Here is a 72089-nt window from a genome sequence, read left to right as displayed (position 1 = left end):
GCTATATACCCAAGATTCATCAGAGGAGATTACCAAGGCAGATTCCTGCACCCCTATAGTCCGACTCAGAAGGGCTGGTGTGAGATCCTGACACATGTGTTTTATTTATTTATTTGAAAGGCAGAGCTACAGAGAGGCAGAGGCAAAGAAAGAGAGAGAGGTCTTCCATCCACTGGTTCACTCCCCAAATGGCCACAACAGCCAGAGCAGAGCCTATCTGAAACCAGGAGCCAAGAGCTTCTTCTAGGTCTCCCTCATGGGTGCAGGGCCCAAGGACTTGAGCCATCTTCTACTGCTTTGCCAGGCCACAGCAGAGAGCTAGATCAGAAGTGGAGCAGGCCGGTGCCACGGCTCAATAGGCTAATCCTCGGCCTGCAGCGCTGGCATACCGGGTTCTAGTCCCGGTTGGGGCGCCGGATTCTGTCCCTGTTGCTCCTCTTCCTGTCCAGCTCTTGCTGTGGCCTGGGAGTGCAGTGGAGGATGGCCCAAGTGCTTGGGCCCTACACCCGCATGGGAGACCAGGAGAAGCACCTGGCTCCCAGCTTCGGAGCAGCATGATGCGCCAGCTGCAGCCATTGGAAGGTGAACCAACGGCAAAAGGAAGACCTTTCTCTCTGTCTCTCTCTCGCTGTCCACTCTGCCTGTCAAAAAAAAAAAAAAAAAAAAGTGGAGCAGCCAGGGCTTGAATCGGCGCCCATAGGGGAATGCCAGCACTGCAGGGGGCAGCTTTACCCACTATGCCACAGCACCGGCCCCAACATGTGTTTTAAATAATGCACCTCCACCAAGTGACTTCATAGCAGACCTCCTGGAGACACATGCTTGTGAGATTCTGAGAGGATCACTGCTGATTTTGCAAGCCTCAAACTGCCAGCTTAAATCACTGTTATTAATTTGCCATTCATTTTTAAGGTTAGGAGCTGAAACAAGTCATTTCAGAATGGACTCACCATCTGAAGAAAATAAATGGGACAGGAAAAGATACATATTCACATGATGCCTGTATCTCAAACTGCTTTATAGACCAGACAACCTTCTCCAACTTTCTGGAAAGCACAGAAATGTACAGTCACACCCTGTTCTGTAAACAGATCAGTGATGGTAGGCACAATGCAGTAATATAAGTTTTCCACAAGACAGGAGCTTGGCATGAACTGTGGCTCTCAACCCACCTTTCTATCCCCCAGAGTTCTATGGGGCTTCACTTCCCTAGAGAGGCATGAATAGGTAACACTACAGGCTTATTTTCAGATTAAGGATGTCCAACCAAATAGTACTTACTATTTTGAAGAATCTGACTCACTGTTGCTGTTATTTGTGTATCAAAGCAATCCAGTTGATGTAACTGGGATTCATATGCAGATTTATCAGACGTTGAGAGCTATTGGCTATGTTTTCCAGACCACCATCCTGTCTTGTATCACGAAATTATTAAAATGTTGCCAGTTCCTTAGGGGGCATGAAGAGTTTTACAGGTGGAACGTTCTGATAGAAACAATCAGAAGGCATAGGATTTAATCCTGGCTCTTCCTAGATTGTTTTCTAACTCACCAGGGAGACGAGATACAAATGAATGAAAATGGAAGAACTAAGTATCAAATTGGATGGTCAAACCAGTAAATGGCTTAAAAAGAAGACTGGCTAATGAGTATGTTGCAAAGATTAAAGATCCAGGTAAAACAAAGAAGTGGCCTCTCCTTATTAACAGAACTCTCTTGGCTACACAGTCTGCAAGAGTGTTAGGTACACCTTGTAGTCAGCCCCGCCTACAGCCCTAGGAAAATGAATGTCACACAGTAGCACAGAGCAGCAAATGCGCCATTACCTGCCTTGAGTGGGGAGTGGTTTACTTAGGTTTATAAAATATGCACACTGCTTGGTGATACAGATGATTCCTGAGTTGCAAAGTTTCAACTTAATGACGTTTTGACTTTATAGTGGTGTAAAAGTAATACATGTTCAGCAGAAAATGTACTTTTTGAATTTGCATGTTTTCCTGAGCTCACCATACAATGCTGGAGAGTACAATGATGTTTTACCCCATACCATGTTGCTAAACTGTGATGTTCAGTAGGTTCCGTGTATTAAATGCATTCTTAACTTATACTATTTTCAGCCTATAAAGGGATAATTCGGTCATAACTCCATTGTAAGTCAAGGAACATGTGTATTTCATTACTATATACATGTTGCCAATTTTTACAGAGCTCAGATCCAGTCAAGTTTACTTCTTTGTGGTATAACCACACAGAACAGAGAGTTATCTGCCTTAGCTGACTGAGCTGGAAACCTCCCTTAGACCGATGTGGGGTCACAGGACAACTGTGATCCCACTGGAGGCTGGTAAGGGAAATGCTGACTTCAGGTTGATGGAGTGCAATGCAACAGCCTTGACCTAATAATGATTGTTGAGAGCACATTCAACTAGCTTAGGCTAATAAGCCTGTAGTGTTACCTATTCATGCCTCTCTAGGGAAGTGAAGCCCCATGGAACTCTGGGGGATAGAAAGGTGGGTTGAGAGCCACAGTTCATGCCAAGCTCCTGTCTTGTGGAAAACTCATATTACTGCATTGTGCCTACCGTCACTGATCTGTTTACAGAACAGGGTGTGACTGTACATTTCTGTGCTTTCCAGAAAGTTGGAGAAGGTTGTCTGGTCTATAGAGTGCTCCAAAATCTGAAACTCTTGAACACAACATGATGCCAGCAGTGAAAAATCCACACCTGACCTCATGTGATGAATCACAGTCACTTTGCAGGTGCATTAAAAATATTACATAAAATTACCTTTGGGCTATGTATATGAGGTACGTATGAAACAAGTAAATTTTGAGTTTAAAATTGGGTTCCATCCCCAAGACAGCTTTCATTATATATATGCAAGACCTAAAGCAATCCAAAATTGGGAACACTTCTGGGCCCAAGCATTTAGGGTAAGGAATACTCAGTCTGCACTTGTCATTCCTCACAGCAGGAAATCCAGAGGCTCCAGCTGGCTGGCTCATCCATTAGCTCAATATCCCATATTCTTTTCACATTTCTACCCATTTCCAGGCTTGGGGTCCAGACACAACATCCATCAGAGGAAAAAACTATTAACTTCTTAGCTTATTTTTTTAACTGCCAAACAGTCTCATCATCTGTGCATTCTTTACAAAGCTGTTGCAGAGCACATGGCATGAATATGAAGATGGACTGGAGCTTCGTGGGGTGAGTCCCGGTAAGAACCTTGGGATTCTCCTACTGGATTTTTTTCTTTTTTTAAATTTTTTTTGACAGGTAGAGTGGACAGTGAGAGAGAGAGACAGAGAGAAAGGTCTTCCTTTGCCATTGGTTCACCCTCCAATGGCCACCGCGGCCGGCGCACCATGCTGATCCGAAAGCAGGAGCCAGGTACTTCTCCTGGTCTCCCATGGGGTGCAGGGCCCAAGCACTTGGGCCATCCTCCACTGCACTCCCTGGCCACAGCAGAGAGCTGGCCTGGAAGAGGGGCACCCGGGACAGAATCCGGCTCCCCAACCGGGACTAGAACCCGGTGTGCCGGCGTCGCTAGGTGGAGGATTAGCCTAGTGAGCCACGGCGCCGGCCTCTCCTACTGGATTTTTAAGATTTATTTATTTATTTGAAAGGCAAAGGCAGAGAGAGAGAGAGAGAGAGAGAGAGAGAGAGAGAGAGGTCTTCCATCCACTGATTCACTCCCCAGATGTCTGCAATGGGGGATCCAAAGCCAGGAGCCAGGCAGCTGCATGCGCCCAAGGACTGGGGCCATTTTCTACTGCTTTCCTAGGCCACAGCAGAGAGCTGGATCGGAAGTGGAGCAGCCAGGACTTGAACCGGCACTCAAATGGGATGTTGGTACTGCAGGTGCCGGCCCTCCTACTGGGAGTTAAATCTGACACTACCACTTACCTGCTGAGTGACCTTGGATACAGTCTGCACCTGTTTCCTCTTCTATAGCATGAAGGTGATAACAGCACACAAGGCAAAGGTTTGGAGGAAGTAAACAAAATGAGGCATGTCAAATATCTGGCCCTGAGCCTGGTACCTTAGGAGGCCTCAGTAAACAGAACAATCCTTTTTCATTAGGATGATCAACAGGAGAGCAAACAGAACCAAGGCTCGGGCCTGCGCCGTGGCTCAAAAGGCTAATCCTCCGCCTGCAGCGCCGGCACCCTGAGTTCTAGTCCCGATCAGGGCACCGGATTCTGTCCCGGTTGCTCCTCTTCCTGTCCAGCTCTCTGCTGTGGCCCGGGAGTGCACCTGCATGGGAGACCAGGAGAAGCACCTGGCTCCTGACTAGGGATCAGCCGGCTGCAGCAGCCATTGTGGGGTGAACCAACGGAAAAAGGAAGACCTTTCTCTCTGTCTCTCTCTCTCACTGTCCACTCTGCCTGTCAAAAAAAAAAAAAAAAGAACCAAGGCTTGGTGTTGTAAGTTGAACTTGCAGTTGGGGAGGGAGTCTTTCCAGCATTCCCAGGTGAAGGCCTGGGCAGTGGCGGGAGGTGAGGCAGAGGTGGTGAGACCTGCTTTTAGATAAGTCTCGCGCGTGGCCCCGGGAAAGAGTCAACCACTGCTTCCGGGCAGCCTGCGATGCAACCCTGTCAGTGTGCAGCAGGGGAATTGCTCAGACGCCAAGGCCACAAGACAAGGGCAGGGCCGCCTGCCTCGCAGCACCGCAGGCGGTAGAGTGCAGTGTGCTGTGCGTGCAGCGGCGAAGGTGGGGGCCGGGTGTGGCCGCCACTTCCGTGCCACCATCCCCAGACCAATGCTACACCTCCCGCGCCACCAGGCACGCGGCAGTAGGGGTCCCTGCCGCAAACCCGAAGGCCTTTCCCGCCAGTCCCTGCTTCCTCCCCTCATTCTGCTGGGATGGAAACCAAGGGAGGATTTTTACGGGCGGGTACCAATCCGCGTTGAGCGTGAAAAAGCATGCTCGGTGCCCTTGCCTGTGCCCGGAGAGCAGAAAGGGTGTCCTGTGTTTGTGTTTGCTCTGCTGATCCCCTAATCAACCTTAGGTCTGGGTAAAAGCATCCTCCCATGGAGAGGCTCCAAGGGATCAGAGGATGTCAGGACAGAGAACCAGGCTGGTTTGCTAGTCCAGTCAAGTAAGAGGATTTTAAACTCAATGCGGTGGTGCTAAGGCACCTAAGGGAGGCGCTCTGCTAGTATCTCCTTCCCTGCTGCTGAAAAGCTGAGATTTCCAGAGCCGGCGCCGTGGCTCAATAGGCTAATCCTCCACCTTGCGGCGCCGGCACACCGGGTTCGAGTCCCGGTTGGGGCGCCGGATTCTGTCCCGGTTGCCCCTCTTCCAGGCCAGCTCTCTGCTATGGCCAGGGAGTGCAGTGGAGGATGGCCCAGGTGCTTGGGCCCTGCACCCCATGGGAGACCAGGAAAAGCACCTGGCTCCTGGCTCCTGCCATCGGATCAGCGCGGTGCGCCGGCCGCAGCGCGCCGGCCGCGGCGGCCATTGGAGGGTGAACCAACGGCAAAAAGGAAGACCTTTCTCTCTCTGTCTCTCTCTCTCACTGTCCACTCTGCCTGTCAAAAAAAAAAAAAAAAGAAAAAGAAAAGCTGAGATTTCCAAAGCAAAGCGTGCCCCTGGCTGCCTGGAGCACGTGTTAGCAAATTATTGCCACAGGCAGGATGCCGGGTGGCACTAAAGACAGTGGGTCTTACAAAACCAGGCAGGTGGCTACAAATTTTAAACAGCAGCGTTCCAAGCTCCTCCCTATCACTTAAGCTGAGTCAGTTACACAGCTCTTTGAGTCAAAAAAAATCTACAAAATTGCCATAATACAACCCACCCCAAGGATGTAATAAAGAGATTAGCCATGCTAAGAGGAGGCATTTAGGAACTGGGAAAAAAAAAATACTATTATCTTGTCTTTATGTCTTGTGTTTATGTTTTTTCATCAGTTATCTTTGCATTAATCAATCATTTTTATACATTTCACTGAAATAGTAATCTTCTTTACTCAGTTGGGATGGTTTTCAGCTTTTTTTTTTTTTTTTAACTTATTTGCCTCATGTGACAGAAAGACACAGGTAGACAGAGATCTTTCATCCGCTGTTTCATTCCCCAAATGCCTGTAACAGCCAGGTGGGGCCATACCAAAGCCAGAAGCCCAAAAATCTGCCCTGGTCTCCCATGTGGGTGGCAGAGACCCAAGAACTTGATCCATCACCTGCTGCCTCCCAGGGTGCACATTAGCTTTAAGCAGAGCAGGGGCTGGAACCCAAGTTCTCTAATGTGGGATGCGGAGGCCCCAAGCAGCATTTTCACTGCTGTACAAAACACCTGTCCCAGGTGGGATATTCTTTGAGCATCCCATTACATTTTTCACAAGAGGCAAGTGCCTCTCTCACTTCACCCTAGTCCAGGGCTCTGAGGATTAGATAAGGTATTGTAGGCAAAGGTACAAAGACTTCTATAGATTTTCCATAATTCTTACGAAGGAATGCAGAATTTGGGGCTGAGGTCTGGGGGCAAAATGAACAAGCTCTCTAAGTTGTTCCTGCATCACACCCTTTGGCATAGCTCATTTAATGCTGCATTGATCCATTTCTGTTGCTAATCAAACTCTCGGTTCTGGTCCAAGGTTGAGGGCTTTCATCTAGTGGTTGCTTTCTACCCTGGAGTCCCGAGGAACCCAGGGCCTTGTGTGGTGAAAACCAGGGTGCCTGAGTGTGTGTGCATGCGTGTGTTTGTGCATCTGAATACTCTCTCTTTTTAAAAAGCCAGAGTGGGGCCAGCATTGTGGCACAGTGGTTTAAGCTGCCAAATGTGAAGCTGCAATCCTATGGAAGTGCTGGTTCAAGTCCCAGCTGCTCTGCTTCCTAGCCAGCTCCCTGCTAATGTGTCTGAGAAGGCAGTGGAAGATGGTCCGTACTTTGGCACCTCTCACAGGAGACCCAGATGGAGTTCTAGGCTCCTGGTTTCAGTCTGGCCCAGCCGTGGCTGTTGTAACCATTTAGAAAGTAAACCAGCAGATGGAAGCTCTCTCCCTCTCTCTCTCCCTCTGTAACTCTGCCTTTCGAATAAATAAACAAATCTTAAAACAACAACAACAAAAAGCCCAAGTGTTCAAACATGGAAGTTCCACACTGATGATCTTACCTAACCCTAATTTCTATCCAAGGCCCACACCATCACTGGATAAAGTTCCCAGCCCCCTCATGCCTACTAATGAGGACTGAACACCAACAAGAGTTTTGGAGGGAACAAAACACTTTCAAACCATAGCACATACCAAAACAGCCTTGAGTAAAGTGCTAATTCCCCCATCTTTCCTCAGGGCTCCTTAAAGCCTAGGAAAGCAATGCTCCCTGAGTCTCAGCAGGCTGCAGTCTACAGGCCCAGTGGTGATGAGGCTTCTGCTCGGAGTCAGTGGAATTCTTCCTCTTGCCCCTCTCTTTTGCACACCTCCATATGAGACAGCAGGCAAATCTGGCATTGGCAGCTGTGCAGGCAACAGGTACACTGTGTTCCTCTGGAGGAATGCCAAATGCCCAGGCCTTGGAGCACAGGGTTTGGAGTTCCTGGCAAGGCCAATGCCAGCATCCTTGTGACCTAGATACATTCAGTGCTTGGTCACAGACTTTGGGGGTAGGAAGAGAATGTGCAATGAGAGAGAAGGGGAAAACTTGTTAACATTGTAAAATATTCTCTGAAATTCTTACATGTCTTTTGGAAAAATGAAATACCTGTACTGTTATTAAAGTTCCATTTAAAAAATGACTCTAGGGCAGTATTTTTGTTCAGCAATTAAGATACCACTTGGGACACCCACATTCCATAACGAAATGCCTGATTTCAATTTCCACTTTTAATTTCCAGCTTCCTGCTAATGCACTCCCCAGGAAGCAGCAAGTGATGGCTTAAGTGCTTGGGTCCCTGCTGCCCATGTGGGAGACTTGGATTGAGTTCACCGTTCCTTGCTTCAGCCTGGTCTAACTTGACTGTTGCCAGCATTGGGGAGTAAGCCAGTGGACGGAAGATCTCTGTGTATCCCTGTATTTCTCTCCATCTCTTTAGCTTTCAAATAAATAATTTTTAAAATCTTGTAATGATTCCAATAACATTTCTAATCTTTACAAAAAAATACTAAGAATCCAGTGGTTTAAAAAATAATTTTCTGCAAAGACCTAAATCTATGACCCAATACCATCAAATTATTAGAGAACACTGGGAAAACCCTGCAAGATGTTGGCACAGGCAAAGACTTCTTGCAAAAGACCCCAGAAGCACAGGCAATCAAAGTCAAAATTGACAAGTGGGATTACATTAAATTGAGAAACTTTTGCGCTGCAAATGAAACACTCAGAAAAGTGAAGAGGCAACCGATAGAATGCAAGAAATTATTTGCAAACTATGCAATTGATAAAGGATTAATATCCAAAATCTATAAAGAGATAAGAAACTCAACAACAACAAAAAACAGTCAAGAAATGGGCAAAGGACTTGAACAGGCATTTTTCAAAAGAGGAAATTCAAAAGTCCAGCAGACACATGAGAAAATGCTCAGGATCACTAGCCATCAGGGAAATGCTAATCAAAACACGATGCTCACCCCAGTTAGAATGGCTTTCATACAGAAATCAACAAACAACAAATGCTGGTAAGGATGTTGGGGGAAAAGGAACCCTAATCTACTGTTGGTGAGACTGTAAACTGGTATAGCCACTGTAGAAGACAGTTTGGAGACATTTCAGAATTCTGAATCTAGACCTACCATATGACCCAGACATCTCACTCCTGGGAATTTACCCCAGGAAATGAAGTCAGTATATGAAAGAGTTATCTGTACCCTCATGTTATTGCCTCTCAATTCACAATAGCTAAGATATGGGATCAATCCAGATGTCTGTCAGCTGAAGACTGGATAAAGAAATTATGGTATATGTACAACATGGAATCCTACACAGTGATTAAAAAAAATGAAATCCTGTCATTTGCAACAAAATGGATGCAACTAGAGATCATTGTACTTAGTGAAATAAGCCAGTCCCAAAAAGACAAATGCCATATGCTCTCCCCAATCTGTGGTAACTAATAGAGTACCTAAAAGGAAATCTATAGAAGTGAAATTGACACTTCTTTGTGATGTGATGATTTTGAACAGCCCTTGTCTCAACTGTTAAGGATCTGTTTGTTTGTTTCATAGTATTTGTTGACCTCTTTACTTAGTGTAGGGTTAATCATATCTGTATAAAGTTAATTGAAAATAGTTCTTTGTAAAAAAAAATAAGAATGGGAAATAAGAGGGAGAAGGAAGAAGGGTGGGAGTGCAGGTGGGAGGGAGGGGAGAGAGGGAAGAATCACTATGTTCCTAAATTTGTATATATGAAATGCATGAAGTTTGTATACCTTAAATAAAAGGTTTCTAGGTAAAAAAATAATTTTCTGATATATAACATTTTGTAAGTGAGTTGTCTGTTGAACAGAATTGATCTGAGAGCAGCAATACAGTAGAATAGATGCTGTGCTTGCTTTCTCCCAAGAGTTTGAGTTGAATTCAGCTACTGGGTTGGCAAGGATCTTTGAAAATAGCTTCACTGCCACTTCTCAACTCATCTCCTACTTTCGTTCTTGTCCTTTTATTTCTGCTCCTCTCCTCTGAGTAAAAGGAACCAATCACTACCGTTGCTATGTGCCAGTTCTCCGACAGAAGTATCCCGTGTGTCCAGTTCATGCTCACGTGGTGCTGTGAAGAAGACTTTCTTATAGTTTTCAGAATGAAGGGCCAGCACTGTGGTGTAGTGGACTAAGCCTCTGCTGTGGCACCAGAATCCCATAAGAGCCCCAGTTCATGTCCTGGCTGTTCCTCTTCTGATCCAGCTCTCTGCTATGGCCTGGGAAAGCAGTTGAAGATGGGCCAAGTCCTTGATTCCCTGAACCCACATGGGAGACCCAGAAGAAGCTCCTGGTTCCTGGCTTTGGATTGGCTCAGCTCCAGCCATTGCAGCTGTTACCAGAGAAGCAAAAGGTCCTTGTCTTCATGCAAGAAAGAATTCAGGCATGAGACAGAGAGCAGTGGAAAGCAAAGTAACACAGTTTATTAGGGTAGGAACATTCATAAGAACAGATGGGCAGGCCGGCGCCACAGCTCAATAGGCTAATCCTCCGCCTGAGGCGCCAGCACCCCAGGTTCTAGTCCAGGTTGGGGCGCCGGATTCTGTCCCGGTTGCTCCTCTTCCAGTCCAGCTCTCTGCTGTGGCCCGGGAAGGCAGTGGAGGATGGCCCAAGTGCTTGGGACCTGCACCCGCATGGGAGACCAGGAGGAAGCATCTGGCTCCTGGCTTCGGATTAGCGCAGCGCGCCGGCCGTAGCAGCCATCTGGGGGGTGAACCAACGGAAAAAGGAAGACCTTTCTCTTTGTTTCTCTCTCTCTCACTGTCTAACTCTGCCTGTCAAAAAAAGAAAAAGAAAAGAAGTTTATATACTTTATGACAACTCTGAGTTTTTCAGTTGAATTTCACATTTTGTTTGTCTCCCTTGGCCCCTTGTGTTATAGATTGCTCTTTTTTTTAGAAAGCTTTTATTTAATAAACATAAATTTCATAGGTACAGCTTTTGGAATATAGTGTCAGCAAGCATTTCAATGTGATGTCCCTGTCCCAACTGACTGTGCCACAGTACCTGCCTTCCCCACCCCACCTCCCGTTTTAAATTCTGACTTCAGTTCTGCCACATTCAGTAACTAGATTAGTATAAAATAGACGTCCTACAAAACATGACCTTGAATTTGCCACACCCAAATACTTATTATCTTTCTAACCTTTTGTTTAAGAGGTAAGAAGTTCCATATTTTATATGAAAGGTAACATTAATTCTCTATGTTCTGATTGTGAGAAATATCTCAAAATAAGAATATTCTCTGTCATCATTAACCAAATGAATACAGGCCCCAGTCCTGACAGCAAACCCATTCTTCACCTAGCAAACCCCACTGCAGACTGGTCCCCCTTTCCTTAGTGCTCCTGTCCCTGAACAAGAAGAAAAATGGCTCTGGTTCTGCTGCTAGCAGCAGACACCAAGGGACCAAGTACACAGTGCTCGGTGATCATCATCTTCAGGGGCATCAATCACTCGGTTGCCATTCAGAAGGCAGATTTAATGTGAGCTCTGTTTGCATGTTTGGAGAAAGGGAGGGAGGGAGAGAGGGAGAGGGGGAGAGAAGGGAACAGAGCATGTGAGAAAAAGAGCATGAGTGTGTGGGTGGAAGAATGATACCATTTCTTTCATTTTGGCCTGGGATGAAAAACACTAGCGTCATCGCTTCTGTTTCCCTCAGTTTAAGATGTGACGACATTAATGACAGTTTCTGTGTAGGGTGGGAGAACACAGCAAGGAAAAGCAGCTATGTGCCTTCTCCAGAAGAGAAGATGTGCGAGAGACTGCAATTTGCCTGTCTTAAACGTCCCTTCTCCCTCTCCTCCTTTGTATCAGAACTCCAACTTGGAGCTAAGCACATCACTGCCCGGTGGAAGGATGACTTCCCAGTCTTCCTTGCAGAGGTGTGGCCATGTGCCAGGTTTCTCCCCCAAGCAGTGCTGTGAGGGACTCAAGAAAGTCTTTTTTGAAGGGAAAGAAAAGGCAGGCATTTGGTGCAGTGGTTAAGTCACCGCTCGGGAAGCCGGAATCTCCTATCAGAGTGCCTGGTTGAAACCCAAGATGCTCTGCTGCCAATCCAGCTTCCTGCAAATGCACACCAGGGGAGGCGGCAGATGATGGCTCAAGTACTAGAGTCACTGACACTATGTAGGAGACCTGGACTGAGGTCTGGGCATCTGGGCATTTGGGAGTGAATCAGCAGATGGAAGACTGTGTGTGTGTGTGTGTGTGTGTTTCACCCTGCTTTTCAATAAATAAATAAATCTTTGAAAAGTGAAGTGCCCACAGAAGAAAGGCACCAGGAAGAATTATGTGAAGACTCAGGGAGAAGACAGCCATCTACAAGCCAAGGAGAGAGGCTTCTGAAGACGCCGGCCTTGACCTTAACCTTGGACTTGTAGAGTCCAGAATTGTGATAAAATATGTTGTTGAAGGCACCTAGTTTGTGTACTTTGTTTTGGTAGCCCTGGAAGACATATATACCCTATGACCCAGGAGCAAGAAGGAGCTATTAGACTTAGGAGTGGCAAGAGGGCATTCTAAGCAAAGGAAAGAGCATCTGGTTTGAACATTACAGAACATTAAAGCAACAGATAAAAAGCTTTTAAAACAGCAGTCAGGGGCGTGTGCTGAAATGGGGAAAGTTACAGAATTCTCAATCACTGTTTTTCTCAACTGGAAAATGCAGCTAACTCCAGGTTCTATGGCACGGCTGCTGGAGGGGAGTGACAGTGCTTAGCTCTAAAGCTCTGTGCCTGACACACAGTGCTGGGATGCTCCCCACAGTGTTAGCTATAGTTTGTTATCTGAGGATAATGCTCATCTTCAAAGTTTAGTTGGAATGTTACCCGTCATGGCAAGTCCTGCCTAGTACCACGCCAACCCGAGTAAAATCATCTTCTTTCTCTTGTTGGGGAGACCATCTGTCTGTAAAATCTGGATTCTCCTTTTTGTAACACTGAGGGCTTGGATTTTGTCCTAGTGTCTTTTGCTACATGCCATGGAAACTATCATCAGAAAAAAGAAGTAAATGTAGGCCTCTGGACAGGGAGGACTGGAACGGCTGTGGGTAGGAACCATGGGGGTTTGGGAGACCAGGAACAGGAGAGGGGACACTGGTTCTGATAGGGGTCTGGCCCTTATCACTGAGCTTTCATGACCTAGGAAGTGCTGGGGGTCAGGAGAACCTCACTGAGGGCACCCCAGCCTCCAAGGGCATTAGAACCTCTGGAGGGGACACTACCCTGCAGTGCTACGAGAGTCAAGGGGGCAGGTGGTGCCAGCATCCCATAAGGGCAGCAGTTCGAACATCAGTTATTCCACTTCTGATCCAACCCCCTGCTTATATGCCTGGGGAAGCAGCCAAGGATAGCCCAAATCCTTGGGCCCCTGAAACCATTTGGGAGACCCAGATGAGGCTCCTGGCTCCTGGTTTTGGCCTAGTCCAGCCCTGGTCAGTTGTTGTGGTAATTTGGGAATGAACCAGAGAATGGAAGATCTCTCTCTCTCTCTCTCTCTCTCCTTCTGTGCCTTTCAAATAAATCTTCTTTTAAAGGTTTATTTATTTATTTGAAAGTCAGAGTTACACAGAGAGAAGAGGCAGAGAGAGAGAGAGAGAAAGAGAGAGAGAGAGGTCTTCCATCTGATGGTTCACTCCCCAGTTGGCCACAACGGCCGGCCCTAGCTGTGCCAATCCGAAGCCAGGAGCCAGGAGCTTCTTCTGGGTCTCCTATGTGGGTGCAGGGGCCCAAGGACTTGGGCCATCTTCTACTGCTTTCCCAGGCCATAGCAGAGAGCTGGATCAGTAGAGGAGCATCCGGGTCTCGAACTGGTGCCCATATGGGATGCCAGTGCTTCAGGCCAGGGCATTAACCCACTGCACCACAGCACCGGCCCCTCAAATAAATCTTTAAAAAGAAAAAAAGAGGGGCCAGTGCTATGGCTTAGCAGGTGCAGCCACTGCCTGCTGTGCTGGCATCCCATATAGGCGCCGGTTCAAGTCCCGGCTGCTCCACTTCCAATCCAGCTCTTTGCTATGGCCTGGGAAAGCAGTGGAAGATGACCCAAGTCTTTGGGCCCCTGCACCTGTATGGGGGACCTGGATGAGACTCCTGGCTCCTGGCTTTGGATCGGTGCAGCTCTGTCGCGGCCACCTGGGGAGTGAACCAGCAGATAGAAGACCCTGTCTCTGCCTCTGTCTCTCTGTAACTCTGCCTTTCAGATAAATAAATAAATCTTAAAAAAAAAAAAAAAAGAGAGTCAAAAACTCCCAAAGGACTGGGAACCCAGCAGGATGACTGTCGCTCCCCGTCTTCGTGGAGGAACGACACAGGACCCTGCGCTGTTCTTTCGTCTGCTCGGCCCTCCCCGGGTTTGCTGCTGGTTCTTCCCGGGTTGGCTACTATCCCTTCCACCTCCGTGGAAGGGCAGTTCCCCCTGGCCACATTCCCCACTTCCGCAGGGGAGCGGCACACCGCCGGCCGGCTCTCTCGGGGTCTGCACAGGCGTTCCCCTTAGATGTTCCCCTTAGATGTTCCCCTTAGATGTTCCTGGTGCATGCCGTCTCTCTCCTCCTTTATAGTCCTCCTCCGCCAATCCCAACTCGGCTGCCCACACGCCGAGTACGCTGCTCTCCAATCAGGAGCAAGTCCTACAGTTTATTGGTTGAACTGGAGGCAGCTGTGCGGAAGCTGTTTACTTCTCTCCCAGCGCCATATTGTGGGAGAGCAGATGCATAGAATAAGTCTTAATTCCAGTAACTCAGTCCAGTCCGGGCTGCTCCCCACAGATGACAGTGCTGGGGATGGGGTCAGAGAGAAGTTCTTGCATTCCAGTTTAGAGCCAGGGATGTCAGAGCTCCATTAACCACACCATTCTGTCTATCTGTAAGTTCCTTCACTGAATTTACGTCATTGATGACAAATATTCTATCTTTTCTCTGCATCCTCCACAATTAGGGTGATGCCTAGTCAGCCACTCCAGCTGTGACAGCTTCATAAAGTCATGAGAGACCCAGAACTCTCCCAGCTCCATCTCTATGATGGCCTCATTGTTCACAGTGGCTGCTAGTGATCCAGTCATCACATCACTGTAACAGGCAGCAAACAGGTGAATGGAGAGAAAAAGGGGAATTCTCTCCCCTTAAAAAAAAATGAGTTCATTATTGAAAATTTAATTTTAGCCTTTCATTTATTTGAGAGACAGAGAGACAAAGAAACAGAGAGAAATTCCATCCATTTAGCTCAATCCCCAAATGTCCACAACAGCCATGGCTGGGCCTGGCTGAAGCCTGGAAACCAAGTACTTCAGCCACCATCTGCGCCTACCTGGAAGTGTATTAGCAGGAGGCTGAATTGGAAGTGGAGTGGTTTGTCTCTAACTGGGTACTCTGATATGGGATACAGATATCCCAAGTAGTGGCTTACGCTGCTACACCAAATGCCTGCCCCTTCTTATAAAGGCACTATCTCCATAATGAAGTCTCCACCTCATGACCTAATTATCCCCCAAAGACTCCACCTCCAAACACTATCACATGAATGATCAGTCTCAACGTAGGGATTTAGGAGGGATACAAGTATACAGTCCAGAGCAGGTACTCAGTCAAGACTTTTCAAACATGTCGTAGAATCACATGAAATTCTTTTCATTGTAAAACATCATGAAATGGCTAGTTATTATTAGGATCCTTTACAAAACAAAAGCATATAAAGCTAGAACGATCCTGAGGATTTTTTCATTCCCTCACAGTAATGAGCTCAGTGCCAGAAAAAGACTGTTAAGAAACCTGACACCCTGGTGCATAGAGTTTTTGTCTTTCTCAGATTGAGTGGGTGAGGCAGAGGGAGTTGCTTATTTTCTTTTAAAGCAATACGGTCCCAGGAAAGCCAATTTTTAGATCCTGAAGTTCTCAAGTTGGCTATGAAACACAGATGCTATCAAAACTTAAATTCTATCTGTTCATAATTTTAAAAAATTAAAAACAAAGGAAATCCTCAAAATTCCTTGCCTCCTAATGATTTTCTACATGTGTGTGGGCTGAATTGTGTTCTCCTAAATTGCATACGTTGGAGTCCTAACCCCTAACACCTCAGAACGTGACTGCACATGGAGATAGGGCCTGTCCAGAGGCAGTGATGGTAACAGGAGGCCAAGGTGAGGCCCTAATCCAGTGTGACCGGTGTCTTTCTAAGAAGAGAAAATCTGGACACACAGACGTGAGGGGCGCACACGCTCAGGAGGACCAAGCATGTGAAGAGGCAGCCGAGTGGGCGTCTGCAAGCCACTCGCAGAGGAAACCAACACTGCTGACATCTTGCTCTTGGACTTCCTGACTCCAGATTGGTAAGAAAATAATTGTCTGTTGTTTAAGCCACACTATCTGCAGTACTTCGCTCTGGTAGTCCTGGGAACTAATGCCACACTGTACTATCATCCACACTGGAGGGCATTTACTCCTCCTGTGTCTGTCTGTGGAAATCCGTGTGATCTGCGCATCTCTTCTCAACATCGTGCTGAGCGACATCACACAAGTAGACTTAAAAAAAAAGATTTATTCATGTATTTAAAAGGCATAGTTACACACACACACACACAGGAAGAGAGAGACACACATACGGGGGGGAGGGGGAGAAGGAGAGGGAGAGGGAGAGGGAGAGAGAGAGAGAGAGAGAGAGAATCTTCCATCTACTAGCTCATTCCCCAAATGGCCTCAATGGCCGGTGCTGGAGTCAGGAACTTCATCCGTGTCTCCCACGTGGGTGCAGGGGCCCAAGGAGTTGGACCATCTTCCACTGCTTTCCCAGACACATCAGCAGTGCGCTAGATAGGAAGTGGAGCAGCCAGGACTCAAATCAGCACCCATATGAGATGCCAGCCCTGCAGGCGGCAGCCTTACCCTCTAAGCCACAGTGCCGGCCCCATCACCCAGGTAGATTGAAACTCATCATGGTGGGCATACTTACACCACGGAAGTTGGCAAATGCTATAAACCAGACCTAAAATGTCAAATATTTATCAGCATATCACTGCCTTTAAGATGCTGAGGAAAAAAACAATGAAGAGGAAGTACTGACTTTTCCATTCATTCACTTTGGCTAACTCTGCTACTTCGCCACTCAGTGTCCAGCTCCACTTCTTCCTTACCAGCAACACCCTGGCTGTGTCCAGGACAGTACTGACCCCTACTGAAAACGCTGGTCTCCCCAAACTTCCAGGTAGCTGGCTACTGGGTTTGCTGTTGCTTGCAGTCTAAATGCATTCCTGAGTGTCTTCTCTACACACTCACAACATAAAACTGAAAACCACTGCCTTTGGCCATAATATATAAGCATCAGAAACAGAAGGCATTCAAGAAGGTCAAATGAATAATACTCTGGATGTCCACAAATCATCTTAGCCTAGTGTCGAAATCTTAGTTGTCAAGGACTAGAAAAACAAAATCAAAAGCTTTCAAATGAATGGTAAGAGTTAAGTTGGAATCTGTGATATGGAGTCAGATAAATTCTGTGTGCCTCTTATATAACCATAAAACCAAGGGAAATGTACATATTAAGTCCAAGCCAAAATCCAAAGCCAATAATATTTTGATGAACATTACTGCGTTCATGTGACAGTTTATGTTTTGCTAAAGTAACTCACAGATAATGCGTTTGAAAAGAAGACCCTGAGGCAGGGATTGTGGTGCAGAGTAAGCTGACACTTGGGACACCCACATCCCGCATCAGAGTGCCTAACTCAGGCCCAGCTACTCTGCTTCCAATCCAGCTTCCTGCTGATGCACCTGGGAAAGCAACAGCAAATTTTCCAAGTACTTGGGCCCCTGCCACCCACTGTAGGAAACTCAGTTGAAAGTCCAGGCTCCTGGCTATGGTCTGACCCAGTCCTAGCCATTGTAGCCTTTTGTGGAGTCAACCAGCAGATGGAAGCTCTCTTGCTCTCTCCTTCTGTCACTCTGCCTTTCAAGCGAACAAATCAATAAATCTATTTTAAAAGATATGTTTATTTATTTGAAAGGCAGAGTTAGAGAGAGGCAGAGGTAGAGGCAGAGAGGGAGAGAGAGAGAAATCTTCCATCTGCTGGTGCACTTTCCAAATGGCCACAAGGGCCAGAGCTGGGCTGATCCGAAGCCAGGAGCCAGGAGTTTCTTCCCTGTATCCCAAGCGGGTGCAGGGGCCCAAGCACTTGGGCCATATTCTACTGCTTTCCCAGGCCACAGCAGAGAGCTGGATCAGAAGTGAAACAGCCAGGACTTGAACAAGTACCTATATGGGATGCAGGCACTACAGATGGTGGCTTTACATGCTATGCCACAGTGCAGAGCTCAATAAATAAATCTAAAAATAAGTAAATAAAAATAAGATATTGTAGTGTCAGGAATACCTCTTTATTTAAACTGGTCTAAATTTTTACTTCCATATAGGAGAGCAGAGTACCGCTATTTACACAGTCTGGTGTACACAATGGCATTGATAATTTCAAGGCTTTGTTTGCTAGTTCAGGATAATCTGACCTCGTGCTAACCAAACTCTGCTAGGGGGCAATCACCAATGATGATTTAATGCAGTGTCATTTGATCTCTGCAAAACAGTCTTGTTCACTTGAACATGAAGTTAACATTGCCGCTTTATTGAAATCTGCACCTAATGAGTATATAATCCAATTATTACTGGAATTGGTTACAGAAAATTTCTTCATGGCACATTTACTGCCACACTGCTAGGTAATGAACTGTTGCCTGGCTTGTGTGCTCAGTGATGGGCTGTACATGTGATCATTCTGCAGACACAGTCAGCCCTTTGTATCTGCAGGTTCCATACCCATGGATTCAGGTAACTGCAGATTTAAAATACCCAGAAAAACAAAGACATCTGTACTGCGCATGTACAGACTTTTTTCCGTACTCCCTAAATAATACAGTATAACAACTATTTATCTAATCTTACATTAAGCATTGTGAGTTATCTAGAGATGACTTTAAAGTCTATGGGAGAGCCGGCGCCGCGGCTCACTAGGCTAATCCTCCGCCTTGTGGCGCCGGCACACCGGGTTCTAGTCCCGGTCGGGGCGCCGGATTCTGTCCCGGTTGCCCCTCTTCCAGGCCAGCTCTCTGCTGTGGCCAGGGAGTGCAGTGGAGGATGGCCCAAGTGCTTGGGCCCTGCACCCCCATGGGAGACCAGGATAAGTACCTGGCTCCTGCCATCGAATCAGCGCAGTGTGCCGGCCACAGTGCGCCGGCCGCGGCGGCCATAGGAGGGTGAACCAACGGCAAAAGGAAGACCTTTCTCTCTGTCTCTCTCTCTCACTGTCCACTCTATGGAGAGGATTTGCATGGGCTGAGTGCAAATACCATGCCATTTTCTAGAAGGGATTTGCACATCTGCAGATGTTGTTTCCCCCAGGGTTGCTGAAGCCAGAACCAATCCTCCATGGACACTGAGAGACAACTGTACAAAGTGATGCCCTAGGAGGAGGGGGAGGGGGAGAGAGAGACAGAGAGAGAGAGAGCATGAGCGAGCTCCCATCCTCTGGCTCACTCTCTCAATGCCTTGCATCAGCCCCCAGCCAGAGTTGAAGAACTCAATCCAGGTCTTGCACTGAGGCATCATGCTGCCCCCCATGGTCTGCATGGACGAGAAGCTGGGGTCAGGAGCTGGAGCAAGGAATCAAACTCAGGTACTCTGCTGTGGAATGCAAGCATTTCAACCAGCATCTTAATCACTAGGCTGAACTGTTGTCCCTGGCTGAAGGCTTTTTGAGAGCACTTGATCATTTTATCTTAGAACTAGTGTTTGCATAAAGCCCATGCACATCCTCCCATATATGTAAATCCACCTCCAGACTATTTTGATATCTAATATTGTGTAAATGCTATGTAAATCATTGTTTTACTGCATTGTTTAGGGTGTGATGACAAGGAAAAAAAGTTTACAAGTTCAACACAAATGCATGTTATTTTTACAAGTATTTCTGACTTGGCCAGCATTGTGGCATAGAGGGTTAAGGTACAACCTGTGATGCCAGCATCACATATGGGCTCCAGTCTGAGTCCCAGCTGCTCCACTTCCAATGCAGCTCCCTGGTAATGCGCACGGGAAGGCAGCAGAAGATGGCCCAATTGCTTGGGTCCCTGCACACACATGGGAGACCTGGATGACATTCCTGGCCCCTGGCTTTGGCCTGGTCCAACCCCAGGCACTGTGGTCATTTGGGCAGTGAATCAGTGGATGAAAGATCTCTCTCTCTCTCCTTCTCTCTCTCTGTAACTCTTTTTTTTTTTTTAAGATTTATGTATTTATTTGAAAGTCAGAGTTACACAAAGAGAGAAGGAGAGGCAGAGAGAGAGGTCTTCCATCCACTGGTTCACTCCCCAACTGGCCTCAAAGGCCACAGCTGTGCTGATCCAAAGCCAGGAGCTTCCTCCGGGTCTCTCATGCAGGTACAGGGGCCCAAGCACTTGGGCCATCTTCTACTGCTTTCCCAGGCCATAGCAGAGAGCTGGATTGGAAGTGGAGCGGCCATATGGGATGCTGGCACTGCAGGTGGCAGCTTTACCCGCTACACCAAGCTCTGGCCCCATGTAACTCTTTCAAATAAATAAATAAATCTTTTTAAAATATCTGCAAATGAAGAACCCATGGCTATGAAAGGCCATTTATGTGAGCTCAACAGAATGCCCAGCCCATAGGAGGCGCTCCATTCTAAAGCTGTAGCAGTCTGGCTTTCATTTGACAGGGACATGATTAGGCCCAACCACTAGTACCTTCCTGAAGCTTTTCTTTATTCTGATTTGTTCACTCCCATACTGGGTGGAATGAATCACTCCTGTGAGTCGAGCTGTGCACATAGCATGCAATATGTCAATGTTTTTTGTTGATGTTGTTTTTAATATTTATTTATTTATTTATTTGAAAAGCAGAGTTATAGAGAGGCAGAGGCAGAGCGAGAGAGAGAGAGTAATCTTCCAAATGGCCACAACAGCTGGAGCTGGGTCGATCCAAAGCCAGGTGTCTGGAGCCTCCTCTGGGTCTCCCACGTGGGTGCAGAGACCCAAGCACCTGGGCCATCTTCCACTGCTTTCCTAGGTCACAGTAGAGAGCTTGGTGGGAAGTGGAACATCTGGGACTCAAACTAGCATCCATATGGAATGCTGGCGCTGTAGGCAGTGGCTTTACACACTATGCCACAGTCCTGGCCCTGCAATATGTCAGTGCTTCATATTTTGGTCTCCACCAGCTAGACCACAGGTTCCTACTGTCAGAAATGAATTCTAACCTGTCTTTGTGACCCAGCGGCTGGCACAAAGTCCAGCATATATGCATAGAATCTGAAAGAAAGAGGGAAGGAAGGGAGGAGAATATAAAGGAAGTAAGGGAGAGAGAGAAAGAACTCCACTCCACCAGGCTTTCCATGGAGATTTATATTTTGAAAGGAATCCAAATCTTATAAATAAAGCCTTGACCATGGACCAGAAAGCTTTATCTGATGGGACTGTTTGGGGTGAAATAGGAGCGGCAGCCAGGACGAGCTGGAACCTGCATACACTGGCTCCCAAGGGCCCGTATGTGCGACTCTTCCCCACTCCACATCCAGAGGCAGAGTTAGGAAGCCTGGAGCTGGCCTTGGTGGGGGAGCTTTATACCCTGGAAACTTTTCCCAGAGCCAGCTGTTCAAGCTTTCCCAGCACCCAACGGCCAACAAGGCCTCTCTGTGACTCTCGAAGCAGAGACATTTTGCATGCTGAGTGGTGGAGACTGCAAGGCACAGAGAGGGTCTGAAAGCAGAGGCCCCATCCCCCACCACAGCCACAGGCCTTGGGTAGGTGCCAGCTGTCCGTGCCTCTGCAGCACCACAGCCCTGACCCCAGGCAGTCTCTGGGGCCACACCTTTATCATCCCCGTTAAAGTCACCACAGAAGCATCCACAGAGATCCTTGTCTTGTTGTTGCCAATTGTTTCTAATCTGTTAAAAGTGGGCTAATATAATGAAATGCTTGATGTTAATGACTTAAGAGTCATAAAACCTAACAATGGAGTGGACTATTGGCTTAATATTTTTATGAGAGGATGTGCACGTGACTGGTGCCGGTGACATTTCTATTTACTGGAGCCGGGGACAATTAGAATATTTATCTCACTTAGTCACTAATTGCTCCTGCCCCCAACCTTCCCCTCCCTCTTCTCAAAAGGAATGAAAAAACGTTTTCATTATAAACTGATATCTGTTGGTGAAAGCCGCTATTTTTAAAAAATGATGTCATCGAGCCTAGAATGCGGCATTGTTCTGGTTTCAGAGAGCACTCAATGGGGTCTTTAGCTGTTGCTTGTTGCTAATGTTAAGTGAACACCAAGTAACCTCTCCCTCCTCCCATCTCAGCTCTTTCACTCATTTTCAGAACAGTCATTTAACACCTAGGGAAATTACTCTAAGTTCATATTTTCTCATACACATTAAGTAGTATGTTTTCATACCCTGTGCGTGCATATAACTATCATCTGCATCCTTTAAACCGCTTCAAATTACTGTCTCTACAATTCCAACTCAGAAGAATGTTCCTGTATAAGCATTCATTTGTATATTTAAGCATCATTTTCTAGTTCTACAAAGTCTGAATAAATCCCAAACACGGAATTATTTTCTATGGGATAACCCCAGGAGTAGGACATGTGGGTTTAAATATTTTTTACAAGGAATAAAATGAAAAACCTCCTCCATCCAAAAAAAAAAAAAAAAAGACATCAGCCGTCAGCCTTGTAGCAACAAATACTTAGAATCTCCCTGTCTAGAGTTGGAAAATTGTTTTCTAGCTGTATTCTTCTAAACAGTGTGAAGAATAAGTCAGAGTTTTGTCAGAATAGCATTTTCTATGAGAAAAATAAATAAACTAAGTTTTCTCTTGGCTGGGAAAATCATCTCAGTGTCCTGAATACCTGTGACCCAGATGCCATAATTAAGGTGCAGGGCCTCTGTGTTTGTGCACTCTAGTAATGTGTATATTATAGGCATGGACTACTGATAAATTTAATTAGTGCTGTGACAGGGTTGAAGGGATATCCTGGAAAATGTACAAGCAGTCAATTAACCTTGCTGGAATCCTATTCAATGTGGTTCAGGTTTAATTTACCACTGTGCTTCTTTCCCCAGCCCTCCATGTATACACACACACACACACACACGCACACACATATACACACACACATGCACACATGCACACACGCACACACACACACGCACACATCATCTCTCTGTTTCCTTTCTTCCCATACCTTTTATTGTGCCTTTCAGCATCACCACTGCACAGTTACATCACAAGGACTTTCTTCTAGGTGTATATTTTTAGCCTCCCACTTGAGTAGATTTCCAGCTCTTGACTTTAAGCTCAATCTAGTTGTCACCTGAGTCTCTCTCAAGTGTGGTACTCATCCTGCCACACCTTGAGGACCCAGAACCCAGAGCAGGTCTAGGGTTCTCCTCACTGGTGTGTGCTGCTCTCCCATCACAACTCCCACACTTGTGCTTAAAGCTTCCTGTTCATGCCACCTGCCTCCACAAGCTGACATCACCTACCCATGTCATTCCTCCTCCCTGAAGCCCCTGCCTCTGACTCATAGTCTTTCTCTCTTAAAAAAAAAAAAAAAAAAAAACACTTCTGCGTTGGTGTTGGCAGCACCATTATATACCGAGATGACCTGGCCAACGTTGCAGTTTCTTGAAGTTTGCAGTTTCCTCCTTTGGTCCTCTGCAGCATCCACTGTCATAAATCTATGCCTGTTCTGAAATCTACTATTAATTCTCAAAATGTTTTTTCAGTTCCTGCATCACTGTCTACTCCAGAAAAACTTATTGCTTCAAACCTTAGGTGCTTAAGGGAACAAAAATTTGTTGATCCAAATGATTTCCAAGAGTCAGGAACCCAGGAGTGGCCGGGCAGGTAATTCTCAAGGTTTCTCAAGAGGCTGCAGCCAGGATGTCTGCCAGTGCTGGAGAGATCAACTTCCTCCACCGATCACTTACACCCCTGGCAAGTTGGTAGTGGCTGCTGGCAAGAGGCCTCAGTCCCTCATTCACCATGTGAGTCGCCCTAGGGAATCGAGTGTCTCCAAGACATGGCAGCTAAGTCCCTCACCCCACTCACTCCAAGAGCAAGTTGAAGGCAGAGCACCTTCTATCACCGAGTTACTTCTGCCTTTTTTTCTATGCTAGAGTGGACGCACTAGGTCCAGCCCACGTCAGTGAGAGAGGAATTAGACCCCACCGAGTGTCAAAGAACATGTGGATGTGCTTGAAGCTGCCACAGTGCTGCTGCTTTGTTATACCCATTTCACCTGCTCGTTAGTCCCTGAGGTTTCCCATTTCTCTCTACCAGCCCTTTCCATTTTCAGACATCATCGGGTCCACCCATTAAATACTTTCCTGCCAATATCCTCACTCTTCTGTCATGCTTTTATTGCTTTTGGAGAGGGAGCTTTGGTTCCAATCCACTGTCCATCTGGCTGCTTCACCCAGACAGGGAGCGCTGGTAGAGATGACCACACACAGGAGCGAACAGGTGCTGCAACATGGCCTCTTGTGATAAGCAAGCCCTCAACACAGCACAGCATTCTTTGTTTCCCATTCACCAGTTAGCCAGTGCAAACTTTAAGTGCAACTTCCATGAAGTCTCCTTCAATGCCATAAACATGTTCATCCTTAATCCCTCACTTGTCAGACCTCAGACATTGCCCCTCATCCTCCTGTGCTTCCATCCAAAACCTTCACACATGACCTTGTTCCTCACCTTCCCCTCACTCTGTTAGGCTTTAATGACATCTTCTTTTTTATTTATTTGAAAGGCACGGCCTGCACCGTGGCTCCCTTGGCTAATCCTCTGCCTGCAGTGCAGGCACCCCAGGTTCTAGTCCCGGTCGCTCCTCTTCTGTCCCGGTTGCTCCTTTTCCAGTCCAGCTCTCTGCTATGGCCCGGGAAGGCAGTGGAGGATGGCCCAAGTGCTTGGGCCCTGCACCCACATTGGAGACCAGGAGGAAGCACCTGGCTCCTGGCTTCAGATGGGCGCAGCGTGCCAGCCGTAAGCGACCATTTAGGGGGTGACCCAACGGAAGGAAGGCCTTTCTCTCTGTCTCTCTCTCTCTCACTGTCTAACTCTGCCTGTCAGAAAGAAAGAAAGAAAGAAAGAAAGAAAGAAAGAAAGAAAGAAAGAAAGAAAGAAAGAAAAGTCTTCCATCTGCTGGTTCACTCCCCAAATGCCCGCAAAAGATGGGGCTTGGGCCAGCACGAAGGCAGGAGCCAGGAATTCAACCCAGGTCTGCCATGTGAGTGGCAAACACCCAAGAACTTGAGCTATTACCTGCTGCCTCCCAGGGTATGCAATAGCAAGAAGCTGGAATCAGAAGCAGATGTGGGACTTGATCCCAGGCACTTCAATATGGGATGCAGACTTCTCAAGTGATGGCTTAATCCATTGGGCCACAACATCAGACCCTAGTGCCATCATCTTAGAAATGTCTGAGCCACAAGCCAAGTAGAAGAAGATGTGAAGCACAGAAGAAGAAAGACGAGACAGAGATCCAAGTAGACTGATAGCTTGTGCACCAATGGAGGCCACAGGAGCAGAACTGTGGAATCCCAGAGGCAGAGACACAGATACAAGTTGTTGGATTATATATGACTGTCTGGAACTCATCTCTCAATGGATCTAGAACTTTCCTCACCATCTGACCACCAAGAGATGCCTTGCCCCTTACTCTTACCAAGGTAGTCCATGCTGGTCCTTTGCCCTAGCCCTGTGACATCCAGACTAAGTCAGTGCTTGGTTGTGATTGAGTGTGACATGTTTATATCTTTTTTATCTTAGCTGAAGAATAAAAAAGAAAAAATTTTAAATGATAAGATCCAACCCTCCATGCAGCAGACATCAAAGGAACATGTGTGTTAAAAGTCACCAAGTAAATAAACAACCCTGAACTCCAGACCCTATCACTTCCCACACGACCACCTCAAGGACCTCCCTGCAACTCTAACCTTCTCCCTTTCCTATGTCTTCAGCCTTCCTATACTGAGTCCTTCCCACCACCTTAAATCTGCCTCTTCCAGCTTCAAGAAAATCTCTTTCTAGCCACATTCCCCTCTGGTTAACACGGTTTCTCTTGCACTTAGAATTTTTGAGAGACTTGCATCTCCATTCCTAACTTGCTTTCCTTTATGCAACTCACCAGCAACCACTAAAATCGCTTCTGCTGAGGTCACCACCATGGTGCTAAAGCCACCTTCTTCTCACCACCTCATCTTGCAAGGTCCATGCAACATTGACACATGGGGCCATGCTACCCTAAAAAACTTCTGTTCCCTAAGTTTCCATGCCTTCACATTTTCTACCTGTTTTTGTTAGCTAGCTCCTCTTCCACTGGCCTCTAAGCTTGAGGTTCTACAGGGTTTTGTCCATAGCCATTTTTTTCTTCTTAATTTGCACAGGTGATTCACTCTCATGGTGGTAAATACCATACACAGAGACAAGTGTTGTGGCACAGCAGGCTAGGCTGCTGCTTGGGGTGCCCGCATCCTATATCAGAGTGCTGGTTGGGGTCCCAGCTACTCCACTTCCTGCTCATGTTTCTAGGAAGACAGCAGATGATGGCTCAAGTTCATGCTCCCCTGTCACCCACGTTGGGAGATCTGGATGGAGTTCCAGGCTCCCAACTTTGGCCTGGCCTAGCCTTAGCCCTGGCTCATTTGGGGAATGAACCAGCAGATGAAAGATCTCTCTCTCTCTCTCTCTCTCTCTCTCTGTTTCTCTATTTCTCTCGGTCTCTCTACTTCCCCCTCCCCTCCATAACTCTGCCTTTCAAATAAATAAGCAAGTCTTTTGAAAAAATAAATACTGAGGGGCCAGCACTGTGGTGCAGCAGGTAAAGCCCTGGCCTGAAGCGCCGGCATCCCATATAGGCACTGGTTCTAGTCCTGGATGCTCCTCTTCTGATCCAGCTCTCTGCTATGGCCTGGGAAAGCAGTAGAAGATGGCCCAAGTCCTTGGGCCCCTGCACCCACGTGGAAGACCAGGAAGAAGCTCCTGGCTCCTGGCTTCGGATTGGCACAGCTCCGGCCGTTGCAGCCAATTGGGGAGTGAACCAGCAGATAGAAGACCTCTCTCTGTGTCTCTACCTCTCTCTGTAACTCTGACTTTCAAATAAATAAAATAAATCTTTAAAAAATAAATAAATAAATACGCAGGCGCAGGGGCCCAAGGATTTGGGCCATCTTCTACTGCTTTACCAGGCCATAGCAGAGAGCTGGACCAGAAGTGGAGCAGCCAGGACTCGAACAGGTGCCCATAGGGGATGCCAGCACTGCAGGCAGCAGCTTTACCTGCTGCGCTGGCCCCGAGAGTACCTTTCTAATCAGTTCACTTCTTTCTGTTCCTGGTTCAACCCCATGAGGGTTTTTTTAAGGATTGAATGCTTTTATTGCAATCCTAACTCCCAAAGTGATGGTATTATAAGATGGGACCTTTGGAAGATAATTAAGTCATGTGGATGGACCTCTTATGAATGTCTTTGTTTTGTTTTGTTTTGTTTTTGGACAGGCAGAGTTAGATAGTGAGAGAGAGAGAGACAGAAAGAAAGGTCTTCCTTTTCCATTGGTTCACCCTCCAAGTGGCTGCTACGGCCGGCGCACTGCGCCGATCCGAAGCCAGGATCCAGGTGCTTCCTCCTGGTCTCCAATGCGGGTGCAGGGCCCAAGCACTTGGGCCATCCTCTACTGCTTTCCCGGGCCACAGCAGAGAGCTGGACCGGAAGGGGAGCAACTGGAACAGAACCGATGCCCTGACCAGGACTAGAACCCGGGGTGCCGGCGCCGCAGGTGGAGGATTAGCCAAGTGAGCCGTGGTGCTGGCCATGAATATCTTTTATAAGGGACCCCAGAGAGCTCCAAATTTCTCTTGCAATGATGTGAGGACACATCAAGAAGATGTTATCTATGAACCAGGAAACAAGCCCTCAACATACACCAGATCTGCTGGTGCCTTAATCTTGGACTTCTCAGCCTCCAGAAGTGTGAGACAGAAAATTCTATTATTTATGAGAAACCCAGTCTATGGTATTCTGCTAAAAACCGTGTCTCTTCCCCAGATTAATGCAAAGCCTCCTTCCTGTCTCTCCACTGATAGTCCTAGCCCTGGCCAATCCATTCTTCACACAGCAGCAAGAGTGATTGTCCAAGATGCACATCGAATCCTGTGATTTCCCTGAGGGCTTCACATTGCCCTTGGGCTGAAGTCCAATGATCTAATTGGATTGCAAAGCAATTTAGGGTATGAACTTTGCTTTCCTCTCCATTCAACGCCCAACCTCACATTACTTTCAATTTCTAGAAACTGTTTTCTCCAGCTTCTATGTCTAGTGCATTCTTCTAAAATTGCCTCATCTGGCCAACCATCTGCTGCCTGCCTTGTTCCTTTCAGTTTGGAATGACACTGCCTCCAGGAAATTTATTTGAGTGCCCCCAATTAGATGAGGTGTTGGCCTCCAATTTACTCTCCTAAAACTATGAAGACTTTGCAAAGTCATAATTAAAACATTGCAATTGCCTGCTTATTTTCCTCTCATTTTTAGACAATAAAGGCCACCAAATAATGGTTAAGTGCATATGTGAGGGAAAAAATGATCAGCTGGGGCCAGTTTTGTGGTACAGTGAGTTAAGCCACCACTTGCAACACTAGCATCCCATATCAGTGCTGGTCTGAGTCCCAGCTGCTCCACTTATGATCCAGCTCCCTGCTAATGTGCATGGAAAGGAAGCAGCAGATGACCCAAGAACTTGGGCCCCCAACAACCTTATGGGAGACCCAGATGGAGTTCCAGGTTCCTGGCTTCAGCCTGACTCAGTCCTGGACATTTGCAATCATTTGGGGGAATAAACCAGCAAATGGAAGATCTGTCTCTGTCTCTCGGCCTCTCTAACTCTGCCTTTTAAATGAACTAAAAACAAAAAAACAAAAAACAAAAAAAAAAAAAAAAAAAAAAGAACTGGGGCTGGTGCTATGGTACAGCAGGTAAAGCCACCCCCTGCAGTACCAGCTTCCCAAATGGATAGCAGTTAGAGTCCTGGCTGCTCTATTTCTGTTCCAGTTCCCTGCTGATGCACCTGGGAAAGCACTGGAAGATAGTCCAAATCATTGGGCGCCTGCACCCACATTGGAGACAGAGAAGAAGCTCCTTGTTCCTGGCTTCGGATAGGCCCAATTCTGGCCATTGCAGCCATTTGGGGAGTGAACCAGCAGATAAAATCTCTCTCTCTCTCTCTCTCTCTCTCTCTACCTCTGCGTAACTCTGCCTTCCAAATAAATAAATAAATATTTTAAAAAAGAAGAAGAATAGCTGCTCTTTATCGTAAGTGGTCTGTGGCAGTGGTAGTGATTTCACAACAGGGTGAGTGAGCCTTTTCCAACCTCTCCCTGACAACATATGTCTAACACGCTGGGAGTGGGAAATTGGGAAAGTTATGAATTTAAGTCGTTGCCATTTACTACCTGTGAGATCTTGGTTGCTAAGACATTTTGAGTCTCAATCTTCCAATCTAAAAAATGAGATGATTAAACTAAAATATGTATATGAAGATGTGCTTTGTAAATGGCAAGTTGCCACATGGTACTGTAACAGACAAAATTATAACAGATACAGTTTGGCAGACTTTAATTGGTTTTGTTCTAGAAGCAGGCAGCAGACTAGATCAAAAATTGTTCAGGATGCTCCACCCCAACACATGGGCAGGTTGTACTTATAGCCACAGAAGAGGAGGAGACATACAGAAAAGGAAGTGAGGTCTATCTGAGCATGGTTTGAACAGCTGACTGCTTGGGATTGGCTGAGACTGAGCTACTTGTCACAAGAGTAGATAAGTCTGTTTACACATCAAAGTAGGTTGTGGTTCACGGTGTATGGAGAAACATTAAAGCCAAACTTAACAAGATGAATTCCAATTCTTTGCTTTAAAAAAAAAAAAAGATGTATTTTTTTATTTATTTAAAAGGCACAGAGACAGAGCGGGATCTCCCATCTGCTGATTCACTCCCCAGTTGCCGGTAAGAGTCAGGGCTGGGCCAGGCAGAAACCAGCAGCCAGGAACTCAGTCCAGATCTCTCTTGTGGATGGTGAGACCCAGCTATGGCATCATCACTTCCTGGTATGTGCATTACCAGGAAGCTGGAATGAAGAGCCAGCACTCAAACCTAGGCACTCCAATCAGAGATGCGCGTATCCTGAGAAGGGTCCTAGCCGCTGTGCCAAATGCCCTTTTTCCTACTTTTAGTCTTTGGCTTGCCCTCCTTCCTGCCAAGGCTCTTTCCCTTTTCCCTCCTCCTCCTATTTTTGGTCTTGCTGGGGGCACCAAGACTTGGCTGATTCTCAGAGCACCCAGGGTCAGAGGTTACCAATCATAAAGGACAAGCCTGAAAGAGTCTGGAACTGGTCAGTCAGGACACATATCCGAAGGTGACACTGACTCCTTGAGTGTTGCCTTGTCACTTCTTCACTGGAGGCCTCAAGCTCTCCCACTAGATACTGTGTTAGTGTCACACAGAACTCACAGCCTGCCATATTGCTTCCCAGTCATAAGTACACTCCATCATCATCGTTCAGAGACTCCTGTAGGAACTTCTCCTTCTCTGAATTAGAGTTCTAACAATTAATGGAACATTCAAGGCATGAAAGTTAGAAGTTTGAGGAGTCTCATTAAGGAAAATGCAGCAGATTTGGAGGGAAAATATTTTAAGTACTTTTAAACATGGAATGTGTGTCTGGAGTATTACACACATTTGTTTCATTTATTCTTAACAACTGTAGAAACTTCATTTCCTATTTTTATACATGAGGAAAGTAAGTTTCAAAGAAGGAGTTTGTCCAAGAATACGCAGGAAGTAAGGTTTGAATTCAAATCTAGTTCAGATTCCATATCCAAAGCTTTCAATAGTAGAAAAAGTTTGTATTTAATTTACTCTCAAGTTTCTCCTTACTGGCAACTCAGAAAGTGCTTTCTCCTTCTTCCATTTTATATCCTAAACCTATGTCAGTCCTACATAATCTTAATATATTATAGAGACAGTGTATTACGTTTTAAGTTGGTTAATGGCTATAGAGGACTCGTGCCAAGAAGTTGGAAACTTGAGAATGGCGTAAACAGGTCACTCACTCTCTGTAGCCACAGCTACTCCCCATGGCTTCACTCTTCTTGGAAACAAGATAGTGGCTAAGAAGCAGGCTGATGCCAGCTGGGAGTTGATGGCAATGGAGAAAAAAAGGATTTTTTAAAGGTTTTTATTCTAGTGTGATCCAAAACTGAGATGGTAATGAGCAACTCACTGATGGGCTGCTGCATAACTTATAATGTAGCTAATCAAGCAGGGTTTCAAACACCATAAAATATTAGAAATTAAGCAAAGGAGAGTCTGTATAAGACAAGATAACCACGAAAGAAGTCTTCAGCTGGTCTAGTGCCACAGCAGATTCTGGGACGTTTCACTCCTTTTGGCAGTGAAGTGCTTTGCTGTGCAGTGATGCAGCTGCTCCATCAAGCTGCCCCTACTTCTCGAATCCAGACTGGTCTTGTGATGCCCTTCACCAAGAGAATCAAGAGGGAGCGACTGCCTACCAATTCTGAGCCTAAACTTCAAAAGATCCACTCTCTTGGAACCTTACTGTTGCCCTGTGAACAAGCTTGAGCAAGCCTGGGGAATGATGAAAAACACATGGCCTCATTGCCCCTATTGATCCAGCCAACAACCAGAACCCTACAGCTGATTAAAGAAGTATAAGGAATTCTGATTAGGAACAGCAGAACCGCTCATCTGGGCCCAGCATAAATTGCTGATAAGCCAACTGAAGTAAATAGACAATTATTGTTTTAATCATCTTACATTTGTGGCTCTTAACTAGCAACAGCTGATGAACATAAGCACTTTAGAGCTTCGGTAGAATTCCGGGTTTCCTCATCTGAAAAACCGGGACAAGAATGTCTCCCCCAGGCATATGGAGCCACTAAGCAAATAGAACAGCGACAAATGTTGTATCCAAATAAATATAACAAACTAAAATAAAAACCATTCATTCATTCTCAGAGTATCCCTCGTCTTCTACGCCTCTCATCCAAAAGCAGAGCCCTCCTGTTTTCTGCCAGGCATGTCCACAGATACTGTTCTGGGGCTGTGTATGAAACAAATCCGCCGTTCCTAATGACTTTATCTAATCAGTTCAGCAGCAGGCAGATTCTGCAGGATTGAACCGTTCAGTGTGCAAGCTCAAGTGAGTTCTAAGGATGACAGATTGATTTTCGCTTCTTGAAAACAAATTTAAATTGATGAGACCTTAATGAATTCTTTTTCCCATTCGGGGAGGGGGTGGAGGTTCAGATAATGCTTTAATCACACTATGAATAAGAACTGTTTGCCAAGCTCCCTGACGCGGAGAAGTCTCTGGGTTTCTTCTGTTGAAGAATCACACACTTCTTCAGTGAGAACACTTTTAGGGTCTAATGAAAGCTGGCTGTTGCCACTTTAGTTGTCAACTCCCTCTTCAAGCTCTCAGAATTCAGTCCATCAACAAGGATGTATTTCCTCTGAGTTTTTGCACGAAGCTGGTGCTTGCTGTGAAGTGAAAGTAAAATCCATGATCTCTAATCATTCACTCATACATTCATTCAACAAATATTTACTGAGCAGCTGCCCTCCCAGAAGCACTGTTCAAAGGATCCTGATTACATCACTCAGCAAAGCAGGGAGGGAAAAAAATCCCTGTCTTCTTGAACTTTTATTCTGTTTGGGGACACAAACAACAATAATAAATTTAATGAATAAGTGGTATCATATGCTTAAAGGTTTATTTATTTATTTTATTTGAGAGGCAGAGAGACAGGAGAGATCTCTCATTCATTGGCTCATTCCCCAAATGCCTGCAACAGCAAGGGCTGTGTCAGGCTGAAGGTGAAAGTCAGGAACTCAAGCTGGGTCTCCCACGTCGGTAGCAGTGACCCAGCTACCTGAACCGTCACTGATGCTCCCCAAGACGCACATTAGCAAGGAGCTGGACTTGGAAGCAGAGCCTGGATTTGAACCCAGGAACTCTGGTATGGGATGCAGGCATCCTAAATGGAATCTTAACCACTAGGCCAAACGTCAATCCTGTTTGTTAGCAAGTTTAGAGCTGGGTGAAGAGATAAGGAATGTGGAGCAGACTGTGAATATTGATTTTAAATAGGGTACTCAGGGTAGGCATCTCATCAACCTCTGTTGAAAAAACCACACAGCCCACACAGACTCAGTGTCAGTAGCTGTGGTGGAGAAAGCATCTGAGAGACGAGGGAGACCAAAAGAGTCAGAGGAGGCGCATAATATATCTATCTCTAACACTCCATTGAAATGCCGGGTCCAGCTCACACTGACTCACCAGAGAGAATTAAATACATGCTCTTCCCAACTCAGTGATCAGTGACCATGCCAGTAGCTTATAATCGATTGTGATGGAAGCATTTACACCATGGAAATCAACAAACCCTACAAATCAGGACTTTACTTTAAGAAAAATAATAATAAGAGCTGGTGATTAGACATTTCTTGGCATACCATGAGCAGACTCGACCTCCAAACACACCCTAAGTGGAGCACACAGTTTGTTCCCTTTAATAGTAAGCATAGAGGGGAATTAAGTGTCACACAGGGAGAGACTGCTTTTCAGGAGCAGCTTTTCGGGAGAGGATCTTCTGTTGGAGGAACTGAGTGGAATTTGCACGGTGGAGAGAAAGGAGAGGACAGAGTAGATCAAAGTAACACCTGCAAGGTCAAGGCATGGGCATTGGGCAGACGTGGTGTTACAGAAACTCTGCACCAGGAAAACAAAAAAATGACACTGAATTCAGCGTCTCCCAAGGTGGGATGGGATGTGTGCCAAAACTGAACTAGAATTATCTTGTCTTTCACGCCCCCACCAAAGTCAGTCCTTGCTCCCTGAAAGCTCCACAAACCCTGATGCACATGTCCACGAGCGTCATTAGAACAGAACGTGAGCTCAGCGTCCATTTGCCTGGCAGTGTCTGAATTTTTCTCCATGGAAACATGAGCTGGTAAATAAAAAATGGAAAACTGAATGTCTGGCTTCCCCATCTCTCTAACTACTTTGCTTGATAGAATCAGGCAAGTTACCTCATTTCTCAATCTCCTCACTTTACAGCAGTCAGTCCACATCCTTCTCTCATTGGTAGATAAACATGAGCAGTGTCATCTTGGGGAAACAATCTAAGCTCCTTTATTTTTGTAAAGATTTGTTTTATTTATTTAAAAGCAAAGTGACCGGTGCCACGGCTCAATAGGCTAATCCTCCTCCTGCGGTACTGGCACACCAGGTTCTAGTCCTGGTCGGGGCACCAGATTCTGTCCTGGTTGCCCGTCTTCCAGGCCAGCTCTCTGCTGTGGCCCGGGAAGGCAGTGGAGGATGGCCCAAGTGCTTGGGCCCTGCACCCCCATGGGAGACCAGGAGAAGCACCTGGCTCCTGCCTTCGGATCAGCGCGGTGCGCGGGCCACAGCGGCCATTGGGGGGTGAACCAACGGAAAAGGAAGACCTTTCTGTCTCTCTCTCTCTCACTGTCCACTCTGCCTGTCAAAAAATAAAAATAAAAAAAAAGCAAAGAAAAATTGGAGGGTGGAAGGAGATACAGAGAAAGAGATATTCCATCTGCTGGTTCACTCCCCAAATGGCCACAACAGCCAGGATTGAGCCACGCCAAAGCCAAGAGCCAGGAATTCCATCTGGTTCCCCCACATGGGTAGCAGGGGACCAAGATTTGAGCCATCATTTGCTGCCTTCCCAAGTGCATTAGCAAAAGCTAGGTCAGGAACAGAGCAGCCAGGACTTGAACTGACACTCCAATTCGGGATGCAGGCATCTTAAGCAGGGGCTTAACCAGCTGCACCATAACGCCTGCCTCCATCCACACTCTTCTTAAAAAGACATAAACAATTATCTGCTTATGAGAAATGGAATTGAACTATGTTTATTCCAAATATGAATTCAAACATCCTCCAAAGGATAAAAAAGAAGAGAAACTCTTAACTCTTTGTTTTCAGGGGAGGCTCCTCCTCCCTCAGACCAGAAACTTGCAGCAGGAACTCCCACATCAGGCTGTGGTGTCCTGAGTGCTTCCAGCCACCAGTTCAGAATATCAGGCTATCCAGTCACAGAAAATAGGCATGTATTCATCCATTTTCCACTGCTGGGTCATTTGTAAAGAAGCACTTATTTAGCTCATAGTTCTACAGGTCCAAGAGCATGGCACTGGCTTCTATTTGGCTCTGGGGAGGCTCATGGGTAGATGGCATCATGGTTGGGACCCATGGAGAGGGAGAGAACATGTGGTGAGACAGGAAGCCAGAGGTATTGGGGAGGAACAAGGTTTGCTTTTTGATAACAACTCATTCTCACAGGAACCAACTCCATAGCTTTCAAGGGCAGTGCCCTCATGACCTAATCACATCGTGCCATGGGCAGGCATTTGGTGCACAAGTTAATACCCTGCTTAGAAAAAAAATAAATAAATAAAAAATAAGAGACACTGCTTAGGATGCCCACATCCCATTTGGGAGTGCTTGGTTCAAGTTCCTGCTCCTCTGCTACTGATCCAGATTACTGCTAATGCACACCTGGGAGACAGTAGATAATGGCTCAAGGGCTTGGGTCCTTGCCACCGGTGTGGGAGATCCAGATGGAGTCTGGGCTCCTGGCATCAGCCTGGCCAAGCCCTGGCTGTTGAGTGTATTTAGGAAGTGAACCAATAGATAGAAGATCTCTGTGTCTCTTTCTACCTTTGAAATGAAATGAAAAATAAATAAATAAAAATTTTTAAAAGAAATTTTTAAAAAAGCACTTCATCAACACCACCATACTAAGGAACAAGCCCTTGGAAGATAAGCACGTCTAAACCATAGCAAGGTGAGGGTGATACCGCTCAGAAACTGTGGCTCTTGGTGACATTCACCCGTTCTCCAGTCTCTGTGTCTTCATGGTTCAATTTAGGTAGGTTGTATGTGTCCGGGAAACTATCCATTTCTTCTAGGTTTCCTGATTTGTTAGTATACAGCTCTTTGTAGTAATTTCTAATGGTTCTTTTTATTTCTGTGCTGTCTGTTGTTACTGTTAGTGAAATGGTGCTGTCTTATCTGAGGCGCCATCTTAAGCTCCTGGTGCCATCTTGGGCTCTGGCCCAGTCGCCATCTTGTTCACTAAGTTTCAGCCTCTCCAAAATTGATCCTGGCTTACTAGAAGTCAGGTGACCAAACAGCCCAACCAAAAGCGTCAACTCCACCCGCACCCTAATGGGATTCGCTGTTCCCACTTCCTTATCCCTGCAAGATTATAACAAGACCTGCTTTCCTACACAGACCTTCTTTTCTTTCTCCCTCTCTCTCCAACCCATCGGTTCCCACCCCCCCAACAATAAACTTTTTGCTTTTACTCTGGTGTTTGGAGTGTTTTTGGTGGTCTTTCGGTTACATTTCCTTTCTCATCTCTAATTTTATTGGTTTGGGTCTTCTCTCTCCTTTTTTTGGCTAGTGGTCCAATGGTGTGTCAATTTTGTTTATTTTTTTATTTTTTAAAGATTTTATTTATTTATTTGACAGGTAGAGTTACAGACAATGAGAGGGAGAGACAGAGAGAAAGGTCTTCCTTCTGTTGGTTCACTCCCCAGATGGTCGCAATGGCTGGAGCTGCGCCGATCCGAAGCCAGGAGCAAGGAGCTTCTTCCCAGTATTCCAGGTGGGTACAGGGGCCCAAGGACTTGGGCCATCTTCTACTGCTTTCCCAGGCCACAGCAGAGAGCTGGACTGGAAGAGCAGCCAGGACTTGAACTGGCATTCATATGGGATGCTGACGCCGCAGGCGGAGGATTAACCTGCTGCACCATGGTGCTGGCCCCAGTTTTGTTTATTTTTTCAAAAAATCAGTTTTTTGTTTTGCTGATCTTCTATATTTTTTGTTTCAATTTTTATTTATTCTCTAATTTTAATTATTTATTTTCTCATACTAGTTTTAGGTTGGTTTGCTGTTGTTTTTCTAGGTCTTTGAGATGGCTTGGTAGCTCATTTTTTTGGTGCCTTTCCAATTTCCTGATGTAGGCACCAATTGCTATAAACTTCCCTCTTAACACTGCTTTTGCTGTATCCCATAAGTTTTGGTATGCTGTATTGTCATCTTCATTTGTTTCCAGAAATATTTCGATTTCTCTTTTTTAAAATAAAAATTTATTTATTTAATTTTTTGAAAGTCACAGTTACACAGAGAGAGAAGGAGAGGCAGAGAGAGAGAGGTCCTCATCCACTGGTTCACTCCCCAATTGGGTGCAATGGCAGGAGCTGCACCAATCCAAAGCCAGGAGCCAGGAGCCTCTTCTGGGTGTCCCACATGGGTACAGGGGCACAAGGACTTGGCATCTTGTACTGCTTTCCCAGGCCATAGCAGAGAGCTGGATCAGGAGCGGAGCAGCAGGGACTCAAACCGGGGCCCATAAGAGATGCTGGGACGGCAGCCAGTGGCTTTACCTGCTACCCCTCAGCGCTGGGCCCATTGATTTCTTGAATAACATACTGTTCATTCAAGAGCATGTTGTTCAGTCTCCATGTGTTTACATATGTTTTAGATATTCTTGAGTTACTGATTTCTAGCATCATTCCATTGTGGTCAGAGAAGATGCATGGTATGATTTTGATTTTTTTCAATTTGCTGAGACTTGCTTTATGGCCTAGCATGTGGTCTATCCTAGACAAAGTTCCCATGCACCTGTGAGAAGAATGTGTATTCTGCATCTGTAGGATAAAAAGTTCTGTAGATATGTTAGGTCCTTTTGGTCTATAATGTCTATTAACTGCTGTTTTCTTACTGGTGTTCTGTCTGGTTGATCTGTCCATTCATGAAACTGGAGTATTGAGCCAGCGCCGCGGCTCAATAGGCTAATCCTCTGCCTTGCGGCACCGGCACCCTGGGTTCTAGTCCCGATCGGGGCGCCAGATTCTGTCCCGGTTGCCCCTCTTCCAGGCCAGCTCTCTGCTGAGGCCCAGGAAGGCAGTGGAGGATGGCCCAAGTGCTTGGGTCCTGCACCCCATGGGAGACCAGGAAAAGCACCTGGCTCCTGCCTTCGGATCAGTGCAGTGCGCTGGCCGCAGTGCACCAGCCGTGGCGGCCATTGGAGGGTGACCTTTCTCTGTCTCTCTCTCTCACTATCCACTCTGCCTGTCAAAAAAAAAAAAAAAAGAGAGAGAGAGAAAAGAAAGTGGAGTATTGGCCAGTGCCACGACTCACTAGGCTAATCCTCCGCCTGCAGCGCGGGTACTCTGGGTTCTAGACCCGGTTGGGGCGCCAGATTCTGTCCCAGTTTCTCCTCTTCCAGTCCAGCTCTTTGCTGTGGCCCAGGAAGGCAGTGGAGGATGACCCAGGTCCTTGGGCCCTGCACCCTCATGGGAGACCAGGAGGAAGCACCTGGCTCCTGACTTCGGATTGGCACAGCGTGCTGGCCATAGTGGCCATTTGGCGGGGAGGGTGAACCAATGGAAAAGGAAGACCTTTCTGTCTCTCTCTCTCACTGTCTAACTCTGCCTGTCCAAAAAAAAAAAAAAAAAAAAAAGTGCAGTATTTAAGTCCCCGCTAATACTGTATTGGAGTCTGTATCTCTTTAGATCCATTAACATTTCTTTTAAATAGCCAGGTACCCTGTAATTAGGTGCATATACATGTATTATAGCCACATATTTCTATTGAATTGATCCCTTAATCATTACATAGTACCCTTCTCTGTCTCTTTTAACAGTTTTTGTGTGAAAGTCTATTTTGTCTGATATTAAGATGGCTATACCAGCTCTCTCTTGACTTCTGTTAGCATGGAATATCTTTTTCCATCCTTTCATTTACACTCTGCATGTATCTTTGTTGGTGAGATGTATTTCTTATAGGCAGCAAATAGATGGGTTTGGAATTTTTATCCATTCAGTCAGTCTGTATCTTTCAACTGGATAGTTTAGCCAATTACATTCTAGGTGACTATTGATGAGTAACAACTTGGCCCTGGCATTCTCCCATAAATATTCTTATTGTTTACTTTGGATTTCCTTTATACTTTTACTGGGAGATCTTCTGCCTTCACTTTCTTTCATAGTGAAAGATATTTCTGTGTTTCTGGTTGTAGCACATCCTTAAAAATCTTTTGTAAGGCTGTACAATTGGTGACAAATTCTTTCAATTTCTGTTATGGAAGGTCTTTATTTAACCTTCATTCATAAATGAGAACTTTGCAAGGTACAGTATTCTGTGTTGGCAGTTTTTTTCTCTTAAGACTTGGAATATATCTCGCCATTCTCTCCTGGCCTTCAGGGTTTCTGATGAGAAATCAGCTGTGAGTCTAATTGGAGATGCTCTGAGAGTAATCTGGTATTTCTCTTGTGCATCTGTTAGAATCTTTTCTTTATGTTTTACTGTGCAGAGCTTGACTACAATGTGTCGTAGTAAAGATCTTTTCTAGTCATGTCTGTTAGGAGTTCTATGTGCTTCTTATACTTGGACGCCTCTTTCTTTCTTCAAATTAGAGCAGTTTTCTGTAATTATTTCACTAAAAAGGCCTTCTAATCCATTCTCTCCTTCCATACCTTCAGGAACTCCTAAGACCCATATGTTTGATCATTTGATAGCATCCCATAAATCTCTGGCACTATTTTTTAGTTTTTTTACCTCTCCTCCTCCTCCTCCTCCTCCTCCTCCTCCTCCTCCTCCTTCTTCTTCTTCTTCTTTTGTCTGACTGTAAAATTTCCAGAAATTTGTCTTCTAACTCAGATATTCTTTCTTCTACTTCACTGAGTCTGTTCTTAAGGCTTTCCACCACATTTTTTATTTGTTCTATTGAATTCTTCATTTTCAATATTTTGTTTTGTTTTCTCTTTTAAATCTCAATTTCTGGGGCTGGCGCTGTGGCTTAGTGGGTAAAGCTGCTACCTCCAGTGCCGGCATCCCTTATGGGTGCCGGTTCAAGTCCAGCTGCTCCACTTCCAATGGAGCTCTCTGCTATGGCCTGGGAAAGCAGTAGAAGATGGCTCAAGTCCTTGGTCCCCTGCACCCCTTCAGGAAGACCTGAAGAAGCTCCTGGCTCCTGGCTTCAGATTGGCTTAGCTTTGGCGGTTGCAGCCACCTAGAGAGTGAACCAGTGAATGGATGACCTTTCTCTCTCTCTGTAACTCTACCTCTCAAATAAAATAAATAAAATATTTTTTAAAAATAAAATAAAATCTCAATTTTGTGGGAAAAATTTTCATTCATGCCCTGTACAGATTTCTTTAGTTCATAAATTTGCTTCTGATTACTTCTTTAAAAAAAAATAAAAAGAAGCCGGCGCCGTGGCTCACTAGGCTAATCCTCCGCCTAGCGGCGCCGGCACACCGGGTTCTAGTCCCGGTCGGGGCGCCGGATTCTGTCCCGGTTGCCCCTCTTCCAGGCCAGCCCTCTGCTGTGGCCAGGGAGTGCAGTGGAGGATGGCCCAGGTGCTTGGGCCCTGCACCCCATGGGAGACCAGGAAAAGCACCTGGCTCCTGGCTCCTGCCACCGGATCAGCGCGGTGCGCCGGCCGCAGCGCGCCGGCCGCGGCGGCCATTGGAGGGTGAACCAACGGCAAAAGGAAGACCTTTCTCTCTGTCTCTCTCTCTCACTGTCCACTCTGCCTGTCAAAAAAATAAATAAATAAATAAATAAATAAATAAATAAATAAAAAGATTGATTGATTGATTTGGAAGTCAGAGTTACATCGAGAGAGAAAGAGAGGCAGAGAGAGAGAGAGAAAGAGAGGGAGGTCTTCCATCCACTGGTTTACTCCCCAGTTGGCTGCAACAGCAGGAGCTGCGCTGATCCAAAGCCAGGAGCCAGAAGCTTCTTCCTGGTCTTCCACTTGGATGCAGGGGCCCAGGGAATTGGGCCATCTTCCACTGCTTTCCCAGGCCATAGCAGAGAGCTGGACTGGAAGTTGAGCAGCTGGGACTCAAACCAGTGCCCATATGGGATGCTGGCACTGTACACGGCAGCTTTTCCCACTATGCCACAGCACCAGCCCCTCTGATTACTTCTAAGGAATCCTATGATCAATTTTTTGAATTCCATTTCTGGCATTTCATCAATCTCTTCATCTTCACATTCTAGTAATGAAGCATTGTTTTCTTTTGGGGGCATCATGTTGTCTTCCTTATTCTTGTTTCTTGAATTGCTATGTTTGTTATTAGCATTTTTGGTGATACTTGTGGGTTTTTTTTCCCCCTGTGATGGGTTTTATCTTTGAACTATGCCTCCATGGCTTAGTGGAGTATTCGTTCTTTCAGTGAATACCCAGAGGCATGTGCTAGGTGTGGGGGTGTGGTCAGGGAGCTCTTTAGGGTGAGGGGGGTATCTAAGGTGACTACCAAGTTGGGTGTGGTAAATCTTTTTTTTTTTTTTTAATTAGAGAAGGAGGTTTCTTTAGCTCTGTTGGTGTAGTCTCACACTCACCTCCTCTCCTCCAAGGAGACCAAAGCCTGGGCGCTAGCCCCAGTGGGTACAATTTTCATCCGTGCTGCCACAAGAACCACACAAAGGAATTGTGCCGTCCTTGGTATGAACATTGATCTCACAGCAATGACCCTCACCAGAAAATCAGGGAGCCCCAACCATGTGGAGCTGTCCAAAGTAACTGCCCAAAGTCTCAGACACACCCTGTGTCATCCCATGCAGCCACAGTGTATTCACAGTCCTGGCACTCGAGGCTCCCACAGTCATGAGCTCCCAGCACCCTGTCAATCCTCCCAGCAAGAATCAGGCATCTCCTCTTGGCTGGTTGCTGGGTACACAGACATGAGCTGATGCAGCTGTTGCATATGTCCAAAATGGTGTCCACCCTCTCAGCTAGTTACAGGATGCTGGTGCCAGTTGGTCAGGGAGAGAGAAATGTACCCCCCTCTTTTCCCTCTAGGTTAGCAGGTACACTGTCCCCCACAGGGCTCCAGGCCAGACTCTTGCCAGGCTCTTCCCGCAGCTTTATCACCAGTGGCTTGGGCTATTGCAGTCTAGTCTCAAAGCATTCCAAAGCTGGTGCTGAGGCTCTCAGTTGCTGGGGTCCTGAGTTGTGCACATCCACACCCCCCACATAGGTCCATAGTGTCCCTCTAATTTTCGTGGAGTATCCTCTGCTGTTTTCTTCCTAACTCTTCCCTAAGACTGTGGTCTCTCCACTTTTTTTTTTTTAACTATCTTCCCCTAGATTAGAGTAGTAAGCTCCCTCCCTCTTCCACTTTCTCTTCCCCTTAGTCTTTCTACTCTTGTGACTAATCCTGGGAAGAATCTAAGTGGTGCTAGTAACTACCATCTTTCACATTTAATTTATATCTATTTTAAAATAACGTGTGTGGGGCCAGTGCTGTTGTGTAGCGGGTAAAGCCGCCACTGCAGTGCTGGCATTCCATATAGGCACTAGTTCGGTCCCAGCTGCTCCATTTCCAATCCAGCTCTCTGCTGTGGCCTGGGAAAGCAGAAGATGCCCTAAATCCTTGGGCTGCTGTATCCACATGGGAGACTGGGAAGAAGCTCCTGGCTCCTGGCTTTGGATCGGCACAGCTCCAGCCATTGCAGTCATCTGGGGAGTGAACCAGCAGATAGAAGACTTTCTCTGCCTCTGCCTCTCTGTAGCACTGCCTTTCAAATAAATAAATGAATAAATCTTTTTTAAAAAATAGAATAAAATAGTGTGTGCATGTGTGTTTCTGTGTGCATAAAGAGAGGAAGAGGATGAAGGGAACCAAATGTCACAAAATGTTAATAGCTGTTGAATTTGGGTAAAGGATATACTGGAAGTTGGTGTCATTCTTCTAATTTCTCTCTAAGTCTGAAACTATTTTAAATGTGACTTCTTCTGAAAAGTCTTTCCCTAACTATCAAATCTTTTTTTTTTTTTTTTTTTTTGATAGGCAGAGTGGATAGTGAGAGAGAGACAGAGAGAAAGGTCTTCCTTTTGCCGTTGGTTCACCCTCCAATGGCTGCCACGGCTGGCGTGCTGCGGCTTGCACACCGCGCTGATCCGAAGGCAGGAGCCAGGTGCTTCTCCTGGTCTCCCATGGGTGCAGGGCCCAAGGACTTGGGCCATCCTCCACTGCCTTCCCGGGCCACAGCAGAGAGCTGGCCTGGAAGAGGGGCAACCGGGACAGAATCCGGCGCCCCGACCGGGACTAGAACCCGGTGTGCCGGTGCCACTAGGCGGAGGATTAGCCTATTGAGCCGTGGAGCCAGCCAACTATCAAATCTAAAATAGTTACTTAATATTATTTTCTCTCCTAATAGCCCATTCTTTTCATTTATAGACCTTCCAATGTTGTGGGATTCTACACACACAGCAGTCATCTCATCTGTGCTCAAAGACCCAGATGAGGGGTTGGCACTGTGGAACAGTGAGTCAAGCTGTGCTTGCAATGTTGGCATCCCATATCAAGTGCTGGTTCAGGTCCTGTTGGCTTCACTTCTAACCCAGCTCCTTGCGAATGCACCTGGGAAAGCAGCAGAAGGTAGCCCAAGTACTTGGGCCCACGTCACCCATGTGGGAGACCCAGATGGAGTCTCAGCTCCTGGCTTCAGCCTGCCCCAGTCCCAGCCCCAGCTCCAGCCCCAGCCATTGCAGCCATTTGGGCAGTGAACTAACAGATGGAAGATCTGTGTGAGGGTGTGTGTGTGTCCTTCTCCCGAGGTCACTCTGCCTTTCAAATAAATAATTTTTTTAAATTGACTCAGAAGTAACCAAGACATGCCTGAGAGCTAGACGAGACCAGATGCACACAGGGCAAGGGTAAGGCATGTGAGGCCCTTACCGTGGGCATCACATTGCCAGGGGCACCAAAAGCCCAGAAATCAAGAGAACTGATATTTCAATACAAAAACCTGAAAATACAAAAATAATGCAAATATGTGCTTGATGAACAAAATATCAGAGTTTTAAATAACGAGATCCAAATCTGCACTTTGATGACACTCTCTCACTCACCTCATGCTAATCCTCATGTAGCTTCCACTATATATTTTTAAAACTGGCCGGTGAACTGTAGTTTTCCATGTTGTTTTATTTTTTGAAATAGTATGTTAAAATATTCATTTTGATGACTGAGGCTTTTGGGGAATCCCTTTAAAATTTGCTTCACCATGGTCCTAGCTCTGGGTGGATCTGTTTATCATGAGGGTCCAAGGAGTCTCCAGGAAACGAGCAGAAATGCACCTGTTTGTTCAAAGATAGTGGGCTACCCTGGGAGATGAAGTGCAGGTCTGAGTTCTGCACAGTGTCTGTCACTCAGACTGTTGCTCAGCCTGGTTGGCTTAAGCACCCTTCTTTGTGGCACCCAAGCATCCTGCACACTTTGCAAGCTGCATATCCATGTATTCCACTCCACTGAAAGTGTCAGAAGCTATGAACTTCTGTAAGGTCAGATTGCATCTTCGACCTTGAACTCTAGAACCTGAGCAATAGTAGATATAATGGGGTGCCTGGGGATTCAGAACCTAACATTATTTAAGTGTGATGGGCTACATATCCTATGGGCTTCATGGACTCAGTGTCACTGAATGCCCCTTAGGCTGCAGAGCTGTTTGTTGTAGTGGCTGTTTTCAAGAGGCTAACAGGAGATGAAGTGGACAAATCTGCAGATATTCAAAGGCCCTTTAGGGAGCCAGCAAATGCATTGAGATTCACTCCAGTTCTTTTCCTACAGAGTTCAGCATTATGAGAAACTCTTTGATGAAGTCCATGCTGGTAGTAAAATCCCAAGGTGCACAGCCAGGGGGGTGGATACTGAACTGTGAGCTGGACCTCCATCCTCAGGGGACTGAGGTTCCAAGGACTGTGGCTAATGCAATGGAATTCCTCCAAATGCAACCTCCTTGGCACAGGGGTCATGCATTGAAACAAAGCCTAAGCATGTCAGTGTGGTTTAGAAGCTGGAGTCCAAAGCTGAAGCACCCTTCCCACTGGTGAGAGATCTGAATGCATTTTCAGCATCCACAGGATCCACAGGCATGGTTGGGACCAGTGTTCAGCAACATTTAGGGTAGACTGATCAGCTATTTTTTCTCTCTGCCTGGCAGAACCAGGACAAGCCTTGCATATTGGACTGAGCAGGTGTCTGATGATCTTAGAAAAATCAGATAGGAGAAGGTATACTTCCTGCTAATTTGAGTTTATGAGAAGTTGAATGATTTATTGGAAAAAAATAGAAGATGTGATCATATTTGCATACCCAAGCTGCTGACACAGGTCATGTTAGCTTTAGAACATATTTGGTAAAAGTTTAGCTGGCGCCGCGGCTCACTAGGCTAATCCTCCGCCTAGCGGCGCCGGCACACCGGGTTCTAGTCCCGGTTGGGGCACCGGATTCTGTCCCGGTTGCCCTCTTCCAGGCCAGCTCTCTGCTGTGGCCAGGGAGTGCAGTGGAGGATGGCCCAGGTGCTTGGGCCCTGCACCCCATGGGAGACCAGGAAAAGCACCTGGATCCTGGATCCTGCCATTGGATCAGCGCGGTGCGCCGGCCGCGGTGGCCATTGGAGGGTGAACCAACGGCAAAAGGAAGACCTTTCTCTCTGTCTCTCTCTCTCACTGTCCACTCTGCCTGTTAAAAAAAAAAAAAGTAACATTAAAAGAACATATTTGGTAAAAGTTTGATGCATTTGTACATGCTGTAATCTCTGCTCCATTGTCTGGGTCCACTTTTCACCCTAGAGGTTGCCAGTTAATTAGAGAAGGAGCTAGGTAATGAGAAGGGAGGAGAAGATAATTTAGAACTATGATTATATCCACCAGCTAGCAGCATCCCTTAGATCAAAAAAAGCTCTACAGAGTGAGCGGGTGTTCAGCCTAGCGATTAAGATGCCTGCTTCCCACATCAGAGTGCCTGGGTTTGATTCCTGGCTCTAGCTCCTGACACCAGAGCGATGCTGGGAGACCCTGGGAGGCAGCAGTGATAGCCCAAGTAATTGGATTCCTGCCATATTGAGTTCCCAGCTACAAGCTTCAGTACCAGCCCAAGCCCCGGTAGTACAGGCTAGCTCTCATTTTCTCCCTCCTTTCTCCAGCAAACCTGCTACAGCAAACATGTCCAGTCCACCCCCACAACACCTCTCAAGGCCATCTCTGTCCATTCAGTCTCCAGAGCCATCTCCCAGTCTAGCTCATCAGTTCCTTTCACGGAGACTTTCACAATGGTCCCCTGATTGTGCTCCCTGCCTTCAAGTGTTCCCCAGCCTCATTTTCCCTGCCTGCTGTTGATGCTCATCTTTCTGCACCAACAGAAGAGTTCAGTTCAATTTCCTATTGAAAAACACTTTCATGCTTAACAAAGAAAGTCCAGCCTCCTGGATATGTCCTGGACATCTCCATAATATGTCCCCAGTTTAACCTCTCTGCCTTATCTTCCACCCAACCCCACACACATCAAGATTTAGTCACCAGCCAGCTGCAGGCCTCCCTACATTCTGCTCATGCTGTTCCATCCACCTGGCACTGTCCTCTCACTCTTCAAACCAACTAATTCCAAGGAACTGTCCTCTCCTCAACACTGGTCTAGAACAACATAAGTGTTCAGGACTATTGGATGGTTCATGTATACATAGATGGAGATCACTCTAATCCATTATTCATTGAGTTCTGCAAGAACAGGTAGCACGTCTTACTCTTATTCTTCTCCATACTATGTGCTGTGCCTCTGCTCAGAAGCTCATGGCTGTCACTGTGCAGCTGGGGGCTTAGACTCCTCAGAGACAGTGGAACTCACGGGGTGTGGCAGAGCTGCTCCCGAGAAAGGGCCCTGGGGCTTCCGTCAAAGGTTCAAAGCCAAACATTAATAAATGTTGTGAGTTGGGGCAGATTCCTTACTGACTCCTCACCTCTGTTTCCTCACAATAAAATCAGCATAATTACAAAGATTAAGTGATATAATGTACACAAGAGTGTTTGAGGACTCTCAAATACTGACTGGACTTCATCATGCTGTCCCTGCCAAGCCCATCTCTGTGTTTTGCTTGTATTTTTAACCCAAGAAAAAAATATCACAGTTCAAGAAATTACTTTGGAATGAAAAAAATCTTAATGTAAAAATATATTGAGGAAATAAAATGAGGAGCTAACATAGCAAGGTGATAAGTGCTATAAAACCCTGATTACAGTGTTTCCCACAATGTATCATAGTAATTGATGGGCTGTGTGTCTCTCCTTGGAGATTCTCAAGGAAAAGGACTGTGAGCTGTCATCCCTCTCTGTATCTAGCACAGTTCCCACCATGGAGAAAGCATTCAGGTTACAGCTATTGTCTATTTGGAAAGCAGTTTCACAGTATCTTTCACAATTAAAACACACATACCCTTAAACTTAACTCTTGTACTTCTGGGAATTGCTCTTACTGATAACTTTGTACAAATGTGCAAAAAGACAACTCCTAAAAATGTGGTTTGTGTTATTGTTTATAACAACAAACCAAATCAACAAACAAAACAGCATCTTAAATGTCCAGAATAAATGTCTGGTTAAGTAAATAAATAAATGCACACTAAGGAATATGCTGTATTAGAAGCCATGCAAAGGCCGGCGCCACGGCTCAATAGGCTAATCCTCCGCCTTGCGGCGCCGGCACACCGGGTTCTAGTCCCAGCCGGGGCGCCGGATTCTGTCCCGGTTGCCCCTCTTCCAGGCCAGCTCTCTGCTGTGGCCAGGGAGTGCAGTAGAGGATGGCCCAAGTGCTTGGGCCCTGCACCCCATGGGAGACCAGGAGAAGCACCTGGCTCCTGCCATCGGATCAGCGCGGTGCGCCGGCTGCAGCGCGCCAGCCATGGCGGCCATTGGAGGGTGAACCAACGGTAAAGGAAGACCTTTCTCTCTGTCTCTCTCTCTCACTGTCCACTCTGCCTGTCAAAAAAAAAAAAAAAAAAAAAAAAAAAAAAAAAAAAAAGAAGCCATGCAGTAGATCTCTAGGTACTACAGTGGAGAGCTGTCTAATCACACATTGCTAAATGGAAAAAGCCAGCTGTAGAGGGCAAATATGCATACATACATACATATACATCCACACAAGAACAATATCTTTTTTATTAAGGATTTTTTTAATGGATTTGGAAGGAAGAGGCAGAGAGAGGAATCTTACATGCACTTGTTCATTCCCCAAATGGTTACAACAGTTGGAGCTGGGTCAAGCTGAAGCCAAGAGCCAGGAACTCTATCTGGGTCTCCCACATGGGTGGCAGAGCCCAAGCCCTTGGGTCATCTTCCACTGCCCTCCCAGGTGCATTAGCAAGGAGCTGGATCAGAAGTGGGGCAGCCAGGACTTGAACCAGCACCCAAATTGGATGCTGGCATCACAGGTGGCAGCTTAACCCACTATGCCAAAATTTCTTGGATGCTGTACAGAAACCGTTTCTAGTGATTATCTTTACAGAGCAGGACTGAAGAACAGGAGGAGGAGAAAGGATTTCCATCCTCATTCTGTATTCTCCCATCTAAGTTGAACACTTTACCAGAAGTAGAAATTAATTTTGAAGAACACTTTTAAATAATAATAAAACAAACAAAAACAATATCTGTTAAAGATGCTGTCTGGTCAGTCCCTATTTGTTTCATTATTAATTTCCATCAGCAGAGTAAAGAAAATGATGTATACCAAGGCTCTTCTCTCTTCCCTTGATGTGAGTTCAAAGACCATAAGGAACAATTTACGAAACACTCAGTTGCACAGCAGGAGTCTCTGGTGGTTTATCAGTGTCACTAAGAGCTCCAGATGCATTTATAATCCCACCGTAAGTGTCAATCGTGGTTTGTTCTCCATGATCAATTACCAGCTCCATCTTGTACTCTGTTAGTGGAAAGCACAGCCTCACTAGGACAAAGGGGAGGTGCAGTGAGGCAGCTTTGCTGATTGCCTCCACAGACTTCTCCCTCTTTCCCTGGAAGCCATGTGGCTGCCTTCACAGTTGTCCCAAAGCTGGCACTGCATAAAGAGAGGTATCTCTAGCAGCAAGTGGTGGTGATTCATTCTAAGCTGTCATGGAAAATGTTTTTGCACTCTAATGTCAGAGAACTGTATTATTATGATAGGGCTGATGTTCCCCTGCCAAGGCTCTGTGGTTGCTCCCAGGATACAAAATGAACACAGAAAGCTTTCTGGTTGGCTCCCAGGAGCATCTCTGGAGAAAGGACAAAAAGACTGCTGCGGAGCCAGCCAGGTCCACTGGGGCCCTCAGCCAGCCAGGCCCTCCCTTTCCTGCCTCCAGCCCCATCCCAGGCTGGAGGAAGTCCTCATGCTGCCCTTCTGTCCTTAAGGTTGTCTAACTGAACCCCAGTTTGCCTTGTTCAACCATCCTGCTGGAAATTCCAGGAAGTGCTCAACACCCCAGAGAAGAACAGGATAGGAAAGGTCAAGATTTGCTAGAGGAAAACAAGCCACTGACTGTGGAAACATGCAGAAGGAAACATGGGGCCAAGACCAACAAGTACACAGAGGTCTTCGAGATCCATGCCATCTGGATCAGAGTCAGAACCCAACACAAGGGGCCGGACTTGTGGCTTAGCAGGTAAAGCCACCACCTGGAATGCTGGCATCCCATATGGGCACCCATTCGTGTCCCAGCTGCTCCACTTCCGATCCAGTTCCCTGTTAATGTGCCTGAGAAAAGTAGCAGAAGATGGCCCAAGTACCTAGGCCCCTGCACCCACATTGGAGACTCAGAAGAAGCTCCTGGCTCCTAACTTTGGCCTGGCCCAGAGTTGGCCAATGTGGCCATCTGTGAAGTGAACCAACAGATAGAAGATCTCTCTCTCTCTCTCTCTCTCTCTCTCTCTCTCTCTCTCTAATTCTGACTTTCAGAAGTAAATAAACAAATCCTTAACAAAAAATGACCCAACACTATTAATCTCCCTTACTCACTGCCATGCTTACTACCACTCCTCACTCCCCACTATCCACACACAGAGAGAGTGAGAAAGGAGGAGGAAGAGAGAGACAAGGAATGACTAGCTTTGAATTGCAATACAATATTTATTTCTTGCATATATCACCAGAAAATTAAATCAAAGATCTGTGAGTTTTTTTAAATCCTACAATTCATTAAGAGGACAAACTTTACATATACTTAGTCTAAAATAACATTTACCAAGAGGCAGGATTGATTTAGCTAGAACACATCTAGAAACTAGAAGAGGAACAAAAGAGAGGTCACTTACTATAAAGCACTATATTAAACCTCCTTTTATAAACCTAAGTAAGATAATCATATTAATAATAACTACTATTTATTGAGTACTTACTCTGAACCATATCAGGTCCTCTACATAATTTTTATCTGTAATCCTGAGATTACACATGGTAAATATAGTTATTCTGCTTTTTCAGATGGAAATTCTGACAATTGGAGAATGAGCTAAGGGCACATCACACTTAGGAGGGGAGTACCACCTGGTCAATTTGTCCGATTGTCTGCCAGCCTATGTGACCATCAGAACAGACTGTTTTGCAGTTTACACCATCAAAAAGATATGGAAGGGCCAAACAGCCCATATTTTTAAACTAGTCTTGGACTCAAATAGTATTTCTTTTTATTGTTCCTTTATTCAGCTACTCATAGAACAAGAGTCTTAAGGTTTAAGAAAACTATAGTCCTTGGAGTAGGCATTTAGTTTTATAGTTCAGAGAGTCCCATTCCACATCAAAATCCCTCAGTTCAATTCCTGGTGCTAGCTCCTGACTCCAGCCTCCCACCAATGCAGACCCTGAGAGGCAATGGTGATGGCTCAAGTAATTGGGTTCCTATCACCTTCATGGGAGACCTGGATTGAGTTCCCAGCCTTGGCTATTGTGGGCATTTAGGCAGTGAACCCGCAGATGAGAATTCTCTGTCTTTCTGTCTGTTCTCTGCCTCTCAAATAAAATCTTAAAACAAATATGGTCTTTGAACCTATACAAATACTGGATATAATAAGCCAATAGTAAAAGCTGACCTTGCATGCCAAAGTCAAGAAATATTTCTATATTTTATGTTAGAGTGTGACGGCAGGGGGCTGAGATCCAACTCTTGCCTGTGTACTAAATGAGTTCAGGAAATTCCACCCCAAAATATCATGGTCTGCTTTGCTTTTATCTTCGACCTGAGAGCACCCGGGAACAATGATTCAGGAGAGGCTCTCTCTGAGCTCCCCCTACCTGCCTAAAGATGATCCTCCAAAAGGCATTCAGCTGCCATGAATCCCCTCCCTGGAAATCTGTCAACCAAGAAGATTGGCTCATGTTACAGGGAAGACTGGAAGTCAAGAACAGACCCAGACAGATTTTGTCCTAAGCTATCACCCATTCTTCTGAGAGCCCATTCATCTTTCTCCCAAATCGCTTACTCTCCTCTAAGTTGCTCCACCCCATTCTCCTCTTCCCTGTGAAGAGAGTTGATAAACGTCTTGATCTCACTGGTCCTTGGGTCTTCACTTTTCTTCCCTGGGATGCCCCCATGCACATAACACATTTGCATACTTTTCCTTCTGGTAACCTATCTACCATCAAGCTTATTCCATAAGTTTCCTTATCAAGCCCTCAGAAGATAGAGGAAAAGTTTTCTCTTCCCTACAAAGGTTGTGGTATCTGTAGGTGGAACCATCACTGCTTCTTAAGGTGAGGGGGTCCAGTGACATACTGAGTGTCACCTCTGGATTAGCTCTCTCCTCAGGGCTTCAGAATCATGTAACTGGGGCCATTTGGTTCTTCTACAGGCACCTTCAACTCATCATGTACAGAACTGTGCTCAACATTTTCCGCCACACTGACTCCTCTTGGTTTTCATCTTGCTTCCCTTGAAGCCACTGGGCTAGTTTAGATATGCTTTGTCTACACCAAAACTCACACTGAAATTTAATTGCCAATGTGGTGATGTCCGGAGGTGGCTCCTTTACCAGGTGATGGGGGTACTGCCCTCATGAATGGGTTAATGATTTTCTCCAGAGATTGTGGCGGTTCTCTTGAGGCTGATTTTGGTCTCTTGGTTCTGCGTCAGCTCTCTCAGGGCTGATTAGTTAATTGGAGAATGGGTGGTAATAAAGCAACATTATCTCTGGCGCTTCGGCAGGGAGATCTTCCATCTGCTGGTTTGCTCCCCAATTGGTCAGAGCTGCACCAATCTGAAGCAAGGAGCTAGGAGCTTCTTCTGGGTCTCCCACGCAGGTGCAGGAGCCCATGGACTTGGGCCATCTTCTACTGCTTCCCCAGGCCATAACAGAGAGCCGGACAGGAAGTGAAGCAGCCAGGACTCAAACCGGTGTCCGTATGGGATGCCAGTACTGCAGGTAGTGGCTTCACCTGCTAAACCACAGCGCCGGCCCCTGTGTTTAACTTTCAAGAAGCTGCCAAATGTTTTCCAAAGAGACTGAGCCACCACCCTTCCCAGGCACTTCAAGTACAAACTGTTGAAAGCAGTTTCCAGGCCAGCATCTTCGCGCAGCTGGTTAAGCCACAACCTGAGATGCAGGCAGCCCATATGGGCACAGGTTTGATTCCCTGCAGCTCCCTTTCTGATACAGCTCCCTACTAATGGCCTAGGAAAAGCAGCAGGGAATGGCCCAAGTGCTTGGGCCCTATCATTTATGTGGGAAACCAGGAAGAAGCTCCTGGCTCCTGGCTCCTGGCTTCAGCCTGGTCCAGCCCCAGCAGCTGCAGCCATCTGGGAATAAACCAGTCCATGGAAGATCTGTCTCTGTCTCTCTCTATATATATATATATAACTCTGACTTTCAAGTAAAAATAAATACGTCTTTAAAAAATTTTAGTTTCAAGGGCTGGTGCTGCGGCATAGCAGGAAAAGCCACTACCTGCAGTGCCGGCATCCCAAATGGGCTGCTCCACTTCTGATGCAGCTCTCTGCTATGGCCTGGGAAAGTAGTAGAAGATGGCCCAAGTCCTTGGGCCCCTGCACCTGGGTGGGAGACCTGGAAGAAGCTCCTGGCTTCTGGCTTTGGATCCGCACAGTTCCAGCTGTTGCAGCCATCTGGGGAGAGAACCAGCGGATGGAAGACCTCTCTCTCTCTCTCTCTCTCGCTCTCGCTCTCTCTCTCTCTCTCTCTGCCTCTCCTTCTCTCTCTGTGTAACTCTGACTCTCAAATAAATAAATAAAACTTTTTTAAAAAAACAAGCAAACAGAACTGTTCTTTTTAAAAAAATAGTTTTAGTTTGAAGGCCCTTCCTAATCTGGCTACAGCTTATTTTTCATCATTACTACTTTCATCTCCAGCTATACCTCAACTCAAAGTGGACCTCGATTAGAACCAACTTTTCAAAAAAATAAAAATAAAAATATATACCTGGTTTCATTTGGACTTCTGCAGGCACTCTTCCCTATGTCTAGACTACTCTTCTTCTCCTTACTATAGTCTCCCAGCTACCAGCTGCTGGTTCTCGGGCCTCAGTTTCCCTGGTGTGTCTCCCCAGATCCCCAACAAGACTATCAGGGCTTCTGTGCCGCCTCCTGTGCACCCTGGACTTGCTACTGTAGCAGTGCTATCACATTGCATTATCGTGGCCTGTTTGTTGGTCTTTATCCCTCACTAACCTGGAAGCTCCCTGTGAGTAAGGAGTTTACCTTTTTCTTCATCTTAGAAGAGTTCCTGGTATCCTGGAGGTCCTCAACAAATATCTGATAAGTGGATAAAGCCTCTAGCATTTAGGAGGCCATCACTCTTTTAGATTAAAGTTATAGCACAATAGTCTAAAATTCTGTTCTCCCCAAAGGAAATCATTCCCAAGCTATCTTGGACATGCACAATCTGATTTTAAAAATAAAACATTTGTAGTTCCTTCCTAATTCTGTTTTGCCCAGGCTAATAATAAAATGATTTGGCATTCCTTGGGTATATATCAACTGACAGTAGAGGGAGCCAAGCCAAGAATGTGTTGGTGGTGGGTAAGAATCTGCATGTGATTAAAAATAGGACATGTGTAATAATGAAGAATTTAAAATTATTCAAATTACCAACAATTGGAAATTAGTTAAATAAATTCTGTTGTTAGATAGACAGATGCATTGACATTAAATATGTAAACATAAAAGGTCTATTCAAAGTAATCCTAAAAATAAAACTAGAACACACACAAGAATAGAAATATAAAGTATAAGCATGCAACACTGTGTTATGTACAATAATGACCAGACACCTTCATGCCATCAAATCATGCTAATAGTGGGGGTTTTATAGTGAAAATTTAAATGTTGTATTTTCTCAAAGTTTTTTAGTCTTTGCTATAAAAATCTAGAACAATTAAACGCCATGTATTGTTTCCAAAGTGTGTATCATAAGTTGACCATAGTGAGCTTTTCTATCTAAGGTACCTAAAAGGCACTGTTTATAATTTGTTGGATGTATATGAGGCCTTATATCCTTTAATTTAAAACTGCAGATTCATATGTAGAAATGTATACATACTTAAGCAGATATGTGTATTAGTAAGATTTCCACTACTAAACAAAATACTTTATAAAGGAAAGAGATCTACGGGTAGGTGTTTTGGCACAGTGATTAAGACACCATTTGAGGGTTCAGAGCTGTGGCATAGTAAGTTAAGCCTCTGCCTGCAGTGCTGGCATCCCCATCTGGGCACTGGTTTAAGTCCAAGCTGCTCCACTTCCAATCCAGCTCCCTGCTAATGCACATGGCAAGGTAGCAGAAGATGGCCCAAGTCCTTCGGCCCCTGCATCCACGTGGAAGAACTGTAAGAAGCTCCTGGCTCTTGGCTTCAGCCTGACCCAACCCTGGCTGTTGCGGTCATTTGGGGAATGAACAATGAATCAGTGTATCACAGTGTATCACTGCCTTTCAAATAAATAAATTAACTTAAAAAAATAAAAACAGTGGCACAGTCAAGACTCAAACTGGTGCCCATATGGGATGCTGGCACTGCAGATGGATGTTTAAACTTCGCCATAGCGCCAGCCCCTTCACTTTTTCTTTTAAGATTTATTTTATTTATTTGAAAGACAGAATTACAGAGAGAGGCAGAGACAGAGAGGTCTTCCATCCACTGGTTCATTCCCCAAATGGCTGCAATGGCTGGACCTGAGCCAATTTGAAGCCAGGAGCCAGGAGCTTCTTCCGGGTCTCCCACATAGGTGCAGGGGCCCAAGGACTTGGACCATCTTCCACTGCTTTCCCAGGCCATAGCAGAGAGCTGGATCAGAAGAGGAGCAGCTGGAACTAGAACCAGCGCCCATATGGGATGCTAGCGCTTCAGGCCAGTGCTTCAACCCACTGCACCACAGCGCCGGCCCTGCCCCTTCGCTTTGTTATTGCACTTTGCCTCCAGTACTTCCGAGAGTCAGACAGAACAGGAAGTATGGTATTGACTTCTCTCCCCCTTTTACCAATTAGACCTTATATCCAGCTGCAACTGAGATTTATTATGTGACTTTTTCAAGGGTACCTAATTAGCAAAGGTCACAACCAGGACCAGAACCCAGGTGTCTTGACACTGACATGGCCTCCTAATTCTGTCCAGAAACCTAAGCAGAAAGGGATCACATTACTTAGGATCTGCAAAATTCTTTGCTGATGCACCTTGCATAATACCTGGTATTGCACAGTACCTAGGAGATGCTCAAGTAGCATTTGTACAAAGAATTCATGGATGGATGAGTTGATGGGCCGATCAATGGACAGGAATTTAACAGTTCACTGTTAACCAGGCAAAATTCTTTGGTGCACTCTTCTCCAGACTCTCATTGCTACTTTAAATTTTTCCTCTAGGTTCCACCATTGTGGAGCAGCAGGTAAAGCTATTGCCTGCAATGTCAGTATCCTATATGAGCAGTGCTGACTGATCTACTTCCCATCCAGCTCTCTGCTACCTCAATGCACCTGGGAAAGCAGTGAAGGATGGCTCAAGTACTTGGGCCCCTGCCACCCACTTTGAGGGGAGTCAGATGGAGTTCCTGGCTCCTGGCTTCAGCCTGGCCTAACTCTAGTCATTGTGGCCATTTGGGGAGTGAACCAGCAGATGGAAGATATCTGTCTACGTCTTACCTTCTCTCTCTGTAACTCTGCCTTTCAAATGAGTAAATAAATCCTTTTAAACATGAAGATAAAAAATACATTTTTCTTCTACAAATATTCCATTCATTCATTTGTTCATTCAGCAAGTAGATATTAGACACTGACTAAGGTATGAAGCGATGTTTGGAGCTTAAGGAGTTATAGAACTGAAATATTATTCTTACCTTCAGTATACCTACAATCTAATAGGAGAATAAGATTTTTACTTAACAAAAACTATAATACCTTATAGAATATGAGATGCATAGAGGTATAAACAAAGTGTTCAGGGGAACAGAGAAATGATGTTTAATTGAAATAATACAGGCAAATTTCATGGAAATGTGGCATTTCAGTAGGGTCGTGAGTGACAGGTACAATTTCAGGAGACAATGGGGGAGGACATTTCAGAGAAAAGCAAAGAGTTATAGCCAAGGCACGAGATCAAAAACTTTGCAAAAGTGAGGATGCAAGAAACACTCTGTCTCCTTGGAGAAATACATTTCAGCTAGAATGTGTTATATTCTTGTCGCTTTTTCTAATGTGAAATAGAAGGTGCTTCAGTCATCTCATCTGACTGCTGCAGGTGCTAGAAGTAGAATCCCAGATCTGTAGGAATATGCTACAAGGTTTTGTTAATTTCTTCCCTGTGATGAACAAGGTAGAAAGTATTTTTAGCTGTGTTTTACAGCAGAGTGTGAAACAAAGGTGCAGAGAGTTGGGAACTTTCTCAAGGTCACAACGTGAGCCAGCTGGAAAGAAACCCTAGAACCATGGCTGCAGCTCTCCAAGGGAGGCTGTGTGGGCATAGCTTTGCAAGGGGACAGTGTGTTCCAACCTAGTACTCTGCACATCCAATAGTGCCTTCTGCCTGTGAGTGGGACTCACTGTGAAGACATCATTGAAGGCTTCTCAGTCTCTCTCAGGTTGAAGCAGTCTTTTCTCAGACAGAATACAGTCCACAGGGTGTCCTAAGGTGTTCAGCTGACAGCAAGTAATCTGGCATGAGAGTCAAGGTGGCAACTAACCCAAGAGCAATGTTCTATTTGGCTCTTGTGTTGGGATTGAAAGCTCATTAGAGAGGTTGAAACCAGGGCCAGGCATTCTGAAACCTGAGCTCTGAACCAAGCTCTGCCACTTGCCTACAGTTTGAGTTTGGACATTTGCTTGATCTCTCAATATCCACATCTGTAAAATGGATACACATCTATATCTACAAATGTTTAAATGCTAAGAAGATTTGTGAAAGTACCTATAAAAACATTAAAACTAGTGGCTTTGGGGGAGTAAAGTGGAACTGGCTGGCTTCTATTTGTTCTTAATGTACTTTTTTGGTTGGAATTACCTATAAGGACCTGGACAAGCAAAGGCAAGACAATAGTATTAGCCATCTCATAAACTGCCACATGAGAAGTAGCTCTACAATGATTTGGCAAATACTACTTTCTTAATAAAAGTTAGTTTTACATATAAAAAAAATTTTTAGGAGGCCAGCACTCTGGTACAGTGGATTAAGCCACTGCTTGCAATACCAGCATCGCATATTAGAGCACCTGTTAAGTCCCAGCTGCTTTGCTTACAATCCAGCTCCTTGCAAACTTGCCTGAAAAAGCAGCAGATCATGGCCCCAAGTACTTGGGCCCATGTCACCCACATGGCAGACCCAGATGGGAGTTCAGGGCTCTTGGCATCAGCCTGGTCTAGTCCTGGCCACCACAGCCAATTGGGGATTGAACCAGCAGATGAAAGATTTCTTTGTCCATATGTTTCTCCCACCTTCTCTCTCATTCTACCTTTCAAATAAATAAAATAAATATTTTCCAAAAAACATCCAATAATTTAGAAGATGGGGATGGAATTTAAAATCACACTCAGTTGAGTAAGTCACTTCCCTTATCAGACTTCAGTTTCTTGGTCTATGAACATCACCAAAGGAAAGCAACATATGGAATGTATCATGAATTTGTGTGTCATCCTTGTTCAGGGGCCATGTTAATTCCTTCTGCATAACTCCAATTTGAGTATATATGCTGCTGAAGTGAGCACTATATTTAAAAATTAATCATTGTGTCCTGTGGCCAAAAAAAGGAGGGGAGACAAGGCAGGAAATCAAGGAACCATAAGAGAAGAAGATAAACTTTCTAATCAAGACCTCCATTCCTTGGAGGTGATGACTGGAGCAGAAAGAGTGTCCACAGACCTGATTTTGAATCCCACACCACCACGTACTCACCATGTGACACCAGAGGAGTCAATTAGCATCTCTGGACCTCAGTTCCTTATTTGCAAATGAAGATTAAAAAGGTCTCACTTCATAGATTTGCTATGAGGATTAAATGAGAAAAATATATGAGGTGCTGAATCTTACTTATTAGTGTGGGCCACAGAAATAAAAACAGACACCGCATACACCCACGATGCTGCTATTTCACCTGCTTCCTACAGGTAGATTGCTCCTACAAGTGTCTACAAGCCCATATGGCAGCAGGGGGCTCTCCTAAACTGTTAAAGCCATAAATTATTTTCTTTAGAATATTTAACAGAAATCAAAGAGAGCCAAGAAAGCACACTGACAACCAACCAAAGTGGATCCACTTTTAGATCTTCCTGAGCAAGACAAGCCTTTATTCAAGCCCACGTAGTTGTGGTCAAGGGTTAGCCTCTGTGCTCTCCTGCACTTTGCAGACATGTGCTTACTCTGCTGCAGCTTTTGGTAGCAGATGTGTTTAAAGAGCCATAAACTCAGTCACAATAAATGGGAACATGCTTGCTTCCCTCCAGCCTTCCTTGTTCTCATTAAAGGAAGCTTCCTTTTACAGGCTCCTGCCTGCATGCTGTTTGGAGTGCCTCACTCATGGATTTCAGTAGAAAGCTCTGCGTGGGAATGACCCTTATCCACTTTGAATCAAAGCAGTTGGCGACACCCTTTCCACCACTGTCAGGGCCTTTCTGAATCTGTCTCTTCTCTGTGACACAAAGCAGCCTCATTGTCATGTTGATACATATAACATCACGACTTACTGTGATATTTAAACATGGTGCTATACGTGGCCAGGATTTTACAAAATGGGGATGGTGAAACATCTGGAAGAAAATGAACAAAGGGAAATGAGATCTCAAACAACAAAACTGCATCATCAATTTTCTTGCCTAAGGAGAGCATTCATGAAAATATCCCCAAAACTCAGAGGAAAAGGAGTGTTTTGATTTTTTTGTACAGATGATTCCATCCTCTCAAACCTCCTATTCCTTTTGCTTGCATCTCAATTTTACACTTTAGATGTTTCAATGCTTCATCCTGTGTTTTCATGCCCTTCAACCAAATCCCCGACCTTTCGTCCCCTTCTCTTCCCTACAGCTCCACCCTACCACAGACATTTCCAGGCGGTAGGTGGGCCTCTTCCATCTGCCCTGTGAAGCGAGCTAACTATAGTCCTCAGAAGAAGCAGGGAAGGCAGTGACTGTTTTGATCAACCTCTTGCTAATTCCATCTGCTTCTGAGACCACAACAAAGGCCACATCTCCCACATCATGTTCTTCTAAGCCTTGTTCTCTCTCATTCATTGAGTGCTTTGAGTTGTACCAGACACTGTGCTAAGCACCTAACATCTTTTGCCTCTACCCTCGAAACACTCTGTGAGAGAGCTTTTGTCTTACAGGTAAGAAAACTAGGAGCTTAAGTGATTTGTTCAAGGTCACACAGCTAACTAATGACAGAGTTGGGTTTCAATTTAAGTATGTTTAACCACTGGCCTACACTGCCTCCTATCCTACTAAAACTTTCTTTGACCTACAGCGCATCTGATCCCCACTGTCTACCCCACTTTCCCACAATAGGCAGAGTTGACTTTCTTCTAACCTGAGCACCTCTCCCTTGAGAAAATGCTCGCTAACTGCTGCCTGCTCTTCAAAATCCAGTTCAGGAGGTGCCTTTGCGAGGAAACCCTCACTGACACTCCCAGAAAGACTTCACAGCTCTCCCCAGGTGCCCACAGCCCCAGCACTATGTATTTTCCATTCCAATTGTTGGTTTAAGTGTACGCCTGTCTCACAATGTGGGCAGCAATGTCTGAGTTTTATTTGTGTATATGTGTACATTCCTACTTCTTAACCAGTGTCTGGTGCTGGAATAGAGCTTACCCTTAATACTTGTTGGTTGAATGAATAGATATATTAATACATAATGTTCACCTTAATGTATGCTAAATTGATCTTCTGTATATAAAGATAATTGAAAATGAATCTTGATGTGAACGGAAGGGGAGAGGGAGCAGGAGAGGAGAGGGCTGCGGGTGGGAGGGAAGTTATGGGGGGGGCCATTATAATCCATAAGCTGTACTTTGGAAATTTATATTCATTAAATAAAAGTTTTTTAAAAAATACATAATGAACACACAGGCATCAGCAAAAGCTACAACAAATGACAACCCACCCTGCTCCTTACTTCTTGTATCCTCAACCATGTCAATGTGACCAGCAACTAACATCACATTAATTCAACCAAGATTTATTGAGCTCTAGAGTGGTGTAACAAAGAGCTGGCATTTTGCATCAGAATATCTTAGGGACAAGGACAGTGCGCACAGATTACTTGTCTGTAAAGGCAGTATAATAATTACCTCTTTATCGCAAAATTACCATGGGATCAAATGGCCAATGGACGTGAGAGTACTTTGGAAACTGCAAAGTGATACACGAATGGTGATGGCTGTTATTTTACCTTTATTACCATGTATAAGGCATCATGTCAGGCCTTCAAGGAGGATTTAAAGATGAGTAATCAACTGCCCATAAGACGCCCAAAATATGATGAAGTACTCAGAGGACTATGAAATAAGGCAAAAAAAAAAAAAAAGAAAACAAAAAAAGAAAAAGAAAAGTTCAAAGACCTTTAGGGGATTCACAGAGGGAAAATCAGGAGTCAGGACAGCCCAATCATCCAGGGCCTTGTGGGACTGATGTGGGGGGCGGGGGTGTTAATGGCAAAATCCTCCTTTTAAAGCCATTTATGGCCACAGTGTTGTGTACGACTGAAATATGTAGTATTTGAACATAGAGAGCTTCTCCAGTTCTTGGTCAGGGAAGGCATTGAAAACCTGGGCTGGAGCTTGAAGAGTGGGTCAGATTCCGGCTGGGGAGGGGAAGAAAGGCGTTCCTCACAGTGGGGAGGATGAGAACAAAGGCAGGATTGAGCTGGAGGGCCTGGAAGACTCTGCAAGGAGAGCAGAGCTCAGGCGTCTGTGTCTGCGGCTCTGTCTCCTCCTCCTGTGACTCCAGGCAAGGCTTCTCAATCATTAGAAGTGCCTGCTAGTTGGATCAATAGTCCATTCAGTACTCTATATTTGGACAGTGCCCTGGGGGATATTTCGAGAGAGTCTCTGGTTGTACTATTTGGATGATTCTTCAGCGATTAGGAAGGTGAAGTATATAATAACCCATTATGGAGCAATCATTCATAAATTTTTATTAACCCTGTCTGCTTCTGTAGGCAAAATCTCAAAAAAGACTATCTTAAAGGAATGTTCTGCAAAACAAAGCCGCTTCCGTGGGCTTTCAGATGGCTTATGGAAAAAAATTATATAAAAAGCAATCCTAAAAAGCCCCACAAAATTATAGAGATAGAAAGCAGATCAGTGGTTGCCTAGAGCTCGGGCTGAGAATGGGAATAAGGGAACATTTTGGGATAAAAGTGTTTGAAATTCCCCTCACAATGGGTGAGTTGTATGATATGAATATTATATCTCAGCAAGCTTTCTTTTTTAAGATTTGTTTCTTTAAAAGTTGGAGTTACAGAAAGAGAGGGAGAAAAAGACAGAGATATCTTCCATCTGCTGGTTCACTCCCCAAATTGCCTCAATGGCTAGAGCTGGGCCAAGCTGAAGCCAGGAGCCAGGAGTTTCACCTGGGTCTCCAATGTGGGTGGCAGGGGCCCAAGCACTTGCATCATCTTCCACTGCCTTCCCAGGTCATCAACAGGGAGCTGGATCAGAAGTGGAGCAGCAGGGACACATCCCACATGGGATGCCAGCATCCTAGATGGTGGCTTTATCCATTATGCCACAATGCTGGTCCCAAGCTGTTGTGTTGTTGTTGTTGTTTTGACAGGCAGAGTTAGACAGTGAGAGAGAGAGAGACAGAGAGAAAGGTCTTCCTTCCGTTGGTTTACTCCCCAAATGGCTGCTACGGCCGGCGCTGCGCTGATCCAAAGCCAGGAGCCAGGTGTTTCCTCCTGGTCTCCCATACGGGTGCAGGGCCCAAGCACTTGGGCCATCCTCCACTGCACTCCCGGGCCACAGCAGAGAGCTGGACTGGAAGAGGAGCAACTGGGACAGAACCAGCGCCCCAACCAGGACTAGAACCCATGGTGCCGGCGCCACAGGCGGAGGATTAGCCTAGTGAACCGCGGCGCCGACCTCACCTAAGGCTTCTAATCATGTCACAAAGGCTTTGCCTTCTCATCCCATCATGTTAAGCATTGAGATTTTAACACCTGAATTTGGGAGGGACAGCAGCATTCAGTCCATAGTACAGCCTGACTACAAAACTGTGCAAAGATCCAGCAACTGGGCGGGGAATGAGCATCAGCAGCTAACGCTCCTTTCCCTCCTTCCTCCAGTGTTCTATTTCTTTGCAGTGCCTGGAGGGTGAGACTCAGTCCTACTGTACCTTTGTATCTGAAAGATACTTGGCCTGATCTGTAGAACTCTGAGTACCCTTTCCAACCGTATTTCACTACTCCCCACCACAAGCCCTCTATTCTAGGTAAACTGGCAGCACAGAGTCCCCAGGTACCCTTCGCATGTTCCAGTCCGTCTCTTCCCTCAGGTCATTCCTCCCTCACCAAATACCCTCTTCTGATCCCAAAGCATTAGTTACACATGCCTAACAACCAAATTCCATAAGGCTTTCCAGCGTTTTGGTCACACAATTAGATAGCATGTCATATTCAAGTTGATGTCATCCTTCAAAGAAATAGTAGTATTCTTTGGAGTAGAAGACTGGCATCCATTTTGGCTCTAGTTTCTTGATGTTTCTTGGTAGTCAAAATAAGATAACCAGGTTCATGAATTGCCCTCTCTCATCAAACTGCTAATATTGTTTATTCACAAAGAAGTAAGTCTTATTGAAAAGTGGGTTAAAATGGCAGCATCAAATATATGCATAGAGTTACGGAACCCCAAGAATATATGTTGTTGCAGTAATTTGGCTGTGGTTTTAAATTACTGATTAACCAGGACTTGTCATCTCTAAAAAGAACAAATTTACAACTGACTTCACTTCCATAAGCAGTTTGGATGACATGTGACAAGGTTGGCCATAAGAAAGAAATTAAACTAACACAGTTCTTTGGTAGCTCAGGGAGCTTCCACCAAAAGGAGCTGTCACTTAAGGGTGGGCCTTGTGGTGTGGTGGTTAAGTGGTCACTTGGAACTCCCACCTCCTGTACCACAGTGTCAGTTTGAGTCCCAGCTACTATGCTTCCAATTCAGCTTCCTGCTTATGTGCCTGGGTGACAAGTGATGATGGCCCAAGTGTTTAGGTTCCTACTACCACTTGGGACACATGGAGGTAGTTCCTGGCTGCTCGCCCCTGGCTTCAGCCTGATCCAGCCCTAGCTGTTGTAGGCATTTAGGGAGTGAGCTACAGATCTGTCTCTCTCAGTGTCTCCCTTTCTGTCACTCTGTCACTCTCCCTTTCAAAGTAATAAATCTTAAAAAAAAAAAAAAAAAAGTTGGCTTTTTACTTTTTTTTTTTTTTTTGACAGGCAGAGTGGACAATGAGAGAGAGAGACAGAGAGAAAGGTCTTCCTTTTCCTGTTGGTTCACCCCTCAATGGCCGCTGCAGAGAGCTGCAAAGAGCTGGACCGGAAGAGGAGCAACCGGGACAGAATCCGGCACCCCGACCGGGACTAGAACCTGGTGTGCCAGCGCTGCAAGGCGGAGCATTAGCCTATTGAGCCGCGGCACTAGCCAAAAGTTGTCTTTTTATTTTTTTTTTATTTATTTATTTTTTTTTTTTGACAGGCAGAGTGGACAGTGAGAGAGAGACAGAGAGAAAGATCTTCCTTTGCCGTTGGTTCACCCTCCAATGGCCGCTGTGGCCGGCGCATCGCGCTGATCCGAAGCCAGGAGCCAGGTGCTTCTCCTGGTCTCCCATGCGGGTGCAGGGCCCAAGGACTTGAGCCATCCTCCACTGCACTCCCTGGCCACAGCAGAGAGCTGGCCTGGAAGAGGGGCAACCGGGACAGAATCCGGCGCCCTGACCGGGACTAGAACCTGGTGTGCCGGCTCCGCAAGGCGGAAGATTAGCCTAGTGAGCCACGGCGCCGGCCGAAAGTTGTCTTTTTAAAAAGGCTTTTCCTGAAATTGCAGTGACAGCACCAATCTTAAGTCTAAGGGGTCATAGGTTGCTAGCTCCATAATGTAAGGATGTGGCATGAGTTGGTGCTTTTATGGTCTTCTACACAGAGGCTGAATGCCATAGATGTCATCAGTAGAGAAGCAAAATCTGGTAGTATCAGCAAAACTGTCCCGGAGGAACATAATAGGTTTTGGATCTTTGAAATGATCAACACCCAAGGAATGGCCAAGTATATGAATAGCAACAAGAGATAAGTTCATGTCTTTGGAGTGATGAGTTCAGATTTCAGCTTCATTAAAATGTGTCTGTCCATATCAGCTCCTAGTTCATAAGCATGGTTATGGTTCTACCACTAAAAGGATTCAAGTCCCCCCAAGCACCATGTGCAAAATATATAATATCAGCCTCATTTGCATTAATCTGTTTGAATAGACTCGGGGGTGGACCTGCATATCACTATATACTTGAAAAACCTTTGGGATGACATAGTCACACCCTCCTGTACCACATCATCAGTGCAATTCTCGGTTCTGTAGGTGATGTAAACATTTTGTCCACATGGGCCTCCCCTTCACTGTGCTCAACTGATGAGCCTCAGGCACTCCATATCCAAGCATCTGCTTAGTTGCCAGAGTAGATACATCCAATGTTATCACATTTTGCCCCCAAGGACTGCTGCGTTTCAGGAGTTTTGCCTGTTGACTCTCAGTTGGAGTCACTGGAATTCTTTTGATTGTGAGGCTGTAGAAGGTTTCTTAGCACCTTTGTGCAACCCCAAGTCATTTTCTTTTAGACTTCCACTATTAGAGGAGCAGTTCTGGAAGGCAGCAGCTTGAAGGATCAGAATTCATCAAAGGGACTCCTTCCTAATCCAAACTTCTCTTAAATAGTTTAACCCAATTTGCTCTGGTGGTTTTTTTTCCCCCCTTTGGTTTTCGTATTTTTAGTTTTTAGCTGGCTTTTATTCCTGCCTTATTTCCACCTCCAGTATTCCAGCATGTCTCTGACACCAAAGCTCACAGAGCATGACAACCTCCAAATTCCTGGTTCTCTGTACTTCCTATTTAATGATAACCTTATATTATCAGGTAACTTTTGATTGAAATTATGTGACATCACTCTTTCTAAGACCTCTGAGGCCACCCAGCCAACCTGAGTTTTCAGATGTGTCATTGTTGTTGTTGTGATTAATTTGCTATTTTTGGTTTTCTAGGCTGACATCCTTCTACCACTCATTCTCTGCCTTAGCACTGAAACTCCAATTTTATACCTAAAAGTTTTTACCTGTGCACTCAGATGAAAATGAGGTAAGGAACTTGGCGCCACTTCTCAGTCAGAGGAAAAGGAAGTCTCAGTGTCTGGAATCCATGTTTACAGGTGATTGCCTAATAAGTATCTCAGACAAAATCTGATTTTTAAAATGGAGACACTCTGTTTACTCACAAACACGTACGTAAAGCTTTGCAGCTTCTCTGAGCTGTTATTCTTAAAACAGGTGGTGTTATGAGGGGTCAAGACTAGAAATACAATATATAAAGAAAAAAAAAACTCAGAATGAAGGGACTTCATTTCAAACATTTGGGGTAGGTATTTGGCCTAGCTGTTAAGACATCGGTTAGGATGCCTGCATTGCACATCAGAACACTGGGTTCAAGTCCCATCTCCAGCTCTCAATTCCAGCTTCTGGCTAAAGCCAATCCTGGGAGACAGGGTAATGGCTAGGTACGTGGATCCTTGCCATCCACAAAAGGAAACGTGGATTGAGTTCCCAGTGCCTGGCTTCACCCCTGCTGTTGTGGGCATTTGAGGAATGAATCAGCAGATGAGAGTTCTCTGTGTGTGTGTATCTTTCTGCCTCTCAAGTAAATACATAGATTTAAAACATCTTATTGGCAGTTACTCCAAGCTCTTTGAATACTATAGTTACTTGTTTTGCCCACTAAATGAACATCAGTCAAACTTTATTCATTCCCTTTCTATTGGTAGGAGGACCACAGACATGATCATAAATAATAAATAAACGGGGGTTGTTAGTACCATCCAATACACATCCCTCTATCATGGACGTTCTTGAGAGGGGAGATTACTTTATCTTTTATTCGAGTTACTTCCTTTTGATTTTGGTGTAGACCTGTATTTGAAAGGGCCCTTAGAAACTATTTAGCTCAAAATTCCAAGCAAGTCTAGATTCTGGTGATTACCTCTGATGTTGGACAGATCACTGCTATGTGAGGCAGCCCTGTCCACAGCTGTGATCGGAAAGAAAGTTCTCGCAAGTGAGATGGAGCTTATTCAACATTTGTAGAAAACTGTCCTCCCTGCCTGCTTCCTTCTTTGAGTGATGATTTGAATGAAAAGGCAAGTCCAATTCCCTGGGATATCCATGTGGCTGCTACAGGACTGAATACCAAAACCCACTGGAAACTAATTTGGAATTTTAGCACTGTACTGAATTTAGAATGCACTGTAACATATTCTGGTTTGCATTTCTTTTGTCCATGATTTCAGATAAGTTAAACTCAAAGTCACATAGTTAAACTTATAAGGGATGTCAAAGTTCAGCTATAAGATAAATTCTTAATAAGGGTAAAAAAAAATCATATTTTTGCATATAAAGCACCAATATATATACAGCCCCTTAGCAGATATCCAGAATATCTGGTGGTATTAAAATTTATGAGGGCAATGAATAAAAAAGTATCTAGGCTCCTACAGGGAGAAATACTGAACATAAAGTTGAGTAACACTGATTTAGACCAGTGTCTCCAAATCAATTAAAATAGAATCTATGAGAAGTGGGGCCACAGCAACACAAACTTTTTTTAAAAAGTTTTCATGATTTACACATCTTTATAAGTCTAGATAAAAATGCTGATTAGTTATGCTTTAATACCAATATCTAGAAGTACTTTATAGCTTCATTTAGCTTTCATGGTAAAGTGTATTTGCTAAACATACAAATTCAGCTATACAGTTTCACCTTATGCTAAAAAGAATCCAAATGTGCCCTTTTTTCTCCCTAAAAAGGAAACGTTGTGGCAAGCATTTGGTCTAGTGCTTACTACACTAGCTAGGGTGTTCATACCCCATGTTGGAGTGCCTAGGTTTGACATCCACCTTTTGCTCCTGGATCTGTCTTCCTGTTAATGCAGATTCTGGGAGGTAACAGTGATGGTTCAAGTAGTCAGATTTCTGTCACCCATATGGGAGATCTGAATCACACTTCTGGTTTTCTGCTCCCCCATAGCCCAGATCAGCCCAGCCTCTGCTCAGGTCTGGCCATTGGAAGCTTTTGGGGAGCCAGCAGATGGGAGGCATCCCTTTCTTCTTCTGTCTCTGCACGTCTCTCTCACACACACTTTCTTTTTAAAATTTTGTTTACTTATTTGCAAGAGATACAGAGAGAGGGAGAGACAGAGAGAGATCTTCCATCCACTGGTCCACACCCCAGATGGCCAAAACAGTCAGGGTTAGGCCAAGCTGAAGCCAGGAGCCAGGAGTCAGGAGCTTCTTCTGGGTCTCCCATGGGATAGCAGGGACCCACATACTTGGGCCATCTTCTGCTGCCTTCCCAGACCCTTAGCAGAGAGCTGGATAGGAAGCAGACAGCAAGGACATGAACCGGTGCCCAAATGGGATACTGGCATTGTAGGTGACGGCTTTATCCACCTGGCCGCAACACCAGCCCCTCTGTGCATCTCAATGGATAATTTTGTTTAAAAGAGGATATACAAGTCTACTATAAAAAAGAATAATGGAAGCTAAAATATAAAACATGCCTACCCTTTAGGCCTTTGAACAGTTAATAGCTTTATGTTTTCCCTATGAACTTTTTTTTTTTTTTGCTAGTAATATTACTGTATAAATACTGAAAAAGAAAATTGCATTTAAAAGTAGCATCTGGGAGCCGATGCTGTGGTGCAGCAGGTTAAACTGCTATCTGCAGTGCCAGCATCCCATACTAGCACCACTTCAAGACCCAGCTGCTCCACTTCTGATCCAGCTGCCTGCTAATGCACCTGGGAAAGCAACGGAAGATGGGTTAAGTCTTTGGGGCCCTGCACCAAAGTGAGAGACCTAGAAGAAGCTTCAGCCTGGCCCTGCCCCAGCCATTATGGTCATTTTGGGAGTCGATGGAAGATCTCTCTCTGTGCCTCCCATAGCTCGCTCGCTCGCTCTCTCTCTCTCTCTCTCTCTCCCCCTCTTGCTCTCTCACTCTCTGTAATTCTGCCTTGCAAACCAATGAATAAATTTTAACAAGAAGAAATTATTTTTGTCTGTGGCCAGAACTAAGAACCACGGATTTGAACAAATCCTCTATTATTCCATGGGACAGCTGATGACTGAACAGGAGGAATAAACTATCAGGATGACAAAACTACCCCGTGGCACAGTCCATTTGACTCTGATTCCAAAGTTCTTCTCCCTGTGCCTGAGTCTTTCTCAACTTTTATTCCATATAGTTTTATCATACTTTAAAATATATTAGGGGCCAGTGCTATGGCGCAGTGGGTTAATGCCCTGGCCTGAAGCACTGGCATCCCATATGGGCGCCGGTTCTAGTTCCGGCTGCTCCTCTTCCAATCCAGCTCTCTGCTATCGCCTGGGAAAGCAGTGGAAGATGGCCCAACTTCTTGGGCCCCTGCACCTACATGGGAGACCTAGAAGAAGCTCATGGCTCCTGGCTTCGGATCGGAGCAGCTCCAGCCGTTGCAGCCATTTGGGGAGTGAACCATCAGATGGAAGACCTCTCTCTCCTTCTCTCTCTCTCTCTCTGCCTCACCTCTCTCTGTGTAACTCTGATTTTCAAATAAATAAATAAATCTTAAAAAAAAAAAAAGATATATTAACCCATCAGCTACATGGTCCATAGTTCTAGGCCAAATTTTATCCTGACATCTTGAGTAATCAGTTATAGTATCTTTTCAAAGCTGATATTGTAATGTATGCTCATTTTTAAAAATTTTCAGATACAAAAGTACATTATGAAAGCTTAGTCTCTGTTCCTTCAACCAGACTCCTGTCGCTCCCAGTGACCAGTCTACTTTCCCAATGCAGGCTCTGCATAGAGTGTCTTGAGTATCTGTCAAACAAAATTCTCTGTGTCATTCTACAGCTTTTAAATAATGAAGGCCTATTCAAATCAGGGCTTCCGTGTATCTAAATTTACTCTTAGCTCCACTGTATCTTTCTTAGGTTTGGGTATAAGAAGCAAACACTCCTATCCAAGAGAGAAAAAACATCATTTTAAACTATACAATGATTATATTTCATTTTATACCAAACCTGATTACAGCAGAAATGGCCCAGTTGTAAAACAAGACCAAACTCCACGTTCTGTTACAGGGCAGCAGTCTCTGTAAGCTACCAGCACCCCAACAACTCACCAGACAAGGAAAAGCTGTCTTCACAGATTTCCCTTGTTCTGCTTCTTAATTCATTTTGTTTTACTTTTTGATCAAAATCCTGTATGATGAATGTATTTAGTACACCATAAAAGGCATGGAGGTCTTTTAAATGCATATACATACGTATTTTCTACATTGGAAATAGCAGTAGTTTGATTATTGAATCTTTTCTTTTGTAAAGAGGGTGTTTTTTTGTTTGTTTGTTTGTTTTTTGATAGTGCATTTACCGACTCTCCTTATGGAGATATTCCTAACATCCAAAAGTTAACATGAGGCTGTGACAGGCAAACTTCCACAGACTCTAATTCAAGGTAGATGGCAGGAGCTCCAAGAATCTGCTCTACTTCCCTATCCAACCCCTGGCTCTACGAATTACCTCTAGAAGAAAAACAAAATTCTACTTCGAAAAATTCTGCTTCTCCAGGAAAGATAAATTTTTAAAGCTGTTATCTTGGAAGTTATCCCTATCCAGAACATGCTGACATAGAAGTGATAACAGTTAAATTTAGAAAGTTCCTTCTCAAATCAAAGAATACTGAAGCTGAGAGAAAAAACAGAGCTCGTTCTAGTCTATTATTTCATTTTACACAGAAGGAAGCAGAAGTCTAGGAAGGTCAGCTGATGTGTTCAAGGTCATGTGGGAAAATCCATTTGTTTTTCTTCACAAGTATTTATTGAGTATCCACTGTATGTCCAGCGTGTCCCGGGTAATGGGATGCAGGGATGTGAGTAGCAAAGCCAGGTTTACAACTCAAGTTCCCGCCTCCATCCCGCCCCTCCCAGTTCTTGCTCTCTCTGCAGGACCTCTGGCCTTGAGTCTTTGAGGATTAGCATTCAGAGTGATAAAAATAAGACCATTTTCTGGAAGATGGAACCTCATTTGTTCTCCATTCCTTCTGGCAGGAATCGAAGGACATTTGGGAAGAAGCCAGGGACATGAATGTGTCCTTATTTATAGAGATGACGCCACTGTCCCAGGGCCTGTAACACACAGACCTTGAGTAATTTTATGGATAGCCCTTCCCAGATCACGGACCCTCTTGGGAATCAGGAGGATGGTGAGAGCCAGACATAGACACTGCCACCACAGAACATGCACCAGGAAGAGCTGGCTGACCTGCTCGGGGCTGCCAAGAGGGACTTCATCTCCCCAGGAACAGTGAGAAGCCAACAGAGCAACCCACAAAGCGGCCCTGGAATCTAACTTTCAACCAACAGCTCACTGATTTCTGTAATAGCTGTATTTATTTTAGCTTCATGGCTTACCAGGAATAGTGTGATGTAAAAGTGACAAATCACTCAGAGTCTTTCAGGTGGAGAAACACAGCCTTGACAGGGGAAAATCAGAGTCACAAAGCAGGCATGGCTTCGTACATACATAAGATCTATATATTCCCACCACAACTTTGTCAGCTAAAATAAAACCTGACAATAGGAAACCTCATCCAACACTGACTCTGGACTATCTCTGTGAGTGAGTATTTATTTTCTTAAAAGATACAAACAGAAAAGCAGTTATCAGGGCCAGTGTTGTGCTACAGAGGGTTAAGCTGCCGCTTGTGACACTGGCATCCCCTAACAGAGTGCAGGTTCTAGTCCCAGCTGCCCTACCTCTGATCCAGCTTTCTGCCAATGCACCTAGGAATTCAGTGGATGATGACCTGAATTCTTTGGCCCTTGTCACTCATGTGGAAGACACAAATGAAGTTCCAGGATCCTGGCTTCAGCCTGGATCAGATTTTGCAGCTATTTGAGGCAAACCAGTGGATGAAAGACTTTCTCTCTCTCTCTCTCTCTCTCTCTCTCTCTCTCTCTCTCTCCCTATCACTTTGCTCTCCAAAGAAATAATGATTTTTTTTAAGCTAAAAGGTAAGTTTATTGTGTTTCAAACAAATTTGAAACACAGGCAGTTTTTCATAATACACATTTTTCATGAATTTTCTGAATGTTGTCTGTGTGATATAATTTTGTCCTCATAAGAATATTTTGAGTTAAATTAAGCAATATTCCTAATGTTAAACATAAATTTCAAGTCAGAATATACTAATAGGGTTTACAAGGCAATAGAATTAACATTATAATTACTGAACTGAAAATGAGTTAACAAAATGATGTTTCAGTTCATGTTTCTTAAATATTCATTATACCTATGAATTTAGCGATATTGTACAGATTGTGTAATATTCCTAAATTTACATAATAACTTATTTATTAAATTTAACAAATATCTGTTGAGGCATTACTATAACCTGTCAGAAACTATTCTAAAGATTTTTTTTTATTTTTTTCAACTTTTATTTAATAAATATAAATTTCCAAAGTACAACTTTTGAATTATAGTGACTTTTCCCCCCATAACCTTCCTCCCACCCGCAACCATACCATCTTCCACTCCCTCTCCCATCGCATTCTTCATCAAGATTAATTTTAGAAATAATGATTTGTTTAAAGAAAAGATCATGAAAAATTGGAATTAAAAAATAAGAAGCAACCAGCTCTGTTATATATTAATGTTAGCCGTTGCAAAACACACCAAACACCGGAGTAAGAGAAAGGGTTTATTGGGGAACACCCAACAGACCGGAGTGAAGGGGCGGCGAAGGAAAA

At 45.2% G+C, this 72089-nt stretch overlaps 1 long non-coding RNA gene and 1 other non-coding gene across 2 annotated transcripts; both read right to left on the bottom strand.

The window, feature by feature from the left end:
* Positions 1-57652: 57652 nt before the first annotated feature.
* Positions 57653-57759, bottom strand: LOC127490418 (U6 spliceosomal RNA). The gene has a single exon (XR_007918375.1). It is a non-coding gene; the product is annotated as a U6 spliceosomal RNA (small nuclear RNA).
* A 140-nt stretch (positions 57760-57899) lies between these two features.
* Positions 57900-60200, bottom strand: LOC149127755 (uncharacterized). The gene is made up of 3 exons (XR_016229593.1): positions 60158-60200; positions 58735-58797; positions 57900-58036 (listed from the first exon to the last, which is right to left on the bottom strand). It is a non-coding gene; the product is annotated as an uncharacterized LOC149127755 (long non-coding RNA).
* Positions 60201-72089: the final 11889 nt, after the last annotated feature.

Source organism: Oryctolagus cuniculus, chromosome 2, assembly GCF_051225735.1.
Source record: "Oryctolagus cuniculus isolate XC-2025 breed Fujian yellow rabbit chromosome 2, ASM5122573v1, whole genome shotgun sequence".
NCBI classification, from domain to species: Eukaryota; Metazoa; Chordata; class Mammalia; order Lagomorpha; family Leporidae; genus Oryctolagus; species Oryctolagus cuniculus.
Note: the sequence above shows the minus strand (reverse complement) of the source record. Positions and strands in the feature narration are given on the sequence as shown.